The sequence below is a fragment of the Mangifera indica genome, chromosome 17 (genome assembly GCF_011075055.1).
Source record: "Mangifera indica cultivar Alphonso chromosome 17, CATAS_Mindica_2.1, whole genome shotgun sequence".
NCBI lineage: Eukaryota > Viridiplantae > Streptophyta > Magnoliopsida > Sapindales > Anacardiaceae > Mangifera > Mangifera indica.
The window spans coordinates 6,173,269-6,245,357 of NC_058153.1; the positions used below are offsets into that span (position 1 = coordinate 6,173,269).

The 72,089-nt window shown below is 33.0% G+C and overlaps 4 protein-coding genes and 1 pseudogene across 6 annotated transcripts; 1 reads left to right on the forward strand and 4 right to left on the reverse strand.

Moving 5' to 3' along the window:
- Positions 1 to 13,337: 13,337 nt before the first annotated feature.
- On the reverse strand, positions 13,338 to 14,089 carry LOC123200163. The gene is made up of 3 exons (XM_044615309.1): positions 13,879 to 14,089; positions 13,723 to 13,803; positions 13,338 to 13,648 (listed from the first exon to the last, which is right to left on the reverse strand). Exons 1-3 carry the CDS (start codon positions 14,056 to 14,058, stop codon positions 13,376 to 13,378), a joined length of 534 nt encoding a protein of 177 aa, XP_044471244.1. The 5' UTR covers positions 14,059 to 14,089; the 3' UTR covers positions 13,338 to 13,375.
- A 4,008-nt stretch (positions 14,090 to 18,097) lies between these two features.
- LOC123200162 (TMV resistance protein N-like) lies at positions 18,098 to 20,053 on the reverse strand. Its single transcript, XM_044615307.1, has 3 exons — positions 19,894 to 20,053; positions 18,909 to 19,376; positions 18,098 to 18,441 (listed from the first exon to the last, which is right to left on the reverse strand). The coding sequence occupies exons 2-3, from the start codon at positions 19,364 to 19,366 to the stop codon at positions 18,183 to 18,185; spliced, it is 717 nt and encodes a 238-aa protein (XP_044471242.1). The 5' UTR covers positions 19,367 to 19,376; positions 19,894 to 20,053; the 3' UTR covers positions 18,098 to 18,182.
- An 11,235-nt stretch (positions 20,054 to 31,288) lies between these two features.
- LOC123200514 lies at positions 31,289 to 34,229 on the forward strand (annotated as a pseudogene).
- Positions 34,230 to 34,299: 70 nt separating this feature from the next.
- Positions 34,300 to 48,378, reverse strand: LOC123200512. Of its 3 annotated transcripts, none has more exons than XM_044615697.1 (25): positions 48,221 to 48,378; positions 47,110 to 47,233; positions 46,960 to 47,022; positions 46,000 to 46,101; positions 45,730 to 45,898; positions 45,530 to 45,628; positions 44,328 to 44,477; positions 43,926 to 43,965; positions 43,179 to 43,236; positions 42,976 to 43,058; positions 42,691 to 42,789; positions 42,474 to 42,586; positions 42,278 to 42,396; positions 41,787 to 41,857; positions 40,470 to 40,575; positions 39,738 to 39,877; positions 39,485 to 39,643; positions 39,301 to 39,404; positions 38,872 to 39,047; positions 37,153 to 37,342; positions 36,265 to 36,364; positions 35,893 to 36,061; positions 35,322 to 35,404; positions 35,144 to 35,220; positions 34,300 to 34,865 (listed from the first exon to the last, which is right to left on the reverse strand). In XM_044615697.1, the coding sequence occupies exons 1-25, from the start codon at positions 48,263 to 48,265 to the stop codon at positions 34,694 to 34,696; spliced, it is 2,811 nt and encodes a 936-aa protein (XP_044471632.1). In that variant the 5' UTR covers positions 48,266 to 48,378; the 3' UTR covers positions 34,300 to 34,693. The 3 variants fall into 3 exon arrangements, with proteins under 3 accessions (XP_044471632.1, XP_044471631.1, XP_044471633.1); XM_044615696.1 differs by having other exon boundaries at positions 47,110 to 47,236; positions 48,221 to 48,374; XM_044615698.1 differs by lacking the exons at positions 46,960 to 47,022; positions 47,110 to 47,233; positions 48,221 to 48,378 and adding an exon at positions 46,438 to 46,468.
- Positions 48,379 to 62,816: 14,438 nt separating this feature from the next.
- Positions 62,817 to 65,553, reverse strand: LOC123199900. Its single transcript, XM_044614937.1, has 5 exons — positions 65,002 to 65,553; positions 64,748 to 64,908; positions 64,471 to 64,504; positions 63,630 to 63,732; positions 62,817 to 63,280 (listed from the first exon to the last, which is right to left on the reverse strand). The coding sequence occupies exons 1-5, from the start codon at positions 65,314 to 65,316 to the stop codon at positions 63,177 to 63,179; spliced, it is 717 nt and encodes a 238-aa protein (XP_044470872.1). The 5' UTR covers positions 65,317 to 65,553; the 3' UTR covers positions 62,817 to 63,176.
- Positions 65,554 to 72,089: the final 6,536 nt, after the last annotated feature.

Consider the following 72,089-nt stretch of genomic DNA (forward strand, 5'->3'; position numbering starts at 1 on the left):
AACTTTAACAAGGTACAAGCTTGTACCTCGACTAAAGAAATTTGGGAATTATTGATGGTGTCAAATGAGAGGACTTCACAAGTCAAGGAGACTAAAATTAGCATGCTCACACTCTCATACGAGTTGTTTAAGATGAATGAAAATGAAACTATTAGTGACATGTTTGATAGATTTATTACTATTGTGAATAAATTGAAAAATCTTGGTAAAGTTTATACTAACCAAGAAAATGTCAAGAAACTTCTTAGATGTTTGCCTCCCTCTTGGGATCCTAAAGTGACGGCAATCGAAGAAGTAAAAGATGTCAAGACTCTACCTCTTGAAGAGCTTTTAGGTTCACTTCTCACTCATGAGCTTACTATGAAGCAACGACAAATTGAAAAAGTGGAGAAGAAGAAAAAGAGTATCGCCTTCAAATCATCCATCAAAGAGAATGAAAAGGTCTTAGAAGAGGAAGAGGAGACATCAAATGATGAAGATGAAGACATTGCACTCTTGAGTAGAAAGATTGGAAATCTTCTAAGGAATAGAAAGCTAAGAAGAAATGGAAACTTCATAAAAGGGGATGTTTCTAAAAGTGAAAGGGAAGAAAGACAAAGGAGAGAATAAGTTGTGTTCTATGAATGCAAGAAGCCGGGACACATCAAATATGATTGCCCTCTCCTCAAAATTGGTAGATCGAAAAAGAAAGCAATGAAGGCTATGTGGGATGATAGCGATGAAAGTGAATCCAAAAAGGAGGATAATGAATTGGCCAACATGTGTTTCATGGCAATTACAAATAATGAGGTAACTAACTCTAACTCATCTAATACTTGTGATGATTTAGATGACCTAGATGATGAGATAGATGAAAACCCCTCATATGAAGAGTTATATGATACACTTGAAGAGATGAATGAAAAACTTGCTCTTTGCATATCTAAAAATGCAACCCTTAAAAAGAAAAATTTTAATTTGGAAAAGGAAAATGAGTCCTTAAAGAAAGAAAATTAAAATCTTAAACAAAAAATCCTTAAGCTTAAAGGAAAAGAAAATGAAGAAAACAAGTATTCCACTTTTGAAAAAAAAAAACAAAAGTTTGAAAATGATCTTTGCATAGCTAAAAAGGAAAAAGAAATTATAGAAAATGAAATTGAAGTTTTAAAAAGGGGAGCAAAGGATTTAAGTGAAATAATTTTAAAATTTAAAAATGGAAAAGATATTCTTGATAAAATGCTTGGTGTACAAAGGAGAGTCTTAAACAAAAGAGGACTTGGTTATAAACCTTTTATCAAGGCAAAATACTTAAAAAATTATTTTGTTAAAGCCTCAACTTCAAGTGAATCAAATATAACTTGCAATTATTGTGAAAATAAAGGTCATATCTCATCATCTTACCCAATTCAAAAGAAACATCATATGGGCACTAAGAAAGTGTGGGTTCCTAAGGGAACAAAAACTAACCACCAAGGACCTAACATGATTTGGGTACCTAAGACAAATTCTTGAATCTTCTATTGTGTTTAGGAACCGAAAAATAAAAGGAAGAAAAGCAAATGGTTCCTCGATAGTGCTTACTCAAGACACATGACCAGAGATATTTCACTTTTCTCGACAATAAGCAAGAAAGATGGAGGACATGTCACCTTTGGAGACAATGCGAAGGGTAAAATTATTGGCATTGGAGATATTGGTAACAACTCTCATATTATCATTGAAAATATTCTTTTGGTAGATAGTCTTAAGCATAATCTCCTTAGCATTAATCAACTATGTGATAAAGGATTTAAAGTCATTTTTGAGCCAAATAGTTGCACTATAGAAAATATGAATGATGGAAAAACAAGTTGTGTAGGAAATAGAGATGGAAATGTTTACACTATAGATGTAGAAAATGCATCTCATGAAAATCTATGTTTCTCCGCATTGCATGAAAATAGTTAGTTATGGCACAAAAGATTAGGTCATGCTAGCATGGACTTGATTTCAAAAATCTCCAAGAAGGAGCTTGTAAAAGGTCTTCCGAAAATAGATTTTATTAAAGATAAAATTTGTGATGCATGTCAATTTGGTAAACAAACAAAAAATTCTTTTAAAAGTAAAACTCATATTTCTACATCTAGACCTTTACAACTTCTTCATATTGATCTTTTTGGTCTTTCAAGAACCGCAAGCCTAAGTGGAAAACATTATGCTTTTGTTATTGTTGATGATTTTTCAAGATTCACTTGGGTACTTTTTCTTGCATCAAAAGATGAAGCCCTCCATGCATTTTCAAAATTTGTCAAGAAAATACAAAAAGAAAAAGAAATGCATATTTCTTGCATTAGAAGTGATCATGGGGGAGAATTTGAAAATCATTTATTCGAAAACTTTTGTGATGAGCATGGTATTGAACATCAATTCTCTTGCCCTAGAACTCCCCAACAAAATGGTGTTGTTGAAAGAAAGAATAGGAAAATTCAAGAGATGGCTAGAACCATGTTAAATGAAAAAACTTTACCTCAATATTTTTGGGCGGAAGCCGTAAACACCGCATGCTATGTTTTAAATCATGTTTTAATAAGACCATCTTTAAATAAAACTCCATATGAACTTTGGAAAAACAACAAACCAAATATTGCTTATTTTAAAGTTTTTGGATGCAAATGCTTTATTTTGAACACAAAAGAAAACTTAGGAAAATTTGATTCAAAATCGGACATTGGCATTTTTCTTGGATATTCATCATCTAGCAAAGCATATAGAGTGTTTAACAAAAGGACACTAGTAGTTGAGGAATCCATGCATGTTATTTTTTATGAATATAATCCTTCAACTAGTATGCAAGTTGATATTGATGATGATCAAGTTAAAAATGGTGATCAAACGGAAATTCACGATTCACCAAATGATGATAAGGATGAAGCAAAACAAGAGCTAGAACATGAAAAAGATAAAGATAAAGATCTTCCTAAGGCTTGGAAGTATGCAAATGCTCATCCTAAAGAATTAATTATTGGTGAGGAAAATCAAGTTGTTAAAACTAGATCATCCTTTAATCTTTGTAATAATTTAGCATTTCTTTCACAGTTTGAACCAAAAACATTTCATGATGCATTAAATGATGAATTTTGGATTTTAGCCATGCAAGAGGAACTAAATCAATTTGAAAGAAATAATGTTTGGGAACTAGTCCCTTCTCTGGATCATCAATCCGTTATTGGCACAAAATGGGTTTTTAGAAACAAAATGGATGAATCCGGAGTGGTTGTTAGAAATAAAGCTAGATTAGTGGCTCAAGGCTACAACCAAGAGGAGGGAATAGATTTTGAAGAAACTTTTGCACCAGTAGCTAAATAGAATCCATTAGGATGCTTTTGGCATTTGCATGTTCTAAAAATTTTATTTTATATCAAATGGATGTCAAAAGTTCTTTCTGAAATGGATTTATCATGGAGGAAGTTTATGTTGAACAACCTCCCAGGTTTGAAAGTCATGATTTCCCAAACTATGTTTTTAAACTTCAAAAAGCTCTCTATGGTTTAAAACAAGCACCTCGAGCATGGTATGAACGTTTGAGTAAATTCTTGCTTGAAAAAGACTTTTGCATTGGAAAGGTAGATACTACATTGTTTATTAAGAGAAAAGAAAATGATATACTTTTGATTCAAATTTATGTTGATGATATTATCTTTGGATCTACTAATGTCTCTTTGTGTGAAGAATTTTCTAATCTCATGAGCAAAGAATTTGAAATGAGCATGATAGGAGAACTCAAGTATTTTCTCGGACTTAATATCAAGCAAAGCAAAAATGGTATCTTCATCAACCAATCTTTATACATCAAGGACTTATTAAATAAGTTTGGCATGGAAGGACTAAAAGCTTCAAGCACACCAATGAGTTCAACTATCAAGCTCACCAAAGATGAGAGTGGGTCAAATGTTGATGTTAAAATGTATAGAGGTATGATTGGCTCTCTTTTATATTTAACCGCTAGTAGACCCGATATTATGTTTAGTGTGTGCTTGTGTGCTCGATTCCAATCATGTCCCAAGGAATCTCCACATTAGCATTTGCACTTAAATATCATTGTGGTTATGGTGTTTTGGATTAATTGAGAATGTCAATATATGTTTTATGCATCATTTCATGTTTGACCATCCTTGATAGTTTTCTTGTCCCAATTATTCTTGCATTGATTTTTAAAGTGTTTGATTTAATTTTCCTCATATTTAGCATCAAATTTCATTGTACTTTATGTTATTGAGTCAAAATTGCATAGTTGGATCATTTTGGCTTGTTTATACTTAATATGGGACAACAAAGTGCATAAAATATACACTAGAATTTTGCAGAATTCGGCTGACAAATTGGAAAATTCGGTTAACCTAATTTGTCAAAATTCAGCCGACCTAATTTTTGCACTAAGCCTTGATGATTATTTTTGGGCCATTTTGGTGATCATTTGCTTTTACATTATTTTGTCTCCTTGCTTATATCATTTTTTTTTATATACATTGTCTTATTCTTTTTGATAATGACAAAGGGGGAGAAAAGTTTTATTGATGATTGATACTTTCATTTCATTAATGTTGTGGATATTGTGGATATTTTGATGAAGATATATGTTGTGGATATTTTGATGAGGATATATGTGATTGATGAGATTGATGTTGAACATATTCTTATTTGCATATATTCAGGTGGAGGAAACTTGATTTTTTTTAAGGCGAACTCTTGCAAATTTTTTTTAAAAATCAAGTGTTTCTTAATTTCAAGAAAATATATTCATTGATATATTTTATAAAATTCCTTGAAGTGCATATGTGTTTGTCATCATCAAAAAGGGGGAGATTGTTGACTCAATGAGTTATTATGCTCTTATTTTGATGATAACAAACTAATATGTCCCTAAACATATTAACTAATGATTTTACTTGAGTGTGTGTTTAGATTGCAAGAATTTATCTAATGCACTTGAAGGAGTTTCAAGATGGAAATGAAAGACAAGGTTCAAGTGAAGAATTCTTGAAGATTTGAAGTAAAACTCAAGTTTAAGTAGACATGTTTGTAATTTGGAGCATTCGTTTTGATTAGAATATCTATTTGCATGGGATAGCTCACTTGAAAACTCATTTTTATATCTTTCACATTTTGGGTTAAAATGTCGTTTTTCAAACTTATTGGGTTAAGCCAAGTTTGTCACTAAAGTTTATTAATTTTTTTAAAATGATGAAGTTTTGTGAACCATATTTTCATATCTTAAAGTTGGTTTTGAAAGAATTTTCAAAAATGGGTTAAATTGTCACTTTTCAAAGTTTTAGGGGTCAAATTGTGATTTTTTAAAATTCAGGGGGTAAAATGCGATTAAATTCGATCGACCGAATCAGCTTCCGAATTTTCCAGAAGCCATGTATTTTGGCTTCCAAAAATTCGATCGACCGAATTTTGGTTTAAATTTTCCAACGGCTAATGCCACGTAAGCTCCACAGAAGTGTCACGTCCCATCCGGTTGACCGAATTGTACGTTTTCTAGAAAACTAAAACGGCTATTCTTTGTGCACAACGGTAACTTTCCTCATTTTCCTCTATATAAACCCAATCAAATTCATTCGAAAAGAACTGTTTGCCACCAAGAACTTTCACATATTTGAGAGCAAATTAGTTTTGAGCTATTTACTTGCAAATTCTTTTCTCTAATCAAAACCCTTGCTCATACACTTTGTAATTTCATTTGCATTAGGTTGTACTAAGCCTTAACTTTCATATACATTCTTTGAGAGAGATCATATTTCAATTTCGTACTAAGATTCGTACTATAACAGAGTGAGTTTCACTCTTGGAGAGATTAGCAAATTTCTGATGAGAGAAATTGAGTTTTAACATTTGTAAAGGTTAATAGCACCTTGGAAGCTATTTTGGTTGTGAAAAAAAGCTTGGTTGAGGTTTTAGCCAACCAAGGATTAGTGGAATACTCCAAGGGAGAAAGCTTGGAGGAGTGGACGTAGGCCGGGTTGAGCCGAACCCCTATACATTGCGTGTTTGATTTTTTCTTCCCTTAAACTTATACTTTATGCTATGTTATTTTGATTGTATTGATTATTTGAAACATTTTAGTTATTCTCATAAATTGGATTAAAAATAGGCAACATTATTTGATTTGAATAAATTACTTTAATTCTCAAATTTGGTAAAGATAATTTTAAAATTGTCTAATTCACCCCTCTTAGGCCATTCGATCCTTCACATATAATACATATTATTGTGTGTTCATATAGACAAGAATGGTAGTGTAATGACATTTATAACGTGCACCCATGCACGTATTGCATCAAATTGTGAATGAACAATTTTGACACGTAAGATTTCTTATCACCTTTCAATAAAATCGTTTAACACTATAACAATTATGTTTTTATTACCGTTGTCATTGGTCATAGCAATACCAGACCTACGGATAATTTTGAGAATACCCATTTAATATATACATAAGATTCTCACGATTAATTGTCATTCAATTAATCCCTCATTATGGTTCAACCATTTTAAAAACATTTATCTAAATTGTAAGAATAAGATAAAGAAAATGTCATATTTCATTAATTAAAAAGTCTTTCTACGGTTATAATTAGTTGAGCTAAGATAACGCTTGAATTGAAATTAACTGACTAAACTATAAATAATTAATCTATAAATAATTATAGATTGTATATTACAATGAAATCACCGTCAACGATACTCGGTCCCATTCTGATGTGGTAAAGTGAAGAATATGCCAATGACAGCCTTCCGTCAGACTTTCATTCAAAACTTTTGTCAGGCAAGGTGTGAATGCAGCACACAAAAGTACTTAAAAAAAGGGAAATTTTAAAAAATAGCCAAAATGCCCTCCCATTAAGCCAAAATGCCCAAAATCACTATTTCCAAGCCAAAATGCCCAAAATCACTGTTTCAAAAAAAAAAATGCCTATGACTTTTTTTAAATACCGAAATTACCCTTTCCCTCATATTTATATAACTCTTCCACTCACTATAGGGTTTTAATGGAATTTTAGATAAATATTGGGGGTTTTTAGATATTTTACACTATAAAAGATTTTGATATTTATTTATTTATTTAAAACTTTTTCTAAAATGACAAAATTACCCCTCCCTTCATTTATATAACTCTTCTCACTCATTATAAGGTTACATGTAATTTAGAATAAATATGGGGGGTTTTTGGATATTTTACATTGTAAAGGCATTTTCATATTTATTAATATATTATATTACTTTTTCTAAAATGTCAAAAATACCCTTCCCCTCATCTATATAAACTCTCCTCACTCATTTTATTTCCACACACTTCTCATATCACTCAAACACTTACTCTCACTTTCATTTTTTTTGTTAACATCAATTAGTAGGGATTCGTTCGGACGAAGGAAGTTCGTATTTCTGAATTCGACTGGAAAAAATACTATTCATCAAGAAAAGGTATTTATGTCAATCTTATCCTAAAACTTCATTTTATTTGTTAAGTATAGTTTTTATGTCGTAATATAAGGGTTAAATGCAATATTTGACAAGTATTGGGGGTTAAATGTAATTTAGGATAAATATGAGGGGTTTTTAGATATTTTACATTGTAAAGGCATTTTCATATTTATTTATATATTTCATTACTTTTTCTAAAATGTCAAAAATACCCTTCCCCTCATCTATATAAACCCTCCTCACTCATTTTATTTCCACACTCTTCTCATATCACTCAAACACTTACTCTCACTTTCATTTTTTTTGTTAACATCAATTAGTAGGGATTCGTTCGGACGAAGGAAGTTCGTATTTCTGAATTCGACTCGAAAAAATACTATTCATCAAGAAAAGGTATTTATGTCAATCTTATCCTAAAACTTCATTTTATTTGTTAAGTATAGTTTTTATGTCGTAATATAAGGGTTAAATGCAATATTTGACAAGTATTGGGGGTTAAATGTAATTTAGGATAAATATGAGGGGTTTTTGGATATTTTACATTGTAAAGGCATTTTCATATTTATTTATATATTTCATTACTTTTTCTAAAATGTCAAAAATACCCTTCCCCTCATCTATATAAACCCTCCTCACTCATTTTATTTCCACACTCTTCTCATATCACTCAAACACTTACTCTCACTTTCATTTTTTTTTGTTAACATCAATTAGTAGGGATTCGTTCGGACGAAGGAAGTTCGTATTTCTGAATTCGATTCGAAAAAATACTATTCATCAAGAAAAGGTATTTATGTCAATCTTATCCTAAAACTTCATTTTATTTGTTAAGTATAGTTTTTATGTCGTAATATAAGGGTTAAATGCAATATTTGACAAGTATTGGGGGTTAAATGTAATTTAAGATAAATATGAGGGGTTTTTGGATATTTTACATTGTAAAGGCATTTTCATATTTATTTATATATTTCATTACTTTTTCTAAAATGTCAAAAATACCCTTCCCCTCATCTATATAAACCCTCCTCACTCATTTTATTTCCACACTCTTCTCATATCACTCAAACACTTACTCTCACTTTCATTTTTTTTGTTAACATCAATTAGTAGGGATTCGTTCGGACGAAGGAAGTTCGTATTTCTGAATTCGACTCGAAAAAATACTATTCATCAAGAAAAGGTATTTATGTCAATCTTATCCTAAAACTTCATTTTATTTGTTAAGTATAGTTTTTATGTCGTAATATGGGGGTTAAATGCAATATTTGACAAGTATTGGGGGTTAAATGTAATTTAGGATAAATATGAGGGGTTTTTGGATATTTTACATTGTTATGGGGTTTTAGATATTTTACAATATATACAGGATTTATATAACATGTTAAAAATATATAAGGATTGCTTTGATACAAGACGACATACAAGGGTGTCAAATGAAATGTTATTAAAATTAGGGCGTATTTTCATGTTAAACATTGTAGGCGCATTATAATTAAAATTATAGGTTTTTTCGAGTTTCACCGCTTTAGGATATATCAATGCACATTTTTCTTATTTCTGAAGAATTTTTCGATTATTGTCATTCTATGGTATTTCAACTTTTAGGATTCAAATTTCAGTTTTGTTTTTTTGAATTTCACCGTTTTAGCATATATCAAATCGTATTTTTCAGTTTTTTTTAGAATTGTTCAATTATTACCATTCTAGGGTATTTCAATTTTTAGAATTCGAATTTAAGCTCAGTTTTTTTTTTAATTTATCGTTTTAGGATATATCCACTAGTATTTTTCAGATTTCTGCAGAAATTATTTATTATTGACATTTTAAAGTAATTCAAAATATAAAATTTGAATATCTATTTCAAAGTATAGATATTATAAAAACGTTTTAAATAGAACGTTACAAACAGATAGATGCATTTTGATATAAGATAACATACGAAAGTGTTATATAAATTGTTAAATAATTATAGGGGGGTAAATAACATATTAAAAAAATATGAAGAGTTTTTTTTAATTATTAATAATTGTACGGCTGATTTACATAGTTATTATTGATTTTTTTTTTATACCTGAATAATTATCTTCAAAAACTTGTCATTGCAGGATTGATATTTAAAATGGAGGGTTATGCATCGGTTCGTTACCAGGGAGAATGGATTCAAGGTCGCAACAACACAATGAAATATGTTGGAGGAGCCAAACAATTGATTAAAATCCCTTATGGAACAACATTCGAGGGATTTATTGAGCTTTTGACGGAGTATTGCAGTATTGATCCAATGAAAAACTACATTCAAGTATCAATGAAGCCAAGAAAAATTGAGCTCGACTGTCCCATCCAGATCCAAAATGATGAAGATGTGCAAGGTCTTCTTGAGATGTCCCAGTACTTTCAGGAATGTATTCCTGTTTTTGTTATATGTACCCCAATTGAAGTGCAGAGGAAGAAGATGAAGATGAAGATAAGGATGAAGATGAAAAAGAAAGCAGTTGGGTCAAAAAAGAATACGATTTGGAAAAGTTGATTGATTTCAGTAATGACCCATTATATATTGCAAACTCATGGGCTCATGGAGAAAAAGATATAGTTCCCTATTGGGGTGACTTCGATGGAAATGATATGCCCGACATTCCTTCAGACGATGTAGAGCCTGAGTATATGGCATCAGTAACCGAGGGTATAGATAGTTTACGGCTTGAAGATCCTACTTCAGGTGGTGGAAATTATTCTGGGCCGTTTTTTGACAATGTCCCCACTGATCCATTTAGGTGGCTTCCTGATTTTCCTCCACAACCATCAGCATCATCAAGTGGTTCCAGATCAATCCGAGAGGAGAATGGGGTCAAGATTGGTGATATTTTTCACAGTAAAGTCCAATTGATTGACGCCATGACACAATTCGCCTTACTCAAAGGATTTCAATTTGGTGTCAAAAAGTCTGACAAGAAAAGGTGGGAAATTAAATGCAAGGCTGAAAATTGTAAGTGGTATATACATGCAACCAAGTCCACTGTCGGTGATGTGTGGGGGATCAACTCTATGAATCCTACCCACACATGTTTAGTTGATCAAATCATGCCACATCACAGACAAGCTGGGGCCCGAGCTTTAGGTCAATTAATGAGATCAAAGTTTGCGATGATTGATCGAATTTATCGACCTAAAGAAATAATTGTAGACATCGCCGACCGATATAAAATTGATATTTCCTACTCACAGGCTTGGCGGGCAAGAAATTGGGCTATCAATTCATTGAGGGGTTCACCGGAGGAATCTTTTATGCTGTTACCAGATTATTGCTACAATTTACAACGTACTAATCCGGGCACCATTACTGCTATTGAAACAGACGATGAACATCGATTTACAAATTTTTTCATGGCCTTAGGATGTTCCGTTCGTGCGTTTAGTCAATATCTTCGCCCCGTTATTTGCATTGACGCTGCTTTCCTTAAAGGTCGATATCTGGGGCATTTATTTATTGCGGTGGCTCTTGATGGTAATAATCAAATATACCCTATTGGTTTCGGTGTCGGCAAAAAAGAAGATCACGACACGTGGTGTTGGTTTCTTATGAGAATTAAAGAATGCATCCCTGACTTCTCTGAGCTTGCAATAATCTCCGATCGACATCATGCTATCTACTCGGCAATGGCTGAAGTCTTTCCAGATGTCCACCATGGATGCTGTTGTCATCACCTTCTGTGTAACATGCGGGCAAAGTATAAACGGGACTCAAAGGTATATTGTAAACAAATTATTAAATTTATAACAGTTTATCATTTTCAAACATTTTGCTTACAATGAGTTTTCATATTTTTTTCCCTCTTACAGGTCGCGGGTGCATATTGGAAAGCCGCTAAATCATACACAGAGTCTGAATTTGGGCAGATGATGCAATCCATTGATTCAATGAACCCCCAAGCTGGATCTTATCTACGGGATGTCGGCTTTCACCGTTGGAGCAGAGCGTACTTTCCAGGGCATCGATACAATATCATGACCACAAATATTGCTGAGTCATTTAATGCCCTTGTCAGGCATGCACGGGGCCTACCTATAACCATGCTCTTGGAGTTTATTCGTGGTACAATGCAACGATGGTTTTACGAGAGGAGAACCCATGCAAGTAAGTATCAAATCGATATTAATTAAAAGTTGTCTCATATACTTTTTTTCACTTTGTTAATCATATTACCAAATGTGTTCTTAATATAAATTTCTGAATTACAGGTGAATGTCATAACTTCCTCACCCCTTGGGCGGAAGATAAAATCAGTAATCGTCTTGAAAAATCTGCAAGTCTGGATGTTCGACCGATTACACCTACTCGGTATCAGGTTGTTGGATTTGATGGATTCATGGGTATTGTGGACTTTGGTGACATGTCATGCACGTGTAGAAAGTTTCAGCTTTCACGTATTCCGTGCAAGCATGCCATTGCCGTTGCACGACATATGAGACTGACTAATGTGCACGCATGGGTTCATCCATTCTTCCGCACCGATATTTATCGTGCAATATACCAGGAACCAATCAATCCTCTTGAAAATCAATGTGATTGGTTACACTCACCGGAAGACAGAGTTATATTGCCCCCCGTCCTCGATAGTCGTCGTCCAGGTCGTCCAGCCAATAGAAATCGACGTCCATCACAAGGAGAAATTGTTACACAGAGGATTTGTAGTCGTTGCCATGAACCGGGGCATACACGAACCCAATGTAAATCCCCAGCACCGGTCCCGAGCTCTGCCCCCCAGCGTTCACAAACAAAAGGCAAAGGAACGAGATCTTGACATGCTGCTACTAAATTTTATTTTTTATATGATTCTTCATTGTTGTACTTCAGGTTTATGTAACCGATGTATTTTTATTATGTTTCAAATGTGTAATTGTATTGTCATTTGATGTAATAAATTTAGTGTTACTTTATTTCAGTATTACTTTATTTTCTCTAATTGTTTCAATTGTGTAAATATTTGAGTAATTATACGTTTTTATTGTTTTTTCATGACAAGATCAAGTAAAAAATGAACTCAAATACGATACACATCCATATATAATCACAAATAAAGTATATCATATACATATAAACATACACTAAATATATACATCTACACATAGGAATAACGATAAATATACATCCGTGAGCTACTCGATACAATGAAAGTACAACTGCGTCGCTAATCGTCGACGCATAGAGGTAGACGACTCCCGGGGGAAAACGTAGCTCCGTGACAACGCCAAACACTCAAAAAATCGCAACATAAATACGCCACAGTCACCAGAGCCTATCCCCTGCTGAGGGACATCCGACGCTCGATGCAAAGTAAAGGGATCACGTCGTGGAGTCATCCTAGAAGCTGTCCAAAAACTCGTCGCCTCTAATAACGCGGGAATAAAGGTCATGTATGGTCGCATGCGCTGCTCCAAAGTCCTTATATTCCCTGTGAATGAAACCTCTGAATCGTACACTGTAATCGACCACTCACGGAAATCTATAACTCCGGCGACCCAATGTGCGTTCCCGAAGTTTATAGGGATGAAAACCTATAAACAATGAGACATTTTAGTTACTTATCGTTGTCGTTATGTTCTTGAATGTAGTAGAAATATATATAAACTATACCTGATCGACCAGCCCCCATGGTTTGTATAACAATCCCGGGGTGTACGCTGCATCAACCATCCTCGTGAAGAGCCCCGAAAACTCAAACTCGCCAATCGGGGTGGTCTGCCAACTCTGCCAGGCCATCTCAATATGGCCTCCAAAGAATGTGTGGACAGTCGTCCAACGCTGTGAGATAGTCGACTGGTGATCGTCCTGCTGCCGACGTAATAAAGCCAAAAAGGAATCCACATGCTAAAATGGTATAAACAAGTTCACGTGTTAGTTAGTAATAAATATATCTAGCTTTTTATGAAATTATAGGCAACTCACATCGTCAGTCAACCACTCGCGCAACTCTACAACAAGCCTCCAGAAGCTGGCCTTCGACTTCGACCCGATGAAGTAGACATCATGTGAGTCGGAAGCTGCAGCTCTGGTGTACCACGTGAGGAAAGATTCCTCACGCTCAGAGGCAGAGGATGGAATGGTCGTAGGTTGCCGTTTCGCCCTCCCTTTGAGTGGATTCGTATATGGGGTGCGAACCAGGGGACCCTTTCGGATGATCCGGCCACGTGCTGTACGAACCATCTGCATGATCCCAAAAAAATAATTAATTCGTCATTCATCCTACGTAACAATTAGCATTAATCGATTTATCTTACCTTTTCCAAGTATGCGGGAGGAGGTTTAGCTGGATAATCCTGAATCACGGTCATCTCCACCACGCGTGCTCCCTCGGCGGACTAGATAATATAAATTTTGAACATCTCAATGACCAATATATACAACTATTTATATACTAAGTATGATTGATATACCTCAATAGGGATGACCTCAAAATCGTCCTCCTGGAAGTCCTCCTCCTGTGAACCAATATCGTATGTCATCTGCCATACAGCGACGCCCCACGGGTAAGAATTAAACCCGTCCAAATGATCAACTAACTGTAAGTACTCCATGGACACCTTCTTTCGTCGATCATTGCCCAACAAAACCATATGTAGAATATACAACAAGGCAAGTTTGACAGCGTCAACATCGTCATCCCCCCATGGCCTCGATAAGAAAACACGCTCGATGTCATGATACTGCACCTTCGGACAACCGCGAAAGTACGTAGATCTGATCCTATGTCCGGAGGAGCGAGGAATATATGAAGAAACATCGGTCCGACGGCTAAACGAAAGCCCTGTCACCAACGCAAACTCGAATGGACTAAACCTCACATCAACCCCGCTAACCCTAAACCAAAACTCGTCTCTGGCAAAGGGTGGATGTAACTGTCGGAGTAAAAATGCATGAACCAATATCCCGCAGAATTTGGTTTCGGGTAAACGAAGGAAGGACCCGAAACACGTCCTCTCAAATAGTCGCAGCTGCTGAGGGGTCAATGTAGAAGAAATCCGGGATAATGTCGTACGCTGTGCACGAGATATCGCATCTGCCCGGAAGTGTCTGGACTCATCGGGAATGCGCAACTCGCTCTCAATCCGTCTTCTTTTGCGAGAAATATCCTGTAACAATCACGTAAAATTTGTTAGATATTCACAAAAATAAATTTGTAAACAAATGTATTAGTGAAAAAAACATATAAAGATGAGAAATATCAAATAATTAAAAAGGAAACGACAAAACTTAACAAATAAGAACAGAAATTCGAGTTCTATACGTTCAACTTCTGTAGAATGTTAACAATCGAAAAAGTTATCCTTAAATGACGGAAAATAGAAAAAACGAAACTGAAATTCATACTTTATAGGTTGAAATACCTTGAAGTGACGATAATCAGAAAATTGTTGGAAAGTTTTGAAAATACGAATCGATATATCCTAAAATGGTCAAATTTGAAAAACGGATGTGAAATTCAAATTCTATACGTTGAAGTACCTTAAAGTGACGATAATAAAAAATTCGTTCAGAGATCGTGAAAATACGAATCAATATAACCTAAAATGGTGAAATCTGAAAAAACGGAACTTAAATTCGAATTCTATACGTTGAAATACTTTGAAGTGACGATACTCAAAAAATCATTCAGAAATCGTGAAAATACGAATCGATATATCCTAAAATGGTGAATATCGAAAAAACGGAACTGAAATTCGAATTCTAAACGTTGAAATTCCTTAAAGTGACGATAAGTGAAAAATCGTTCGGAGATCATGAAAATACGACTCGATATATTTCGAATTGGTGAAATTCGAAAAAACGGAGTTGCAATTCGAATTCCATACGTTAAAATACCTTAAAGTGACGATACTCAGAAAATCATTCGGAAATCGTGAAAATACGAATCGATATATCCTAAAATGGTGAATTTCGAAAAAACGAAACTGAAATTCGAATTCTAAACGTAAAAATACCTTAAAGTGACGATAATTGAAAAATCGTTCGGAGATCATGAAAAGACGATTCGATATATCCTGAAATTGTGAAATTCGAAAAAATGGAATTGCAATTCGAATTCGATACGTTGAAATACCTTAAAGTGACGATACTCAGAAAATTATTCAGAAATCGTGAAAATACGAATCGATATAACCTAAAATGGTGAAATCTGAAAAAACGGCACTGAAATTCGAATTCTATACGTTGAAATACTTTAAAGTGACGATACTCAAAAAATCATTCGAAAATCGTGAAAATAAGAATCGATATATCCTAAAATGGTGAATATCGAAAAAACGGAACTGAAATTCGAATTCTAAACGTTGAAATTCCTTAAAGTGACGATAAGTGAAAAATCGTTCGGAGATCATGAAAATACGACTCGATATATTTCGAATTGGTGAAATTCAAAAAAACGGAGTTGCAATTCGAATTCCATACGTTAAAATACCTTAAAGTGACAATACTCAGAAATTCATTCGGAAATCGTGAAAATACGAATCGATATATCCTAAAATGGTGAATTTCGAAAAAACGAAACTGAAATTCGAATTCTAAACGTTAAAATACCTTAAAGTGACGATAATTGAAAAATCGTTCGGAGATCATGAAAAGACGATTCGATATACCCTGAAATTGTGAAATTCGAAAAAATGGAATTGCAATTCGAATTCGATACGTTGAAATACCTTAAAGTGACGATACTCAGAAAATTATTCAGAAATCGTGAAAATACGAATCGATATAACCTAAAATGGTGAAATCTGAAAAAACGGAACTGAAATTCGAATTCTATACGTTGAAATACTTTAAAGTGACGATACTCGAAAAATCATTCGAAAATCGTGAAAATACGAATCGATATATCATAAAATGGTGAATATCGAAAAAACGGAACTGAAATTCGAATTCTAAACGTTGAAATTCCTTAAAGTGACGATAAGTGAAAAATCGTTCGGAGCTCATGAAAATACGACTCGATATATTTCGAATTGGTGAAATTCGAAAAAACGGAGTTGCAATTCGAATTTCATACGTTAAAATACCTTAAAGTGACAATACTTAGAAATTCATTCGGAAATCGTGAAAATACGAATCGATATAACCTAAAATGGTGAAATCCAAAAAAACGGAACTGAAATTCGAATTCGGAAAAACGAAACTGAAATGACGTCGTTACATCATAAGTTGTGTCAAAAAACACCAAAATTTGAAAACTCGAATTTGAAATTTGAAAAATACATATAGAAAAACCTAAAACAGAAAAAACGGATATAAAATTCGAAAACTACCCGATCAGAAACCGTGGATGAGAAAAATCTCAATTTAACCCCAAATGAAAATTCTTTAATTAAAAGGTCTAATGTTACATCCAAAATTTCCATAAAACCCCCTTTCTTGTAATGAATCTCATCCAGCTCTCCAAGATTTTAAAAAACCCAATTTACCCCCCAACTAATAGGAAACAGGCGCTGCCGTGGGAAATGACGTTCTGCTGTGGGAAATTCCGTTCCCACGGCAGACTGCCGATCCACATTTCAGCCAATTTCGGCCAATTTTTGGTCGTTTTGACCTCCGATTTTTGCATAAATCAAATCCACACATTCTATAACATAAAACCCCTCAATCAATTCAACAAAAACAACCAAAAATCCAAACATTTCAAGCAATATTCAAAGCGTAAACCCTAGAATTTCAAACCCAAAATTCTCAATCAAATCTCAATTATATCAGCAATAAATTGATCCAAACAAGATTACGGGAGATATACTAACCTTCTTTGCCATTTTCGGTTGCCGGGAAGCTCCAAAATCGACGGAAATGACGTTGCCGTGGGATTGACGTGGGAGGAGGAAAATTTTTGCGATTTTTCGTGGAATGCACAGTAAAATCAGAGCTGCCGTGGGAAATTTTGCTTTGTATATAAAGGGGGGCAGGTTCGTAATTTTGCTTTTCCCACGACAACCTGCGAAATTACAAAAAAACCCGACGTGGGATAATGATTTCCCCGACACCCCAATGTTTTAAAAAAGCCAGTTTACACCCCCACAACCCATTGTTCATTCAACTGCCGTGGGAGAATTCGTCCTGCCGTGGGAAATTCCGTTCCCACGGCAGCTGCCGTTCCATTCGGCAGCCAATTTCGGCCAATTTTTGGTCGTTTCGACCTCCGATTTTCACATAAATCAAATCTACATATTGTATAACATAAAACCCCTCAATCAATTCAACAAAAACAACCAAAAATTGAAACATTTTAAGCATTATTCAAACCGTAAACCCTAAAATTTCAAACCCAAAATTCTCAATCAAATCGCAATAATATGAGTTATAACTTGATCCAAACAAGATTACGGAAGATGTGATAACATTAATTTCCATTTTCGGTTACCGGAAAGCAAGAAAATTGGCGGAAATGACGTTCGCCGTGGGATGGCCGTGGGATGTGGAAAAAATTCGAATTTTCTTTGAATTGCACAGTGAAAATTTGCTGTGTTTATATATGGGGGCAGTTTCGTCATTTCACAAAACATGGGCATTTTTGCTTAAACCTGAATTTTTTGGGTAATTTCGCTTAGACCCCTTTAATTTTGCCTAGTTTTTAAAATTTCCCTTAAAAAAAAAAATAACAACGACAAACAAAGAGGGTTGAGGTGAGAAAGAGGTCAATTTGCCCCACTAACTCTTGGGAACTTGGGCCCTCGATAAAGGGGAAGTTTGATATATTGTCGGCTCAAAAAAAAATTTTAAAAAAAAAAAAAGGGGTCAGGTATTGGGTTATTGGCCCCACGACTCTGATTGTGTTAGCGTGGGCCTCCTGCATTACAAGATTCTCTAAACATGTAATTACTGCAGTGGCAGAGGCAGTCACTAATCTTTTGAGATTGATCAAGTTTGAGGCTGAGGTTGAAGTTGAGGCTGAGGTTGAAGTTGAACTACTTAATTTACTTGATATTTCCTTCACAACACCTTCAATAAATTCTGCTTCATACCTGCAATGCAAATCAAAATATATATTCAATTTATATATTCACTAATAAACAACATCATTTTTCTAAAATACCAACTAAATTATATCGTCTATTCTATATACTTACAACTCATACTTCATATTTCTGCTTTGCTAATTAATTATACTCTCTACCCTCTACATCTATATTTTTAACACACAATAAGGCTTTAAGATTAATGAATTTTTACCTATCCTTCAACTCCCTCCCAGACAGATTAGTGATCTCCATCAAAGCAATGACCAATTAATTATTATAAGCTAAAAAAATCAATTCAGAACTAAAAGAAAGTTATGTTTAAAACATTTCAGAGACACTGACCAATTAATTATTATTAGTTAAACAAATCAATATTCTGTTTCCACAGAAAACATATGTAGTAAGAAAAAAAAATACTAAAAGTAAGTACTGGAAATTAGGCTCTGCATATTGTAATAAAGAATATTTACCCATCCTTCAAGTGAAATCCAGAAAGATCGGACACCTCCTTTAGACTCTTCCTCCACATTTGCACTTTCTCTATATTCTCCTCAAAGCTTTCTTCATGCCCAGAAAATGCTTCTTTAAACACTCCTTCTTGATGTCTTGGTTCATAGGGCTCCACACCATAGAATACTGGAATAACTATTTGTCCCATTGTGTTTTTACATTTAACAATCGTAACGAGTTCATCTAAACATTGAATATTAGAAGCATAGCTTTTTGAGAAAACAACAATTGAAATTCTTGAGTCTTCAATTCTATTTGAAATGGGAATTTCTCTTTCAAATTCATTGTCACCCTTAAAAACTTTAACTCCTTTTCGATCCAACGCAGCATATAAATGATCTGTGAAGTTCTTGCCGGTGTCTTCACTTTGAAAGTTTAGAAATACATCGTATTTGCAACGAACTGTTTGGTTTCTCATGATAAACAATCTGTTTGGAAAATAAAAATAATAAATTTAATTTCTAAAATCAAAGATGAAACTCAGATCTGTGCAAAATTTAAGATCTCTGAAGAAATATGGATCATGGAAAAAAAAAAATCATTATTCCTTTCCAATTACTAATAGTTCCTTAATACAAAGATTTGCAGCTTTATATTTCGAAAAGAAATTAAGTCTTTTATGAATGTGAAAGTACTCAAAAATCATATCAACTGTCACATATATGTTCGTTTATCGTAACTAGGACTTCATAGGTTCAATAAACAGACTTTTTTCTGAGCATTTACATAGATTTTGCGTAGATCTGTATAATTAAACTATAGATCTGAAGAACTAAACTAACATCAATTAATATTTTGGTCACGATTAGAGTTTTGTTGGAGTTTTTCCCTTTTTTAGGGATCTCATTGAATTGTAAAGCAGTTTCCCTATTTTTCTCTGACATTAAAATAACTGATATTTAAGCGAAAATACAAAACAAAACCAAGAACGTTTGGAGAACTTACCGCTTTGAAGGAGTTGCACAGATCTGAAAGATGAACTCCGAGTCAAAGAAAGCAAAACTTTTTTGTTTTGCGAATCGAAGAAAATGCACAAATTAAGATCGCAGTCTCACACAAAGGAAATTCAACCCCCTACAGTTTTGGATGTTTTTGACCAAACATTTCGGAAATTATCTGTCACAGGGCGGAACTGGGCCATTTTAGGGTAGGCTCAGGACCATCATCCTTAATTCTAAATTTTTGTTGATAGAGTTAAACAAGCCCAACCTTATTTATTTCAGCAGGCCTTCCCTTTATTCTAAAATTTTTGAACCTGCCCACTAAATTGCCATAACCACCTAAAATCTAAAACTCAATTTTTATTTAATCCAAAACCCTAACCTCACAGCCTTGCTAGCTCCCATTGAAATGCTGCATGTACATTTCGTTTCGTTTTGCACAATTTGTTATTTAAAAACAGAAATGTTGATGAGTCTATTTGTTTGTGGCTTTCTATTAGTCTGAACTTTCATTTTTTTCCTTTCTTGCTTAAATTTCATTCACTCAGCAAGACCCTTTTTTTTTTTGGTTTTTCAAATTGATTTTTTAACGTCGTAATCTACTTAGTTGATGTTGCATGGTGGCAATAAAGTATTTTTTTGTAATGTTGGTTTTAATAATTTTGCATTGTTTAATTATGGTTACTTTAAATCTTTAACTTCCTTATTTGTTACAAATGTTAGGGTAGGATATATATCCTGGACTTAAGCATTAAGGAGGATGAATAATGAATAAGCAATAATTTTTCTTCTCTAAACAATCTCTGTTCTTCTATTTTTCTATTATTTTCTAATTTGTGCATCAGTTGGTATTAGAGGACATAGCTAAGAATACCTGTCATCAAGAGCTAAAAAGGGAGATGTCTCATATGGAACAAGAATCTGAGATTCGCACATTGATTGGAGGATTGAGCCTCTAGAACGTGGAAGTTTTGTTTGCCAAAAAGGTAGTTGAATCTTCAAAAGTAAAGCAATCTTCATCTTCAAAAGATGATAGCATTTGCAAGCAACTGAATTAGTAAGGGCTTGAGCATGAGTCACCTTAGCATGCAAATATCCCATAGCAGTTTTTGGCATGAAATAAGTCAGCAGTTATATTTACATTGTTTCACTACATTAGGGTGTTGTGTTTTCACGAGAGACTTGTTTGTGTGGCCATATTAGTGGGACAAGATCCCATAAGCCATTATCAGTTGATAATAGTTTTCAGAGGATTTACAAACAGCCATAAAATTATGTTTTATCATTTATGTTTTCACAAGGGTTGTCGTGATGGGAACCTGCTAAAACCCTTCATGAGGGTTGTGTATGTAAGGTTTGACTCTAGTTAAGTTTTACTCAATATGGTTGGGGTTCCGAATCCATGCCTCAACCTAGTTCAATTGACATAGTAGTTTACAATTTTCATTACATGATTTATAAATGTTTTCACGATTTTGAAAGTTGATTTCTCACATGCGTCACATGTCATGTTATCCTAGTTAGTGTTGAGACTTATGTATTCTAGTTTACAGAGCAAATTAAAAAATAACAAATACGCAATTATTAAGAAAAGAAAAGTTAGCAGTTAAGCAAGCTTAGATACCAAAAAAGTCATCCACTGGCTATGTATTTGTCTTTTATTCTTTCTTTTTATGTGTTTGCAATGAGCGGAGTTAATTCATACAATACATATGATTGTGCAATCATACAGACAAGAATGGTAGTGTAATGATATTACACCCTAGAATGACATATGCTATGTACGCTTGTTCAGAGAATACATATGATCGTGAATGGTAGTGCAATGATATTACACCTCAGAATGACATGTACTACGTAAACTTGTTCATAAAATACAAGTGGTTGTGCAATGATAAGAAACTTCAGGATTGTTACACTTTGGTCCTTAGGTACAATCAATAGTACTTTTAGCCCAAAGACCTTCCGAGACTCAATATCCTCTATTTAGATTATAGATCAAATTCATCTAGAATAATCTTATATTTAAATAGTTTGATCAACTTTTTTTATGTGTGACCTATAGACTTTTTGCTAGGTTAGTAATGACTAGATTTGTGTCAATGTTTTGACCAAGCATCCGTTCATATAGACATGATCGTGCGCTTGTTCATACAATACACATAATTGTGTGTTCATATAAAAAAGAATGGTAGTGTAATGATATTGCAACCTAGAATGACATTTATAGTGTGCACCCATATCCGTGTTGCACTAAGTTGTGAATGAACAACTTTGACATGTGAAATTTGTTATCATCTTTCGATGAAATTGTTCAACATTATGATAATTATGTCTTTATTACTCTTGTCATTGGTCATGATAATAGCAAACCTATGAATAGTTTTGAAAATGACTACTTAATATGCACATAGAATCCTCACAATCAATTGTCATGCAATTAGTCTCTCATCACGGTTTAACTATTTTAAAGACATTTATCTAAATTGCAAGAATAAGATAAAGAAAATGTCATATTTCATTAATTAAAATTAGTAATATTTATCAATTACATTGATGACGATTAGTTCTAAGACACTACCCTGATAGATATTTCCAACACTAATGCTTGTAAATAGCCCTTAATTATACAACTTAATTGGTATAACACAACTTACATATTCCAGCAAAACTGTAGAGCTAACTTTTCCTGCTTACATGGTGTGTTCGTTTCCCTCATTTAGCTTCAATATGTTGAGCTAAGATAATGTTTGAACTGAAATTAATTGACTAAACGTTTTAACAAATATCATATAATTAAGTTAAGCATAAATTATGTTAAGGAGATTGTATAGCAAAAAATATAAAGAATAATAGGTAAACATATATATATATATATATAGGGCAGAGTCCTTTCCAAATTAAAAAGAAAAAACGCACACACACGCCATCTAATAAATAAATAAATAATTAATAGATTGTATATTCCCATGTGCTAAATGTATATATGATTCCCCAACAGAAACAAAAGCATCTAATTCCCCGACAAAAAATTAAAAAAAAAAAAAAAAAAGAGTGGTGAGGGGGGTCAATGGTCGATTGGCCCCACTAACTCTGCGTGTCTGGGCCTGCATTACAAGATTCTCTAAAAATGTAATTACTCCAGTGGCATTGATAAAGTTTGAGGCTGAGCATGACGTTGAGGCTGAAGTTGAAGTTGAAGTTGAAGTTGAAGTTGAAGTTGAACTAGTTAATTTACTTGATATTTCCTTCACAACACCTTCAATAAATTCTGCTTCATACCTGCAACATCATTCAATTTATTTTTTTTAATCAATAAACAACATCATTTTTCTGAAAGACCAACTAAATTATATCATCTATTCTATATACTAATAACTCATACTTCCATATTTCTGCTTTGCTAATTATTTCGCCAACTTCCTATAAGATAGAGAAAGGGATGGTGATGTTATTATAGGTGGTGATGACAATTGAGTTGATTATAAATGTGAGATTCTAGTTGATGACTGGGGCTATGGTTTCCCAACTTTTGTAGAAATTGATTTATAGATTTTCAAATCTATAAAATGGTCCATCTGTCATATTTGTAACACTAGGGTGAAATTTGTAAAAAATTATTCTTATAAGTTAAATGGAATGTTATGCTTATAAGTTAAACAACGATTTATACCCATGTAGTGTATGTTATGAAGGCATGATACCTGAAGATGAAAGCATATGCAAGCAACTGAGTTAGTAAGGGCTTGAGCATGAGTAACCTTAGCATGCAAATATCCCATAGCAGTTTTTGGCAAGAAATGAGTCAGCAGTTATATTTACATTGTTTCACTACATTAGGGTGTTGTGTTTTCACGAGGGACTTGTTTGTGTGGCCATATTAGTGGGACAAGATCCCATAAGCCATTATCAGTTGATAATAGTTTTCAGAGGATTTACAAACACCTATAAATCATGTTTTATCAGTTATGTTTTCATGAGGGTTGTCTGATGGGAACCTACTTAGACCCTTCATGCACAGGCTCACCTACATGGTTTTGCGTATCTAAGATTTGACTCTAGTTAAGTTTTACTCAATATGGTTGAGGTTCCGAATCCATGCCTCAACCTAGTTCAATTGGCATAGTAGTTTACAATTTTCATTACATGATTTATAAATGTTTTCACGATTTTGAAAGTTGATTTCTAACATGCGTCACATGTCATGTTATCCTAGTTAGTGTTGAGAGTTATGTATTCTAGATTACAAGAGCAAATTAAAAAATAACAAATATGCAGTTATTAAGAAAAGAAAAGTTAGCAGTTAAGCAAACTTAGATACCTAAAAGGTCATCTACTGACTATGTATTTATCACTTATTCTTTCTTTTTATGTGCTTGCAATGAGAGGAGTTGATTCAGCCAAGTGGAGGGATGAAAGGACTCATCTTCTTGTTTTTTACTTGTGTTCATGTTCTAGAATTCTGTGCACATTTAGTTATGGATGTTTTTGTTCATTCAATGTACCTTTCGCTAGCTATTTGGAAACATTTTATTTGATGTTTATTTTTTAGCCTTTTTATTTATAAAAGATGTTTATTTTCTTTTTATATAGTGAGTAAGCTAACACTTTCTCTTCCTGAGTGTATTCTATTAGGAAGATATAACTCTAGGAAAGGGGTGTTACCCCTAACACATCCTATTATAATATCACATGTTACATTAATATCAAACATAGAACAAAATATTTTCAATCCATAATCATGTAAACTTAATTAACAATTAATTTCATTGAATTCACGTATAGGACATAAAATATTGAATAACTAAATACAAATTAAAATAAGGTTACAAAAAAAACAATTGAATAAGTCATGCGTTATGAGTCCATAAAGCTCCTGAATTTTGTTGAGTACATTGACCAATATTCTTCTCCTTAACCTTCTTGAATGATGGCTTGTAATGGGTAAAACAATGTTACTTTTTTGTTTTCAGGTTTTAAAAGGGTGATCCAATCAATACATAGAAGATTATTGGACACTTTCATTAAAGGTCCAAAAACTCTAAAACCCATATTGAATTGTCCGTCATAGCATAAAGAATAATACTATATGTATCTATTTTGGATATATAAATATGTATATATTCATATATGTCATCACATGATTGGGTATTGTTTATCTTTAATTCAAAATCACTCAATTATATAATAATACGTATAAATATGTATATATTTGTGTATCTAAAATAAGTACACATAGTTTTATTGTATCATAAAACTCAATAAATATATTGTACAATCTTGAATGATCACATTAAACTCATCTATAAATTTTTTATTTGATTATTTAGTTACCCAATCTTTTTTAATCAAATCATAATTAATATTAACCAATATAAGAAAATTTTCTAACAAAAGAAACCCACAATCCCCATTTGTTAGAGGTATTGTCTAAGTATGTCTTTCTCCTTCTCAATGGATATAACTTGTCAAATATGAGGATATATAAGGAGACCTAGCTTATTACAACTCTACCAAGCCACCATTGAAATTCAATGTAAGTTTTTTTTTTTTTTTGGGTCAAATCTCAAGGCTAATAACTAGCCTTATTATTACTGGACTAAATAAATAAACAATTTGCTATTGGAATATCACTAAAAAAAAAATTTATATTATTTTATATATAAAATTTTCTCTTTTTATTACTCAAACTTCATCTTAAGATTCAATATAAGTTTTAGCTCACACAATTATCTAACCTAGAATTGATTGAAACAATTTTGCTTGAAAAAGTTGGCGTTCAGTGGAGTACGCTTATGGCATACGTGCACAGTCGCAAATAGGGATGGCAATGGGGAAGGGCGGGGAGGGGATATCAATCCCTATCCCCACCCCATCCCCGTTACGGGGATAACAAAGAATCTTTGTCTCCTCCCCGCAAAAAAAAATCTCCTCCCTATCCCCTCTCTGTCCCCGCAAGAAAAAATCTCCTCCCCATCCCCGCCCCGACCCCGTGCGGAAAAATCCCCTCCCCATCTTCACCCCGTCCCTGCGGGGAAAAATCCCCTCCCCATACCCATAAATATAAATTTTAAATTTTTTATGTATTTCAATAAATAATATAAATCATATTCTCTCAAAATATTACTTGCTACAAGAGCTACAAAATATTCATTGTTATTTTAGTTTAAATACAAAGTTTTCATAAAATCTAACAATATGCAATAATTAATCTCTTTATTAGTAGCTCTTCATGTATGTGATTTAGGATAACTTTATAATAACATTAAATTTAACATTTTTCATTCACTTCAATTGATTTTATCAAGTTTATCATTTTTTTTTTTTTTTTTTGTGTAAAACCTAGTGGATTGATTGACTAAATTTTGAAGTTGAAATATAATTAATTTGGTGCATTTGCATTTTATGATAATGAGATTCTGGGGTTTTTTTTTAATATATTAGATTAATAGTTCAAAAATTAGTAAAAGTTGATAATTGATAATTCAAAAATTAGTAAAATTAAAGTTATAACTTTAATAAATCATAATATAAAAATTTTTAGAACTTAATAGTTTATAAATTATTATATTAATATATTAGATTTAGGAGGTGGGGAGGGGATGGAGCGGTGCGGGGCGGGGAGGGGAGGGGAAGGGAGGGGCGGGGCGGGGCGGGGCGGGGACATATGTATCCCCGTCCCCAATTACGGGGATTTTTTTCATCCCCATCCATGCCCCTTTTCCTGTTTTTATCGGAGAATCATCTCCCCGTTAGGGTCAGAGAGGGTCGGGCCTCTAAAGTCGGACCCAAATTGTCATCCCTAATCGTAAATGATAACGACATTTTAATAATTGTTAAATGTTGCTTGTCAGGTATTTGATCAGTCTTTTCCTCGTTTTGTTACACAAATACAAGTGGTCCAAGGTATATATACTGTTTTGTCCCTACTATCAGTTGGAATTACTTTTTCATAATTGATATAAAAAAAAAAATGTTGTGGTCACCTCGTCCAAGGGTGTTGTGTGCCAATAAATAATGTAAGGTATGTAAAAGGCCAAAGAACTATTTCTTACGCAAGTTTTATCTCAATCTTAAAAATATACTTATAATAGATTAAAAATTCAAATACTCACTTATAGTTCAACTGCTATTAATTTTTTGATATAAATAAAAGTAAAATTATCATTTTATCATTAATATTAAAATATATAAAATTCATTAAATTTTTCCTCTTAGATTTTAAAAATTAAAAATTTTACTTTTATCTAAAGTTTTCTAACTTTGAAAAATAACATTTTCCCCCAAAACCTGTGGTTTATTTTCAATAACTCTTCAGCAACCATCTCTAGTCATCGACTACTCTCTTTAAACCCAAAATCGTCATCATCCCTCTCAAAAGCATCTTGACATCTATAATCATTTGAATCAAGCAAATCCAAACGAAGTGTTGTATGGATAATGTCTTCGTCACGATGTCTAGATGAAACATTCTAGAGAGCAATAGAGGTCGGCATCGTCGCATCATACTATGCCTCTTCATAACAAATGGAGGCTAGATTTCATCGACTCAGCTTAGGATAGTGACCAGAGTTTCGTTTATGATTTAAGGGTGATAGCCTCATCGTTGGTGGTCGAAGAGAAAAGAAAATAAACCCTAGTTTTTTGGAAGAAAATATTACTTTTTAAAATAAAAAAATTTTAGACAGGGATAAAATTATTAGTTTTTAAAACTTAAGGGGTAAATAAATAAATTTTATATTTTTTAATATTAATAATAAAATAACAATTTTGTCGTTATCTTTAATAAAAAAATTTAATAATAATTGAGTAATGAGTAGATATTTAAGTTTTTAAACTATTTTCTTTTGAGCTTAATTTAAAATTTGAGTGGGACATAGTCGTTTGGCATAAATAAAATGACGAAAAGTCTTATCTTTTTTTAGCATCTTACTGTCAAATTCAAAGTTCGGTAATTAATAGATACAAGGACTAGCGGGTTTTCTTGTGACTCCCCAAGTTAGCACTAGAGTTTGCCCCCCTTGACTTTTCAAACTTATGAACACTATAAAGAAAATCACCTTATAACCCCTAACTTCTATTTATTAAGTTACCCCGAATAATAAATTTGATCTATGCACTAAACTTTCTAGCATTAAATCTCATTCTAGCCCTAAAAACCATTATGACAATTTTTCATTTGCCCTCTAGCCTTTAATTTTTACATATGCCTCCCAATTCTTACTTCATAGCATTACATGGTAAATTATAAGGAGCCCCTAGCTTTTTTTTTTTTTTAAGAAACCTTCCTTGTTTCAAAGTATCATTCACATTAAATTTTCTTTGAAGTTTAGTGTCAACACTAAATTTGGTTTTCCAGCCAAATTATCAACTTAATCAATTTCAATCTTGTTCAATCTACTCAATTCACATTTTAAACTTCATTGATCAGAACAAATTCAAATTTTAATCAACTAAAAAACCTCAAAACCCATAAATTTCGATTCAAAACTCTTGAACACATTCTCATAAACATAAATCCAAAATAATCATGATTTACACAACCTTTTTCCACATAATCATGATTAAAATGTAATATTATTATTGCACGAAGTTGTAAAATCTTAGATTTTTCCATTTTGTTGTTGAAATCTGACTAAAAACAAAGGGAAGAGGCTTGGAGATGACGATGAAAGACAACAACTACAACAAACTCTAATGACAATAAAAAAAGAACCAAAACCTTGGAAAATCTTGTTCTAAGGTTTAGAGGGAAAATGTGGGTGGTTTTTATTGGATTATCTGTCAGATTTTTTGTTGGATTTTTAATGGAAACTTGGTTGAAATTTTGAAAATGGGAGACGAATGACACAAAATTTGGGCATTCTAGTCAATTTACAATATATTGATCATAAATGTTTAGCATTTAAACAGTGGCCAAAGGGTTATTTCCCACCCAAGTTTTTAATATGTTTCTAAAGTCACACATACGAAGTTTAAAAAACTTAAAATCCTATCCATTGGCTAACTAAGGTTAAAAATTTTTGTTTAGTGACAAGGGTAAAATCATTATTTTACTAATAATATTAAAAAAATATCAAATTCATTATATTTTCTCTTTAAGTTTTAAAAACTAACAAAAGTTTTTTAACTTTGAAAAGTCACATTTTTCCCTCTCCACCCCACCTAAGATTTCTTCCTTCACAGATGACCTTTCCTCTCCATCTTAGAACATTGGTTGACACACGACAACCTCCGCAGAGGAGATCTCTTCATTAGAGACAAAGAGATCAATTTCTTCATCGTGCATCAACCAATGTTGTAAGATGAAGAGAGAAAGTCATCGACGCTAGAAATGGTCGGAATGGTGAAAAAAAAACCTTAGGTTGGGGGTGGAGGGGAGGGGGGGGGGATGATGACTTTTCAAAGTTAAAAAACTTCAAGCATGAGTACAATTATTAGTTTTTAAAATTTAGAAAAAAATATAATAAATTTTGTATTTTTTTTAAATGTTATTAGTAAAATAACGATTTTACCCTTGTCTCTAATAAAAAATTTTAACAACAATTGATTTATAAGTAGGATTTTGAATTTTTTAAACTCCGTAAATATGATTTTGAGAATATATTAAAACTTGGGTAGGAATAAGTCCTTTGGCCTTAAACAGTTGGTCATTTAGCCCCTCAAATTATGGTCAATAACCCTAAAATAAAAGGTACGGGGACAATTTGAAAGGTAATGTTATCTCATTTTCAAAGTCAAGAAGCAACAAATTATGACTAAATAACATGGAGCTTACACCTCAACATGTTAAATTGAAAAAGATAACTAGACTCATCCATTTTTATAAATCAACACGATGGGAAGCTCTTGGATTGAATAATGTTTTATTATTAAAAATAAAATATTATTTTAAAAATTATTAGATATAAATTATTATCATGTTTGATAAAATTTAATAAAAATATTTAAATATAAAAAAATTATTGTGTTTAGATAGAAATAATAAAAAAATATTAAAATATTATTTTATTTAAATACCCTTAAATAAAATTATTTTTATTTCAAAAAATTAATAAATAAGAACATAATTATAATAAAATTAAGATTATATTGATAATATTTTAATATCTAAAATGACAGTGATAATCAGAGCATTACCCTTATATTATTTGTCACATCATTATTAGTAAAAGGTGTCGATGGGTCGGACCGGCTGGCTCAGGCTCGACCCATCGGGCTAATAGTCCGAGCCGGGTTGGCTCAGGCTCGACCCATCAGGCTAATGGGTCGGGCCTAACCCAAAGCCCAAATAGTAATAGGTTTTCAGTCAGACTAACCCATTAATATATAAAGGCCCAAGGCCCGCCCCATATAAAAATGGGTCGGGCTTTAAATATTTAAAATTTTTAAAAACAAATTATTTTTCAAATTATAAAACATAAATAAATATATACTATAATAATATTCAAATGAATTGAATTCATTTGATACTTGATCTATTTGTAATATTTTGTAATGATAAAATTAAAATTAAAATAAAATTATAAATACAAAGAATTATTATTTATGAATTTAAATATTTTCTGAAAGATAATTTATAAGAGAAAATGAGATTGAAAATATAATGAAACAATTGAGATTGAGAGATTTATAAATGAAAGTGAAAATGAAGAAAAATTGAATAGGTTTATATAAAAATTAATTAATTAATTAAAAAAAATTTTAAAAATAAAGGCCAAGGCTTCTGCTCCTTGCTTCCCTCTGCCTATCAAGGCTTTTGCGGCAACGCAGAACAATACACTTCTGCCAACAAAATTTAAAAAAAAAAAATTATTTTTAAACAATATCAGGCTAGACCGAGTCAACCCATGAGTTTAATATTAAAGCATGAGGCCCGACCTAATAGGCCTGTGGGCCTAGCCCGGTATGCTACAGTATCGAGCTGAACTTTCTCTTGTTGTGCTTTTTTTCATGTCTCGTGTCAAGCCTTCATTCAACCTGACCCAATTGATATGTCTAATTATTAGTAATACAAGAGCAATAAAACTATATATTTTTATTTTGAGTATATAAATAGATATATATTTGATATATATTATCAAGTGATTTGATGAATTTGAATTAAAGATAAAATAACATTCAATTGTATAATGACACATGAAATATATACTTATTTATGTATATAAATATGGATATTTATAACATTGCTTATATAAAATTATCAGAATATTTTATTACTTAACAAATAAAATAAAATAATATTAATAATAAAAATAAGTCATGAGAGTAACCCTTTAATACTTACGCAAACGCAGGTTAATGTTCAAATGTTTTACTCTTGGGTGTGAGTCTTGGCACGAACATCCTCCCAAGAACCTTTCCGGTTCTATGTCATTGTCCCACCCTGACAACACAGTGTTAACTTAATCAATAATTCTTCTATATTAAATTTGCAAAAGTAACAATACAAACTGGACATCTGGAGCCTCAAGGTCAAACGCAACTGCAATTACAGATTTCTCATTTTCATCAGCTCTTCATTCACTTGGTTTACAACTACTTGTCTATTTCACAAAACTGGTTTCATATGAATGCTGAAGCCGCCAAGTTCAATCCTTTAGTTTCATATTTAGTATTGCAGGATCAAGTTAAGGCTACATACATCTGATTATTCAAAGGTCAGTTTCTTAAATTTCTTCATTATTTTTTACTTTTAAGGTCATTAGTGATGGAGATGTTTTCAGAATTTATAAATATAGATGTTTGGTCACTTTCATGCATCTGCCAAATTCTCCCTGCTTCTTGAGAATTTATTAGAATAAGAATGAAGTTAACTCTAGGTTGTATTGCAATGAATTCTTACTTCTAATGGTCTTTATGTTAAATTTTATATTGATTCAGAGTGGGACTAAAAGAAGAGGTTCTGTTTGCTAATTTGTTTTCTTTGGTAATTATATGTTGATTTTGGAAATTTCAATGAAGGCAATTGGGTCCTTTTATTTCAGAGCAATCAAAATTGGCAATCTGAATATTTTTCTTGTCATGGTTCACAGATGGATGATGAGAGCCCTGTGTATACTCTGGATGAAGCACTTTCTTTTATAGGGTTTGGGAGGTTCCAGTATCTTGCTCTTGCTTATGCCGGCCTTGGTTGGTTTGCAGAAGCAATGGAGATTACGATTCTATCTTTCATAGGAACTGCAGTTGAATCCGTATGGGAACTCTCTTCAACCGAAGAGAGCCTTATAACAACTGTTGTTTTTGCTGGAATGTTTACTGGCGCATATTCATGGGGGATTATAGCAGACAACTGTGGAAGAAGGTAAGCCTTTTCCTTTAATTTCTTCTTACATATTTATCTGCTGTTTTTCTTATATGGGCATTCTGTTTGGTGTCTCAAAGTGGATTTTTCCGATTGTGGGTAAACAGAATTCCTCGCATATTAGCAAGCCATTAAAATTCATATGTTGTATAGAGTTGTGTAATTTTTGTTTATCCTTTGCGGGATAGGTTTCCTTGGTGTAGCTATAGTGACTAGTGTAGCTGGTTTATTAAGAGCTTTCTCCCCCAATTATACATCACTGGTGATTCTTCGTGGTTTGGTTGGTTTCGGCCTAGGTTGTGGACATGTTTTCTTAACTTGGTTTCTAGAGTTTGTTCCTGCAGTAAATCGAGGAAAGTGGATGATGGTTTTTTCAAGTTTCTGGACTTTTGGATCAGTCGCTGAGGCTGCACTTGCTTGGGTATGTTTTCATGACTGCTCAAAGTTCTGTTCTGTAGAGTCATCTTTTCTTGTGACCCAAAGAGCTCCAATTAGACTAATCAAGAAGATTTCCATGTGCCCTTTTGCCTAAAACAATGCCTGGTTGACCTCATTAGTAAAAGGATTCTGTTGAGTATCATCAATGCTATGTGGTTTAAATGATGGTACATTTTATACTGAGGAATTGTTTTGCATAGAGAATTCAGTGCTTTTTGATACATATGTTGTTGATTTACCATCTTCTATTCTGAAGCCAATCAATTTAGCTATCTGTTGTTTGGCATACATGAGAACATCAGCTATTTGAGTTATCTGAAGGTGCAAATTACAGTTGGTGTTTATTGAACTTAAGTATTCTGTCACTTCATTTGCAGATTGTCATGCCAAGATTGAATTGGAGGTGGCTACTTGCTTTGTCCTCTATACCATCATTTGCTGTGCTTTTTTTTCTTGTTTTGCATCCCGGAGTCTCCAAGATATCTATGTACAAAAGGTAGAATAACCGAAGCACATGATGTACTTCAGAAAATAGCTCTACTCAACAGGACAAACCTCCCCTCTGGGATCCTTGTTTCTGATAGAACTACTAGGATCAATGAGGAATTTGCCACCGCAGAAGAGACACTTCTCCTCTCTTCAACTAGAAACAAAACCAGCTATCTCAAATCTGGCTTCTCAAACTTCATTATGCTTTTCTCATCAAGATTGATTAAAACAACCATTCTTTTGTGGATATTATTCTTTGGGAATTCATTCAGCTATTATGGTGTTGTATTGTGGCATCAGAGCTGGTTAGTTCTCGAAGAAAATGTGGCACAACTACCTTTCTTTCAGTCCAGGATTCTACTACTCTCTACTCAGATGTGCTCATCACTAGCTTGGCAGGTTTGTCTTTCCGCCATTACCTTGTTTGGACACAGCTTTCGGAACTTTTTTTCGCTTCTTGATCTTGTGTATATTGTCCTTTTAACAATGTGTTTATGTTTTTCTTCAGAGCTTCCTGGAATTGTTTTAGCCGCAATAATTGTAGATAGAATAGCGAGGAAGCTTTCCATGAATATCATATTAATCTTGGCTTGTATTTTCCTTCTGCCACTGGTTACCCCTCAATCCAACATTTTGACAACGGCATTACTAACCGGCGCCCGCATGTGCTCAATCAGAACCTTCATGGTCGCCTGCACTTTCACACCGGAGGCACACCCCTCAGCTTCGTCATGGACATTCTACTAGGGTTTATGATTTTAAGAGATGTAAATTCTGAATTTCTCCCTTTGTTGTAATCAGATATATCCGACTTCTATGAGGTCAACTGGTTCTGGAGCTGTGAATGGTGTGGGAAGAATCGGTGGGATGATATGTCCTCTGGTAGCAGTCGCACTAATTACCAGTTGTCATCAAACGGTCGCCATCGTCCTGCTAGAGGTGGTTCTTGTTCATACAGTAGTCTGTATTCTGCTTATCCCATTTGAAACCAAGAGAAAGGCATTGAATGACACCATTGACGACATATCATATTCAAAACAACTTCAAGATTCCGGCTAATAAGTTTGTACCATTCATCACCATAATAAAAAAGTAAACACATTACTTCATTATATCTAGTCCTTTACATGCCTATTTCATACTCAAACGAAAATCTATTTCGATAATAAATCAAGGAAATATTAGAATATTTTTTTATCACATAAAAATCAACTTTAAATAACAACAGTGGACCATCAAATGGTCGTTATGAAGGGTGTGATTAGTTGAGATAATCAAAAGATTATAAAATATCTCTCTGCTCTCCTTGATCACAAAACCGAAATCAGTATTCAGTTTTCACACGCTTCTCATCCTGGTTGTCGTGACTGAAATCTAATTCCTATTAACTCTCTGCTCATTGACAATCATGTGAATAAAGCTTTGTCGCCTTCGACACAACACAAGTCAATTCAAGTATAACCTATATGACTGACTATTGGGCATAAAAATGTGATGACATTCACCTCAGATATCTCCAAAATGCCATGTGCTGACCAACTGCTACACTTCGCATACATCATCTCAATTAGCCTCAATTAATCTTAGGCTTTGATCGTCTCGGCTTTAACACAATAAAGAGAATACCCAGAACAACTACAAAAGCAGGAATTGTTGTTGCATCAAACACCACATGTACTTTCCTCTCTTTTGTGCAGTGAATTGGGTGAAAAAGGGCTATAGTTGCATTAACTTGATTGAAAAACCTGCAGCACAAATGAAACTCCTCAATAAGCCATGTTTCTGTACAACCTTGTAAATCAATAGCTTGCCAAATTTCACATAAAAACAAAAAGGTTAATGACAAGCAGGAAAGCCAGATGAAAATAACAGATTGTTGCTTCTTATATCAGTGTTCTTCATCCGTGGTCAAACAATCAAATTCCAAGATCTTGGCTTGACTTAAATGGAAAACTGTAAATTTCCGAAATCAATCGAATATTCAAACACTGCAGGACACGATGAATGGTCATAAGTATCTTACTGTTTTGATGCGTCTTCCAAGGTATATAGTAGTCTCAAGGCATCTGCATACCGCAACTCTCCAGAAACAGATGAAATCTGAAAATAAAAAGAGATATTAGCTAATTGTTTAGTTGAAACTTCCTTCAATAAAATTAATTATTACTCCCAAGAGCTAGATAGCAGGAAAGCAAGCTCACTCTTCTCCACAAGCTAACCACATAATTATACTTGTTCACTAGCTCACGCTCCTGAGACTGAAACATTTTATAGGTTTTTTCCGCTGGTTCTGGTTAAGTCTACATCAACAGAAACCCAAGTTCTAACAGCAACAGAGGAAATTTGACAAAATACAATCTAGAAGCTATTTTGACTAAACAAGTCAATATCAATTAAAAGAGGTACTAGATTTCTTAACTAAAACTATTGTTTCCATAAATAAATTAAATGTAAAAACAGTAAAAGCATGAGTTTAGCACATGCTGATAGCCAGGTATATTATACCACTGCCTTATTAGATAGATGACCACTGAGTATGGTGCATCTTGTGGCACTTCGTGATTGTAGCCAACTCTTATATCATCTTTCAGGTAAAATCTAAATCAAAGTATATGTTTCTGCATGTATTTCTTTAGCCAAAAATCTAAAGCTGTATATGCAAGCAAGTAACCTACATGGTTATTAACAGTGTGATTAAAGTTTGCATGTACGTGCATATTTATATACAATATTATTCCAGTTATTCATAGGCCATAATAGTACAAAGGATACATGTACGTTCCATGAGTAGTAGATGAATAGCTGAATTCACCACTTGTATTGATTCATCAAGTGTTGTGATGATATAACTCCGAGCAATAGTATCGGATTGAAACTGGGATATGTGCCAGCCTTGAGAAGTAATGGAAAACGGGTTGCATCCAACTGACCAAATCCAGTCCTTCAAAAATGCAAGCAACAGACTATTTATAGTGGTACATGTATTGTCAATACTTGCAAATATCTAGACTGCTTTTAGCCTTTCATACTTTACCATTAAAAGCAAAAAACAAATTGCAGGAAAATTCTTCAATAATTTAGCAGATAAAGCATTATGGTGATCAAGAACTAGATTATGTAATTCTATGTTCTTCTAGAGCATACCTCAATTGCAGTTTCATGGGCATGACTGTAGACTAGATGAAGGGGAAGCAAACCAGCCATATGTTCAGAAACAGCAGCCAATGCAGCTTTTACAGGCATTCTGAATGAGAAAGAAAAGAGTTTAACCAATATAATTTCATCCAGACTGAGCAGTCTTCTGTGTGTTTTTACTTAATAAATAAAGGTAACCTTATACGAACTGCTTGAGTAATATAACCTCTTTATTTAATTCAAATTCCAATGTCATAATTGATGGTTAGGAAAAAACAAAGAATAAAATTGCCTAAAAGAAAATTCTAGCATTCATCATAGCTTGGGACAAATTTTGGTTGCATTTCATAACTGACAAGAACAAAATGGTTAATTTTCATTTCGAATAACGTGTAACCAAATATATAGTATACCTGACAACCAAGGTGTGCTTGAGTAATCAATTTACATTTTATTACAGAACATTTCCCTTTAGACAAACAAATTATGGAGGCTCACAGCCATTTCTACAGCCAATCTTCCATGTTCCATTAATTAAATACTAACCCATGATATCCAACGATCACACTGATCCACATGAAAAGACTGGCTTATTGCTATAAAAGTTAAAACAATGCAAGTAAACATGGCACCAAGTATGAAGACATACCAATCCCCATTCTAGCAAAAAATAAGTTATTAGTTCTTAACTAAGTCCCAATAGACAAAATAGTTTGAACATAAACACACACAGCCCAGTTGAGTGAAATAAATATCTCATAATTTTTTACTATAATTGAACACATAAAGTCCACGTGTTCTGGGTATTTCAACAAGAATTTGAGCCAGATCTACACTATATCAGCAACACTGACAATGAATGAATTCAAAACCTAACACCAAACACAAATTTCTAACCTTAGATCCCATAGAAGTGATCGCCCATTACACTGGAGATGGCTTTCCCATGATGCAGCCTCTGACTGGACAACAATAACCATGTCAGAAAGTGCCTTGGCCTGATAATGTTTGTCAACTAATAATGGATCCCCATGAATGAACCAGAATATTGGAACCTCCAGCGTGGACCTGCTATGAGCATGAGCCCCTGAAGTATATAGACAGAAGTTGTAACATTAGTTCCATTAAGGCAAGAAAGTAAAAATCTTAACTCATGACTGATAGGAGGTTGGGTAACAAGTCATGACCTTAAGTAGCAAAGTTTAATGTATACATAAGAAGGAAGAAAGTGGAAATGGTAATGAAATTTAATACAAACTGCATAACAAATAGCATGTATTGACCAGAAAACTGATGCAGTTTAGCATTTATTATAACTAGCTTCCATGAGTTACAACAAATTCAACATAGATTGTTACTGGTCTGCAAAGACAAAGGAAACTGTTAGTCCGAAAAATGCAAATCCTAACCCAATCAGAACTCAAAATTGGTCAATTAAGGCTAATCTATTTTAGATTGAGAAATAGGAACCCCAACCCACCATATTTGCACTTTCAATCGAATCAAAGTTATCCCAAATTTGGTAAGACTAGAATACGGACATCCAAGTCCACTCACTAAGGTGGAAAAAGTGTTTTGATGAGCTTCCCTACAGAAACAATATGTTGGGAGTCGGGTTGCGCTTAAATTGGGATGACACAGCTTCAAATGCTCAACTGACACAACACCAGTCAGTAATCTAGTCAGACTGAGTTTACCTGCTTTTCATTTGGCTAATAGATAACACCATGAACCTGTTTACTATGCACATTATGGAAGCTTTGGGTTTGACTTCGGAAGGTCCAATTCTCATTACCCCAACTCCTGACTTATGAGAAACAAAACAGTGTAGGAGGAGAAGCTAACAAACTGTTACAGCCCCTACCTTCAAGGTGCACAGTAGGAGACATGAGACTGTCAATAGGGGAATAAATCAGGGAGCAATTGTTGGGCTGGCTGAGATTTTTGAAGATTCAATATGATGGGGGCAAAGAGACGTGGGTTGCCAGGAATTGAGGCTGGAGAAATTAGTTAGAGGAATGAAAAAAGAGGGGATAAAGGAGAGAGAACAGGGTTAAGAAGAAACAAATGATGAAAATGGCGTGGGCAGCCTTTGGCTGAGGGAAGTCCTGGCTCCTCAAAGTGCTGGTTATCCTATTTTGCTTATTCTAATTGTAGTGAGAATGTTCTAATTACTCCTATCCATTGTGAATATAATTTCAGTAGAGGAATTTTCCCATATTTGCCATTACCGTGTCAAATTCTGGACAACTGTAATCTGCATTGTGTGTGTTGTTAGTAGTGTACTGTGTGTTGCTGGATGTGAGTTTGGCTTGGCTAGGGTGCTAAGAAGTGGTATCAGAGTACTTTCTAGGGGAATGGTTCAGACAAGGATGGAGGCAAGGAAACCAGCCCATTTAAAATGGGTAACCACAGTGAAACCAGCCCAAATAACCCAAACCAGCCTTATCCATATATCAGCCTTTCTGAAAACTTTCTGATTTATGTGGGTATGAAGAACGCAAGACAATAACTATTGCACGCAAGGATTCAAAAAAAAAGTAACTAAAAAAAAGCATCATATAATGGGGTGAAGGGTGAAGGGCAACAGGAGGGCAATTTAAGGTAGTATGTGACCTTTCAGGGAGCCATGCTCATTTAGCCTTTGCAATTGATATTGAAGGATGGAAGAATCAAGATAGGATCGAACAGTTTTCCTATATGTTCCATTAACAAGCAACAGAGGAACAGCTGCTGCTCTTCGTGCCACTGAAAAGGCCATTGCTAAAGCAGGATCCTCAGAAAGTGTTAACCTGTAAAACTAATCACCATGAATACAGCTAAATATATACATGTGAAATCAAAGACAAAATTATACCTATTTTTATTGAAGAATGACCAACAACAGATATCTAATAGTAGTATCTTAATGCTTATATGAAAACAATGAAGCATGAAAGTAACCATATAGGGGATCGAAGGGGAAAGAAATGGAGTCCAAGTGCATGCAAAATCCACATGGAAGTGATTTTTGGAAAATAAAATAAGACTATGTAAACTGCATACATGTGAGGACTAAATGTTGGTCTCTGTGAAGGTAACAACAAAGAAGAAAGCCCCTCCATAACAGCCTTCAGATCCACAGGCAATTGCTTGACATTGCTAACTTTCTGCATCGATCAAGTTTAAGCATAAAGAAACATTCTGATTTTCTAGAAAGCCCCTTAGAACAATCAAACAAACATGATACCTCCTGAGTGACGAAAAACAACTGAAAAGATATCTTTTCATAGTAGTGGAATGCACCATCTGCAATTGATGGCGATATAATGTGTCTCATAGTTCCCCACAGTGTAGCACCTAAATGTGCAAGAAAAGTATCCCGTGCAACAGTGTAGTTTTGAGAATCCTGCACAGATATGATTCCAATGATCCATTTGAAAGCACAATGCAAGCTTGAACGTGAAAAAATGTCATTTATACTAAAGGGCTACCTAGCCTACCTCATAAGTATCACTGAACAGATTCCAGTTTTCCATCCGACTTAAGGCTTCTATAGCCTTCCTCTTATGATTTTCATCATAATTTTCACCTTTGAAAGCCTGAAGCTCATTCTTCAAATCTTGCATTCTCTCATCAAGCTCTGAAATCATAGCAGCAATAAGTTAGGTCAACAGCCACAATTCATGTAAAAAAAATAGCTGAAATAAGGAATCATTTAGCACCATAAGCCAAAATATACCAAAAACACAAATGGCATTTTTAAGTCCAGTAGTACATCACACATTTTTTTCTATATTGTCTAGCCCTTAGTCTGAAACATTTGACATTTCCTTAATAGAAACCATAATAAAATTTTTCCGAATGCACAGAAGTGCTTCCTGGCAGAAGTTTCACTTAGCAACTCTTTAGTGTTGAGCATCTAAAGCCAAAAATGGCAAAGATCCATCATATTTTTCCTTTTTGTCTTTACTATACTACTTGCACATGCATGAAAAAAGCGTAAGAATGGAATTCCATTAAAAAATGAACAGAAACTAAGGCTACAAATCCAAACAAATTTTAATCAAACCAAACTACAGAACCCTGAACTGGAAAAGAAAAATGGATGAAAAACTAATATTATGACACAAAATTGATTCCAAAGTGGAGCCCAAAAAAACAAAAATCATATACACAGGCAGACTCGATTTGTACTTTACTGCAGCCGAAGCTCCATTGAACAGCATACTCACCTTCACAAAGAGCAAGTTTAACTTTCCTTCCCTTGCAGTGTTTGAAAGCAAAAAGCTCATAAATATCAATTTCTGCCAGAAGAATATCAATTGCCTGATGATCTTTCTGCAATGTTAAATATGATAAATTACAACAGGTTACAACCCAAAAAAAACAGAAAAGAAGGTGAAACACACAACATTATCTAACCTACAATGTGCTTATTAAAGTTACTGCCTTTCTGTCTAAGTTCAAAATTACACTGTTGCATAATTCCACAAATTGAATCATAATCTAAAATGACAAAAACCTAAAATGTTTGCACAAAACCATAGAATTGCCAACAATTAACTAAATATATTTCCAACAAGGCATATTCAAAATAATTTCATATGCACAATCTCAAAAATATTTGTGACTGACAATCTAGAGTTGTTCTTAACGTGCATACATGCACACTAGACTGTTCTCTAGTACCTTCACCACAATATGCAATAATAAAGGAGTCAAGCTATGTCAAACTATTTGTAACCTAAATTGTGACACAATTCTTTAGGCCTTGATTAATGAGAATCTAATGGTTATCAAAGAGAAGTTAAAGACAGTTATTTGTTTACCAATTCAATGACTGCTGCACCATTAAATTGCAATAAAGAGATGGTCATGAGTGAATAGACACTTGAAATCAATACATGAGATTTACAAATGCCACTCAGTGACATAAAGAACTTGTATAAATGTCATGTGTTGATTAACTGTGCAACTTGTTATTGCTATGATCGGTGTTAATAAACTATATAAGCCCATGCAGTTCTTGCAAGCATTTAGAGATTTTAAGCTGCAAGAGATTGTGAGCTAAAGTAATAGTATCCATAGTTGTTAGACCAAAATGCTGAGATACAATGACCAAAGAAAGCGATTAAAACCTCATTCTTGAGGTTCAAAAAAATGTTTTAGTCATTGCGAGTTTACGAAAAAGCTTTTGTTATGTTAGCACACAGAAATCTGTGACCAAATGGAAAGAATGCAGTGGGATTTCTTTTAATAATGCCAGATTGTAATTCTATAGAGAAAGATCCCCAAAACCTGACCTCTAGTTCCTACAGTCTTATGCATGTGTACTACTGATGAGTTAAAATCCTATGCCCTAATCAATTAGATAAAATTTCCAACTAATAAATGTTCAACCAAAAGACCACTGATAAACTTATTTTTGTTAATTTCTTTTTAAAGAAATAAGAACAAATTTTCAAACCATTAATCTTTTCTTAGAGAGAAATGGGTGAGAGAAGATTTGACATGGTCAATGACATCTTTTGTCAGCACATGGAACATACATCACCAAATACTGCAAATTTCTCCTGGATAGCATCTTGCAAGCGATCTTCAGCTTCTTCTTCTGAAATTTCTGTCATAAAATAATATTATTTAAGTAACTATCAGTAAAGAAGATAAAGATTTGCACAAAAATCTATATGATGCATACCACCAATAGGCAATACAATACCGATAGAAATCGACAAGAATACCAATTAGTTGTTCAGCAACCCATGAACCAAGCACATGTAGGGTAAATGTCAAAGATTTAATATTGTTCATTTTCTACAGTACGGCAAAACAATCATGAAGTAGAAACAACCAAAAAAATACAGTATGTTTATGGCCATATCAACTTCAGTAAGTAATATATAACAATATTTATCAGTGCCAAGGACATTGCAGACTTTTTGATAATATTATAACACCAACATCAGCATTTTTTCATTGATAGCTGAGAATATCTCCATCACAGACAAGTGAATAATTTAATGAAAGAGAAAATACATACCTGCAACCGCACCAATGGTCTTTCCCACATTCGGTAAACTAAGTTCAGTACGAACACCTTCTCCACCAACAGCAGGCCCCCATGCGAAAGGGCCAGCAGTTAAATCAATAAATGCCCACCTGCAACAGTCAAATGCTTTGTGCTCACGTCTTTGTGAGAATGAGATAATAATGAGTGAATAAGAGAGAGAAAGAACCTGTCCTTTCCAATCCATGTATCTGTGAGGCATTCTGCATGAAGACCACTAAAGTCCCCAGATTTCAATTTTTTCTCAAGAAATTTCATATCTTCATTCTTCCCTTTCAATAACTTGAAACATAAACAGAAACAAAGGAATTTTGTTAAATAAACAAACATCTCGTATGATTGGCATTGCTTCATCAATTCGACTCTCATAACAAGCGACCACATACCTGTAAAACTTTGCTCTGAATAATATCAGCAGTGTCCTTTCCTTGATACAACTTCTCAACATTATTAAGTGCATCCAGACAAAGGTTGTACCATTCAGCCTAAACAAATCCGTGGAAATAAAATCAACGAGTCAAAGGAGCAGTTCTAGAAGGTGGAAGAGAAACTATTGCAATTTCCATTTGTGATTTGATCCGACAAAACAAAAATAAATCAAATAAAATTCTTAGGGAATTAAAAACTGTAACATTTTCCAGTTTCAAAAAGTATGCAAATAGAATACTAACCGTGTCCGTATCATCAGCTATTGTCCAGGCAAACTTTGTCATTGGATGCTTTGCATACAATGGTCTCTTAATCTTATCGAGTGCTGTAAATTATTTGATATTCAGAATATCTTAATTCTGGAAATCAATTTCAGATTGATAATAAAAATTTCAAAGACCTTCACAGAAACATGAATAAATCAGAATCAGACTATCTTTCATACCTAGAACACTATCCGGAATGGCCCCTGACTGGAGAATTTTTGTTTGCAAACTTTTACTCTGTAAACTAAAAAACTGTTAGTGCTGATTTTTTTCAACAATATTACAACTCCAAAGGAAAATAAGAGAGTCCTGCATATTTATAAAAGCAGCAAATTTTGTAAGCAACCCAAGTGTGTTATTTTATAGGAAACTCAAGAAAACTTAATACAAATTAACAAGCATTACATAGAAGGGAAAATGCTGTCCACAGAATTTCTATGCATGAATGGGACAAAACAGCCCAAAACAAAGAGTGGCCAAAGATACAAAACATACTTAAAGGTCCTTCGTCTTTTTATAGGAACACTAAAAGGTCCTCAAATCCACAAAAACAAAAACCATACTCATTTAATCAATTAACTGCAGCCTCCAAATTGTGAACAATAAAGAGAAAGGGTACATCTCAAGAAATTCAAGTGAAACAGAAGCCCAGACTTAACTTTGTCCCAGAAGAATTCAACCTCATCCCCTTTTTGGCCTTAAAATTTTTTCTGTTTATTTTTATCCATATGATCAAAAGATAGTCATAACACCACATGCCCATTAAACTCTAGATTTTCCATTACTCCTGAAGGCTCAACCTTTTTTATTGAAAGGATAGTAACACAAGAAAGGGGCGGCCCAACAGCACAGAGATGAATGACTAACAGACTCATATGTTGTAAAAAGACTCCAGTAAATAGCAAAAGTAAAAAAGAAATGAGTACCTCTTTCAAAAAAGTGATTTCTGATTCGGATAAACCTCTCCTGGAAAAAGATTTTAGAATCAGAAAATGGGGAAAATCAATGCAATATGTAATAAACTTAATCAATACTTTATAAACATGCACAACAGTAAAACACTAGATAAAAAAATGGTCTGGGAAGTTTATAATCAGAGAAGATTCCAATTATGCATGTAATTTATCTTAATCATTAATATAGTTTGTTACAGGGTTCTTACAAAAATGCAATAATTATTTAAAAGTAATAACATAGCTGAGACTACCATGCAATTTGCAGACAAAAACAAGATTAAACACTAAACAATGTTGCAGTGAAAAATTGACCATCCTCATGTGATCTTGTGCATCTAAAAGAAAAGAAAAAAATATTATGCAAGTGCTCACCGATATCCATATTTAGCTCTTTTTGCTTCAAGCTTGGGATTCAAAACAAAAATGTTATATGCATTTTCAAGCTGAAGATATCCAACAAGGCTGGTAAAAATAACCTCCATCATATCAACGTCTACTTGCCAAAGAGCATCTGCATCATCCCTGAAGCAATGAAATAGAGTTATTACCATATCAATAGGAGAGACATTTTTTGGAAGAACAAAACGCAGAATATAAGGTATGATAAGTGTTCCATCATTAAACTTAATAATTTATAGAAAAAAATCAGAGGAATGACACGAACTTCACGAGCAGAGAGGCATTTACTTACAGAACCTAGTTTCTATAACAACTCATTCAACTTGGGACATAAAACATATTTACCCAATCTCATCAGAAACCAATATGTATTGAATCTACAGGATAAGGATCAAAGAAGAATCTATACAGATGCAAGGATTATATCGATGATTCCCTATACTCCTATGTGTATGTTAAGCGTACTACTAGCTCATCCTAATATATCCTCTCAGAGGAAAGAAAATGTTTTATCCACCAATCTTATTTTCCTTACCCCCATGCACCTCCCATCCAATATATATTCTTATATATTCTAAACCTTGTGTCCCTGGCATGGCAAAAGATATTCCAAGACCACATGTACAACATAAAATGACCTTACTAGTAGGGTGATAGAAGACAACAAAGAGATTTTAGGAATTTGATTTTATTTTCCTATTTTCTGAGGAGCTATTTCCTATTTCGATTTTATTATTCGTGTTTGAGTAGTTTAACCGTATTTCAAATGTGTTATTATCTCCTCTTTAGTGGTTTTGCCCCTATAAATAGAGATCTAGGTTATTATTGTTTGAATATAGAAATATGAATTAATTAATGATATTGGCATTCTCCAACATTTCTCTGTCTCTCCCCTACTTCTTCTGAATGTCCCCATATTTCTACTTCTTAGTGTCCCACATTTCTAACTTGTTCTCCCTCTGAGATCTATCCTCCTATTTTCCATCATACCGCCACAGATTACAAAATGGGGCATATCATGCATGCTCTAAACAGAGCAACTGAAATGAATAAAGCAAGTTACTGATAGCTCTAACAGCTAAAGATAATTTTACTGATAGCAGTACCTATGGTCTTCCACATACAAAATTAATTAAACTATCCATTGCAAGAATATCAGGACAGAAACAATTCACCTGTTAGAAGACACATCATCTTTGCGGGCTAAAACTTTTATGGCATGCTCAAAGATAGAAGTAACCTTTTCACCCATTTGAATGGCATGTACAGAAAAACTACACAAGAAAGTACATCATCATAATGATAATAAACTATCAAAGAGAATACTACGAGAAAGTTTAAAAAAAAAAAGGATTAAAAAGAAAAAACCAGTTACTTGTAATTTATGTGACTAATTATGGGAAGGTGAGGGTGCTGCACTTTATCTACACTAATTTTGTAAAATGGGCTGAGAGCTTCTCCAATTTGTGGAACTCGTGTATGTTCGAAGATGTGATCAATATTCATGAACCAGCGTTCAAGTTCATCAGGGTGAAGATTAAAATCTGACGAATTGAAAAGTAAAATCATCATAGAACCCATAAAAGCATTACAATGATTATAAGTTTTAACCAGTAAGAGAAGGCATTGCAACTAAAGTTACTACCTTGGTTCCCTTTTCCTTCAAATCCTACGAAAATGAAATTCACGGGTACAGGATGGTACATAGAATCTACTTCCATAAGTTTTAGGTAAGTTGCAATATTACCTGAAACACAAATCAAGAAAATTAATTAGAAGGATTCGGCACGGCTGTTGTCCAAAATAATGATCCTTATTTCCTAGGGGAAGTTGAAATGTCTTCATTTAAGGTTTGGGAAACATATGAAAACAGTAAGAAATAAATAATTAACTCGATGTGCTAATTAAGAACCTAGTTTTATACCCAAAAAATCTCAATCACCAAAACTTTGGTTAACTTACATGATTTGAGAAAAATCAATGCCATTGAATTTATAATAGATAAAAACATAGTGATTACCAAGAAGTATTATTAAAATTTAGAGAAATTAAACAATTTAGGGAAGATGACCCAATATGTTACCATTTAAAAAACACATCTTAAACCTCTGGAAACTTCCAGATTTTCCTTCTCTTGTGACACATAATCAGGAAAAGGGAAATGGTCTTCGGCATCCTTGCGCACTGGGCCTGAACCTTAGGTACAGTACTCCCCAAAATTGACCACCAACCCCCAAGGCAAGAAGAAGAATCAGAGAAGTGGATAGAATGTGCAAATTGTCTTCAACATCCTTGGGGTGCTAGCCCCAAAGTCTCAAGGATGGTTCCAAACTAGATAATCAAATCCTAGTGTTAGAGGTACCAATAGTTACTAATTCAACAATAATGCTCAACAAAATTGCTACCTTCTATATTCATAAGAAAGGTCTCAATTGCTGAAGCACTTTCAAAGATTACAAAAAAGAAAAGAGAACTGGCAGAGGGAATTATCAAGGCTATCTCCAAAAAATAATATCCTAATATTGTTGTTACAACAAGGAAGGCCAAACCATTACAATGCATGTAGCAGCCTTATACTGAAAATTTAATAAACAAAACTACCTACCTGCCCTGCTGAAATTAAGAGCGCCCATTTTTCCAAGGGTGGAAGATTCCAAATCATCGAAATCTGAAAATCAACACATACATAAAGAAATTACAAAAAGGGAAGATGAAAAAGCTATTTTTATAATGATGATAAGCATTGAGTGCATACCACCATGTAAAACACCCTCGCTCCAGAACCTACTCCTCTGTTTAAGGTTAAACAAAGAGAAAACCGAAGACTTGCCAGTTTTACGATTCCCAGATTGAGAGCCATAGGACCCAGATACTAAGAACTGCTAAACATAACTCCACAATTGGTATTTCTTTGAGATAAATCGTTATAAATATATACATGAATAATTAATTAATAAAATTTTACTTGATTCAGTGGTTTAACAATCATAAACCCATGTCAATTGAAAAAAAAATAAATAAAGAAATTTACAATAAATTAGAAACTCCACCACAATTGCATCAAGACTCAAAGCTAACATCATTACATGATCTTTAACAAAGATTTACAGAAAAAATTTAACAAAAAATAGAAACTCTCTAAAATACTTAAAATTGATAAAAAGAATAAAAAAATGATAATTCCTTGAATTGCTGAACATAACTCCATAATTAGTATTTCTACCAGATAGTTGCTATAAAATAATATATATATATATATATAAAAAAAAAAAAAAAAAAAAAAATGTGACTTGAATTTCAGGGATAAACAATCACATCAAGCTCATTTAACAAAAAATTTCAAAATTCAAAAAAGTCAAGATAAATTAGAGAACCCCATCACAAGTGCATCAAGATTCAATGGCAACCTCATCACATGATTTCTAACAAAAATTGCCAGACAATTTGGACACAAAATAAAATTACCTAAAAATCATATCTTTACAAAATTAATAATAAAATTGAAGAAAATGATAATTTCTTGAAGTGCTAAACGTAAGATAGTCACCATAAAATAATCACACTAAATTCATACATAAACAAATTGCTACTTGATTCAAATGCATAACAATCACACTAAATTCATTCGACAAAAAAAATCAAAATTCAAGAAATATTAGAGAACTCCATCACAACCACATCAAGATTCAACAGTAACGTCATCAGACGATCTCTAACAAAGATTTAACGAAGAATTTAACACTAAATAAAAACTCTCTAAAATACCTAAAATTCAAGTCGTTTTAAAATTGAAAACAAGAATAAAGAAAATGATAATTGAAGGAAATAAGAGACTGAAAAGGTTATTGATGTGAAGTAAGGGTTACCAGTAACAAAAAAGAAACGAAAAAAGTGGGTCTGCGATGATTCATGGAGTATTTGAAAATGAGTCCAGATACAACACACAGCGAACGCAACACTGCCAGACGACCCTGAAATGATGTTCTCTTTTACTGCGACTGCGAGGAATGGGGATTTTTTTTTTTTTTGCACTTTTATATTTGTTTAGCTGGAAATGTTATCATATTAATTAAACGGGAAATTATTAAAAATACCCAAAATGCCCTCCTATTAAGCAAAAATAGGCAAAATCACTATTTTCAAGCAAAAATAGACAAATTTACTATTCCTAAGCAAAAATGAACATGACTTTTTTTAAAATACCAAAATTGCCCTTCTCTTCATTTATATAAACCTTCTTACTTACTAAAAAGGGTTAAATGAAATTTTATTAAAATTAGGGGGTATTTTGATATTAAACATTAGGAATAGATAATTGAGGGGTCAAAAAAAAGTTATTAAAATTTGGGGGGTATTTTGATATATCAACTCGTATTTTTCAGATTTCTGAAGAATTTTTCGATTGTTGCCATTCTAGGGTTTTTCAATCTCTAGAATTCGAATTTCAATTTCGTTTTTTCGAATATCATCGTTTTACGATATATCGATTCGTATTTTTCAGATTTCTGAAGAATTTCTCGATTGTTGTCATTCTAGGGTTTTTCAACCTCTAGAATTCGAATTTCAGTTCCGTTTTTTTTAATTTCATCGTTTTACGATATATCGACTCGTATTTTTCAGATTTCTGAATAATTTCTCCATTGTTGCCATTCTACGGTTTTTCAACCTCTAGAATTCGAATTTCAGTTCCGTTTTTTTGAATTTCATCGTTTTACGATATATCGACTCGTATTTCCAGATTTTCGAAAAAATTTTCGATTATTACCATTCTAGGGTTTTTCAACCTCTAGAATTCGAATTTCAGTTCCGTTTTTTCGAATTTCATCGTTTTATGATATATCGACTCGTATTTTTCAGATTTCCGAAGAATTTCTCGATTATTGCCATTCTAGGGTTTTTCAACCTCTAGAATTCGAATTTCAGTTCTGCTTTTTTGAATTTCATCGTTTTACGATATATCGACTCGTATTTTTCAGATTTCTGAAGAATTTCTCCATTGTTGCCATTCTAGGGTTTTTCAACCTCTAGAATTCGAATTTCAGTTCCGTTTTTTCGAATTTTACCATTTTACGATATTCCGATTCGTATTTTTTAGATTTCTGAAGAATTTCTCGATTAATATCATTCTAGGGTTTTTCAACCTCTAGAATTCGAATTTCAGTTCCATTTTTTTGAATTTCATCGTTTTACAATAATAGTAATATCACTAAAATCACATATCCATATATAACCACAGATAAAGTATATCATACATATACGCACATACAATAAATATATACATTTAAACATAGAAAGAGCGATAAATAAACAATGAGTCAACTAAATATACATCCGTGAGCTACTCGATACAATGAAAATACAACTGCGCCGCTAAACGTCGACGCATAGAGGTAGACAACTCTCGGGAAAAACCGTAGCTCCATGACAACGCCAAACACTCAAAAAATCGTAACATAAACACGCCACAGTCACCGGAGCCCAATCCCTGCTGAGGGACATCCATCGCTCGATGCAAAGTGAGGGAATCACGTCGTGGAGGCCTCCCTGAAGCTGTCCAAAAACTCGTCGCCTCTAATAACGCGGGAATGAATGTCATATATGGTCGCATACGCTGCTCAAGAGTCCCTATATTCCCCAAATATGATACCTCCGAATCGTATACCGTAATCGACCATTCACGGAAATCTATAACTCCAGCGACCCAATGTGCGTTCTCGAAGTTTATAGGGATGTAAACCTATAAACAGTGACACATTTTATATATATATATATATATATATATATATATATATATATATATATATATATACTATACCTGATCAACCATCCCCCATGGTTTGTACAATAATCCTGGGGTGTACGCTGCATCAACCATCCTCGTAAAGAGCCCCAAAAACTCAAATTCGCCAATCGGTGTGGTCTGCCAACTCTTCCAAGCAATCTCAATATGGCCTCCAAAGAATGTGTGGGCAGTCGTCCAACGCTGGGAGATAGTCGACTGGCGATCGGCCTGATGCCGACGTAATAAAGCCAAAAAGGAATCCACATGCTAAAATGGTATAAACAAGTTTACGTGTTAGTTATTAATAAATATATCAAACTTTTTACCAAATTATATAGTATAGACAACTTACATCGTCGGTCAACCACTCGCGCAACTCTACTACAAGCCTCCAAAAGCTAGCCTTCGACTTCGATCCTATGAAGTAGACATCATGTGTATCAGAAGTCGCAGCTCTGGTATACCATGTGAGGAAAGATTCCTCACGCTCTGATGCAGAGGATGGAATCATCGTGAGTTGCCGTTTCGCCCTCCCTCTGAGTGGATTTGTATACGGGGTGCGAACCAGTGGACCCTTCCAAACGATCTGACCACGTGCTGTACGAACCAACTGCATGATACAAAAAACTTTTAATTCATTATTTCATTCAGTAAAATTATACACATTATTGGATTTATGTTACCTTCTCCACGTATGCGGGAAGAGGTTTAGTTGGAGAATCCTGAATCACGGTCAAGTCCACATCGCGTGCTCCCTCGACAGACTGCATAATTATATATAAAAACATCTTAGTGTCATATATTTGTCAAATATATTTATTCACTAATTATAATTGACAAACCTCAATGTGGACGGTCTCAAAAACATTCTCCTCGAAGTCCTCCTCCTGTGAACTAATATCCACAAGCTTTTTGGTCGAGCTCGGGATATCAGCAAGTAACCATAGTCGCTCGTCCTAAAAAAGAGACAAAACTTCATTAAAAAAAATAAAATATTAAAAACAAATTGATCAATGATATTTCTTAAATCCCTATAACCTGGACTTCCGGGGAAGGTGTTCGGGGAGAACCCTCGATCGATAATATATCAATACCAGTTCCCTATAAACATGAAAATGACAAAATGGTAAACGATATTTCATATAAAATATAATATCATATCTAAAAGTCGATATAACGTATAATAATTATCATACCTCATGTGGAGGATCTAAAGAAACTATATGAGATCCGACCGAATGACCCTCATGAGAAAAACCCTATATGAATATATATTCCCTATATTAATCGATAACCGAAAAAAATACAAATTAAAGTTCCATTGGTAAGTGACATACCTCAGCACGGACAGGTAATGCAACAGAAGGGCTAACCGATGTGTCCTCCTGGCGACTACCCTAAGATAATAGTAATAATAACTTAATTAGTGACATTTCATAAATAACAATACTATAATATAATAATGACATTTAACAATAAATTAAATTTGAAATGTCATACGAACCTCGTGTGAGTGATGAGATGGTATTGCGGTATCAATGGGGGACGTTGGTCGGACATCGTCGTCCCTCTCCTATACGAATGTAATAATAGTTGTCAGAATAATAACAATATAGACATTTTTTATAGGTACTAAATTAGAAGTGGTTTTACAACCTGAACGACGGGGGCTGGATATGTACGCGTGACGATGTCCTCTAAACGAGTCATACGATCCTCTAATCGAGTCATCTGGGAGGAGATATCGTCACGTAATCGAGACATCTGAGAAGAAATATCGTCACGTAATCGAGACATCTGGGAAGAGACATCGTCACGAAAACTCGATATCTCACGTAAAATCGTAGCACCCCAGTGCGCTAATGTAGCATCTAATGTAGAAATACCGGGTGCTACGAATGGAGGACACTGCTCTGTGGCATAATGGGTAGTGCGATCCTCCACTCCAGGATGGTCATCCACTCCAAGATGCTCTGTCGTCCGTGGGCTCTGAACTACAGGGAACATATAGGCTGCTCCGTAACAGGAGGCTCAATAGGCTCCTCATGTGACTCAGAAGACTCGACAGGTACAGCTGAAGGTCCTGACGCTGGAGATGCCCCATCTCTAGTTGCGATCGGAATCGAAGAAGATGAGGAGGAATCAGCATCGGGTAAACCGGTGTACTCACGAATCTCAGCGTACCACGGTAAACCCTCCTCGATCACTGATGGACGAAGAGGGAATGTGACATCCTCCTAATGATGAAGATATATAAGTTAAAATAATTGTAACATATAATGAATTAATCGACTTATTAATTTACTAGTACATACCGGATCACTAGTGAAAATACGACCTATATGACTCTAACTAGGAACGTCTCGCGTACGCCATCGAAACATACGTGGGGACGCATACAGATCGACAAGGTCAATCCAATCGTGTAATGTGTCCAGAGTCTCATATATCCAATACTGCAATATAATCATTTACAATTTAAATAAATTATTTGACATTTTTTTCAAATTAATATATATAATCAATAAATTTAACTAACCTGAAAGGCGAAAGGAAATCCGTAGAGGTCGTATCTACGCATCTCAGGCATCCGTCCGGAGCATACTCTGTCACTCGCCTGTGACATAGACTCGTATGTCATCTGCCACATGGGAACACCCCAGGGATAGGAATTAAACCCATCCAGATGATCGACCAACTGTAAATACTCTAAAGACACCTTCTTTCGTCGATCATTTCCTAACAAAACCATGTGAAGAACATACAATAATGTCATCTTGACTGCATCAATATCGTCATCCCCCCACGGCCGCGATAAGAAAACACGCTCTAGGTCATGATACTGCACCTTCGGACAATCTCGAAAGTACGTATCTCTGATCCTATGACTGGAGGAGCGAGGAATATATGATGAAATATCAGTGCGTCGACTAAACGAAAGACCCGTCACCAATGCAAACTCAAACGAGCTAAAACGAACATCAATCCCGCTAATCCGAAACCAAAACTCATCTCTGATAGAGAATCGATGTAGCTGCCGTAGTATAAATGAATGAACTAATATACCAGAGAATTTAGTCTCGGGTAAACGAAGAAGATACCCGAAATATGTCCTCTCAAATAGTCGTAGCTGCTCCGGGGTCAGTGTAGACATAACCTTACATAATGTTGTGCGCTGTGCACGACATATCAGATCTGTCCGAAAGTGTCTGGACTCATCAGGGATTCGCAGCTCGCTTTCAACACGTCTTCTTTTGCGAGAAATATCCTGCAAAAATTTACAAAATTCGTTAGTTATGCATAAATAGCAAATATATAAACAAATGTCTTCATGGAAAAATCATAAAAAGCAAAAAAAATACAAAATAATAAAGGTGATTGAAAAATTTTAAGGTTGAAAACCCTAAAATGACAACAATCGAGAAAATCTTCAGAAATTTGAAAAATACGAGTCAATATATCATAAAACGATAAAATTCAAAAAAACGGAACTGAAATTCGAATTCTAGAGGTTGGAAAACTCTAGAATGGCAACAATCTAGAAATTCTTCGAAAATCTGAAAAATACGAGTCGATATATCGTAAAACGATGAAATTCAAAAAAATGAAACTGAAATTCGAATTCTAGAGGTTCAAAAACCCTAGAATGGCAACAATCGAGAAATTCTTCAAAAATCTGAAAATACGAGTCGATATATCGTAAAACGGTGAAATTCGAAAAAAACGTAACTAAAATTCAAATTTTAATAGTTGAAATCCCTTAGAACGGTAAAATTCGAAAAAACAGAACTGAAATTCGAATTCTAGAGGTTGAAAAACCCTACAATGGCAACAATCGAGAAATTCTTCAAAAATCTGAAAAATACGAATGGATATATCATAAAACAGTAAAATTTGAAAAAACTGAACTGAAATTCGAATTCTAGAGGTTGAAAAACCCTAGAATTGCAACAATCGAGAAATTCTTCAAAAATCTGAAAAATACAAGTCGATATATCGTAAAACGGTAAAATTCGAAAAAACGGAATTGAAATTCGAATTCTAGAGGTTAAAAAACCCTAGAACGGTAACAATCTAGAAATTCTTCGAAAATCTCAAAATACGAGTCGATATATCGTAAAACGGTAAAATTCTAAAAAACGGAACTGAAATTCGAATTCTAGAGGTTGAAAAACCCTAGAACGGCAACAATCTAGAAATTCTTCGAAAATTTGAAAAACACGAGTCGATATATCGTAAAACGGTAAAATTTGAAAAAACGGAACTGAAATTCGAATTCTAGAGATTGAAAAACCCTAGAATGGCAACAATCGAGAAATTCTTCGGAAATCTGAAAAACGATAAAATTTGAAAAAACGGAACTAAAATTCGAATTCTAGATGTTGAAAAACCCTAGAACGGCAATAATCTAGAAATTCTTCGAAAATCTGAAAAATACGAGTCAATATATCGTAAAACGGTAAAATTCGAAAAAACGGAACTGAAATTCGAATTCTAGAGGTTGAAAAACCCTAGAATGGCAACAATCGAAAAATTCTTCGGAAATCTGAAAAATAAGAATCGATATATCGTAAAACGATAAAATTTGAAAAAACGGAACTGAAATTCGAATTCCAGAAGTTGAAAAACCCTAGAGTGATAACAATCGAGAAATTCTTCGGAAATTGAAATTCGAAAATTCGAAAACTACGCGTCGAGAAGCCGTAGATGTGAAGAATATCAATTTACCCCCTGAAAAAATGTATATTACAATCAGGTCCAATATTTATCTCTTGCCCCTCATAATTTTCGAAATTTTTAGCGCCCCTTTAGATTGAAAATTATTAATTTTCCCCCCAATCCACTGTGAAATGACAAATTTCAGAAACGCCTACAGTGGACTGCCAATAACAATCGGATCCCTATTATTTTCAAAAAGCCACTTAAGCCCCCTAACCACTGTCACAGTGGGTTGTTCATCTTTACAGTGGAAAGCACTGTTCCACTGTCGCGCTGCCGATGACTTCCGACGCAATTTTCGGCCAAAAATCGCTCATTTCGGCCTCCAATTTCAACATAAATCGAATCTAGATATGCTTTAACACAAAACCCCTCAACAAATTTAACAAAAACAGCAAAAAATCACAACATATTAAGCAATGTTCAAACTGCAAACCCTAATATTTCAAAACGCAATATCTCACTCAAATCTCAATAAAATGAACAATAACTTGATTCAAACAAGATCACGGAAGACATACTAACCTTCTTGACCATTTTCGGTCGCCGGAGATCAAGAAAATCGTCGGAAATGGCTTCACAGTGGGCCGACAGTGGAACGCTTTTCACAGTGGGAGAAAAGTCTAATTTTTTCGAATTCGCACAGTAATTATGGGCGTTTTACAGTGGGAATTATGAAATTTTGGCTTGTTTATATAGCGGGGTATTTTAGACATTTCACAAATGTTGGGTATTTTTGCTTAAATACGAATTTTTTGGGCAATTTCGCTTAAGCCCCCTTACTTTTGCCTATTTTTAATAATTTCCCTAATTAAATATTTTAGAACTTTTAATGGGTTTATTTTGTAAGTAAATTTAATAGGGAAATTATTAAGAAAAGGCAAAAGTAAGGGGGTTTAAGAAAATTGTCCAAAAAGTTCAGATTAAAGCAAAAATGTCCAACTTTTGTAAAATATCGAAACTGCTTATATATAAACACAACAAATTCCCTCTATCCCCACTGTAAGTTTACTATTCAAAACAGGGGAAAATTCGAAATTTTCCCCTGTCCGTAAGTCATCCTACTATCGGCCAAATTTCCAATGATTTTTGTGGTTTCCGACGACCAAAAATGGCTCAGAACGTTAGCATATCTTCTGTCATCTTGTTTGAATCAAGTTATTGTTCATATTATTAAAATTTGAGTGAGAATTTATAGTTTGAAACTTTAAGGTTTCAATTTTAAACAATGCTTAAAATGTTTTGATTCTTGATTGATTTCATTGAATTGGTTGAAGGGTTTTGTGTTATAGTCTATATAGATTTGATTTGTGTTGAAATTGGAGGTCGAAAATCTTTTCCGAAACGTTAGACAGTCCGACAGTGGGAACAATGTTTCCCACTATCAATAGTGGGTTAGGGGGCTTAATAGTATTTTCAAAATATTAGGGAGTTGTGTGAGAATCCTCAATCCACTGTGGGCTTTTTTGAAATTTGTCATGTGATAGTGGGTTGTTGCGACGCTGCCATGGGATGCGGGAGAAATTTAACGTTTTCAAAATTTTAAGGGAAGGGGGAACAGGGGGAGATCTACAGGGGTCCATGTAAAATTTTACACTGAACAGTGGGCAGGCCTTGAAAACCATGGGTTGGGTGGAAATTAACTTTTTTAAAACTATAGAGTTTATATGAGACAGACTTTGAATGACTATAACTTTTGATCCGGGAGGAGTTAGGGGTCTGTAATATATCAACGCGAAGCTCATTTCGAGCTCTATAACGACAACCAGCTTTGCTAGTTGCACCAAATTTGGAGGCCAAAATAAAACTGTTTCAATGTGTATTATGCAGTTTTATTATTTTATCAAATCTAGGATTTTCAGTTTTTATGATTTTGAGTTTGTTTGTAATCGAATTAGACTTTTTTCATATGTAATTTTCAAATTTGATATTTGTAATTATGATGTACTTTTTTAGACACATTTTACGATATAATTACGAAATTTTTTATCAATTTTTCGGTTTTCTCTTTCATAAGCTATTTGAATGTGTAGTTTTATAAATTTAGATCTGGTTTTTAGATTTTTGAGTAATTTTTTTATTATTGACATTCTAAGGTATTTCAATATATTTATTTATTAATAATATGTTATTTTCAATATAGTTTTCACGAATTGATTTTTTTATTCGAATTCAGAAATACGAATTTTTTCTTTCTGAATAAACTAATAGTAATTGATATTAAATAAAAATGAGAGTGAAAGTAAGTATTTAAGTGATATAAAAAATATATGTAATGAGAGTGAGAGTGAGAGGGTTTATATATATGAGAGGAAGGGTAATTTTGGTATTTTAGAAAAAGTCATGGGCATCTTTGCTTAAGAATAGTGAATTTGGACATTTTTGCTTGAAAATAGTGACTTTGAGCATTTTTGCTTAATGGGAGGGTATTTTGGCCATTTTTTATAATTTCCCAATTTAATATTTATTTTACTAATACTTTAATAATTCTCTTTTTTCTGTTGTATTTATTTTGAAAATGTTTTCATTCGTAGCATATTTTAGCATCACCATATTAATTATAAGTTTAATAATTTATAAATTAAAATATTGATAATTTATTTTAAAACAGGTTAACTTTTTGTTTAAGTGCTAATATATTTAAATCGAAATAAAAACAAAACAAATACTAATATAAATACGGATACAAATATAAATATGTAGAGTACAAGTGCATAGAATACGAAGAATATGAATGCATAAGTGTGAAAAGTACAAAAATATTTGTATATAAAAACATGAAGTGGGACAAGGGTGTACACACTTCATGTTTTCATATACAAGTATTTTTATATTTTATATAAAAACATGAATACAAAGAATATGAATGTGTAAGTGTGAAGGACATGAATGTGTACACACTTCATTTTTTATATAAAAATATTTTCATATTTGTATACTCTTCGCATTTTACACACTCTCTGTACTTTTCGCACTCTATCTACACGCATTTTTCACAATCGCACACTCACTCACACTTGTATTTGGTTTGTTTTTCGTTTCGATCTGAGCATATTAATAATCAAACCAAAAATCGATCTGTTTTCGAATAAATTTATTAATGTTTTGATTCGTAAGTTACCTAACTTATAATTAATATGATGATGCTCAAATATACTATCGAAAAAAACACTGTTGAAAAAATAAACACGATTGAAAAAAAGGGAATTATTAGAGTGAGGTATTGTTGAAATAAATATTGAGTTTATTTTAAAAAATAAATTCATTAAAAGTTTACCCAAAAATGTTTACGCATAAACTTATATGTCTATTTTAATTAATATCTCGAAATATAAATACGGGGAAAAGTGAGGAATATATATATAAAACATCTTTTCACCGAAGTTTAGTTAAAAAACATTTTGATAAATATTTTATTATCAAAATTGAAAGATTATATATGAAAGCTATTAGGTATAAATTATTACTATATTTGATAACATTTAGTAAAATTAGATAGTTATAAATAATTATTACGTTTGGTTAAAGATAATAAAAGAAAAACTATTATATTATTTTACTTAAATTTTTTTTAGTATAATTATTTTAAAATATTTTTTATGTTATTTGTTATAGAATATTACCATTAGTAATAGAAGATTATTTGTCACATCAACATTAATAATAGAAGATTATTAGAATATTTTATTACTTATAAATCAAACAAAATAATATAAGTAATAAAATATAGACTATCAGAATAATTTTTAATCCCTCTCAACCAATCGCCCCCTTTATTATAACTATTTTTCACCCAAAATCAAACTCTACTAAAAAAATGGCATAAGGTAAACTAATTATTTTATCATCAATTAATTTTGAAAATAAAAAAAAAATAATTTTCTATCAGGCTTAAATGTTTTAAATATGATAATTTAATCTTTTAAAAAGGTTTAAAAACTCATATATAAATATATGAAATTTTGGCCAAATGACTATTTTTCACCCAAGTTCTAATACAAATACACACCTACAAGATTTGAAAAAATCAAACACCAACCTATATGATAATTTCCATTAAAATTTTTAGTAAAGGTAAAAGGTAAAATCATTATTATAATAATATTATTAAAAAAATAAATAATTTAGTATATTTTTCTCCCAAAGTCTTAAAAATTAATAAATTTACACGTGTCTAAAATTTTGTAACTTTGAAAAGTCATATTTTCCCCCCAAATCTAGAGTTTTCATCTTTTTTCCATTTTAGTCTCCCCCCAAACTTTTAAAAACTTTAGTTTAACTCCACATTTTTTTACTTCAGATTACTCAAAAATCCGAAAACCTCTCCCTCTATCGATCGAGTTGATGTCGACCTTTGCCTCCAACGTGATGTATATGGGCAAAGCTAGTGAAGAGATTTGGAATCTCTTCATCTCTTCAATAAAGAGACTCCAAATCTCTTCGGTAGAAGAGATCTGAGATCGTTAGCTTCGCTCGTGTACATCTTCGCCACCGTGTATGGAGGATCCAAGAGAAGAAAGCATCGACGATAAGAGACAAAGAGGCACAACCAGATTTTGGTCGCTGAAGATGGAGAAGATGAAAAGAGAAACCTTAGAGGGGGTGAATGTGATTTTTCAAAGTTTAACCTAAGGGAAATTGTTAGTTTTTTAAACTAAGGAGGAAAAATAATATAAATTTGGTAAGGTTTAGGGTTTAGTAGTAAAATAATGATTTTACTCTTACTTCTCCTAGAAAAAATTAATAAAAGTTAATTTATTGGTTGGTGTTTAGATTTTTCAAACTCTGTGGGTGTATATTTGTATTTGCATTATAACTTGAGTGGGAAATTGTCCTTTGACCATGAAATTTTTTTAAACTCTCATATATTTTAAGACTACTATATGACTCTAATAATTATAATATAACATTTATACTCAAAATTTGTTATATTATACTTAATTCTTGAAAGGTATAACTATAATTTTTAAAACTATTAGGGAAAAGAAATAATTTAAAATTTTTCAAAAGACCTTCAAACTTTTTCCAGATTTCCAATAACTCTCTAAAATTTAAAAAAAAAAACCTCTAATATTTTTAAAATATAGTTTACTCTTTAATGTATGATTATTCAACAAAAATACCTTAATCCATAAGAAGAGAGATACGATTATTCAACAAAGACACCTTACTCCATAAGAAGAGAGAAAGAAAGGGTGAGAATAAAAGTAAAGGAAAATATGAAGTTTCTTGATCATTTGAACATTTAAATAGTTATTTATATTTTTGTTAATTTAAAGTTATATGATAATTTTCAAAAATGAAATAGTAGTAATAAAACGTTAATTTCACTTTCTAATATTGTTTTTTTATTAATAGAGAATTTTGAGTAAAAAAGTTTTATTTATATCAACTAAGGATAGAAAGTGTTTTAAGGTTAGACCTTAGGTAGGAAAATAGAGTAAATTCCATTTTCTCCTATTGAAGGTTTGACCTAAACATAAATAACATTTTTTCACTTAATAATGAAAAATCTTCAATAAAAAGGAAAATCATTATTTCATTTTCTAGAATTTTAAAAAATTAATAAACAATTAAAAATCACAAATAGCAAAAGGAAAAAAGAAACCAAATTGGTGGGAAATAAAATAATGAAAGTGGTGGTGGAGGTGAAGTCAAGATTGATGATGGGGTGAAACGATTGGTGGAAGAAATAATAAAAGAAAGAGAAGTTAGATCTGTTGCAACATAGTTTGATAATAGTGTTGAAAGGATTCTTAGGGGTTGTGGCGGTTGGCGAGGCAATGAAAGAGTAGTGGTAGAGGGTGAAGTTGAGATTGGCGATCGCAGTAGGAGAAATAATAACCTTGTCTGGGGTGATAATTTGAGGGAGAGAAAGAAGAAATTAGACTAGGTGGTGTCAAACTAATGGACAAAGAAAGAGAAATCAAGGTATCTATTGGAGGTCGAGCGATAGCTATTATGGTAAAATGGTGTTAAATAATTATAATGATGGTGGCGTCTGAGTATCAGGGAGATGAAGACCTTTATTTAGACCTTTGTAATGATAGTAGTGTCAAGCGATGAAGACCATAGTGAAGAGAAAGAAATGATAGAGGAGAAAAAGGAAAAAGATAGTATAACAAGGATAATATTTTAACAATAAAATTATGTGTACCTATTTTTTGTACATAATTTATGTACACAAATGAGGAGTTATTATGTGATTAGATGTTTCTTTATCATATGATGACACATATTTTAAAATTATCTAAATACATGATGACACATCACTGTGTATATAAATTGTATATAAAAAATGAGTACACATAGTATTACTCATATTATAATTTCATTTATGGGTATTCTATCATGGTTATTTTTTGTTAATAAAGTTTAAATATGATTTATGCCGTGAAAAGATGGACATGTCTTTTTGGGCTAAACACTGAGCTTAAGCTCAAAGTATATTCATGAACCTCTAACACTTGTCACCTTTTTTCGGATAAAGTTGATTGCATCATTATGGATTGCTAGTAAATATTAACCTTGGCGAAAGACTTTTTGTGCCAAGGATTGCCTCTTTGCAAGATTCCCATGTTAGTCTTGGTGCCATAAAAGCTAATGGATCAGATGCAATAAATGACGTTTTTGCTACGACAAATTGCTAGAGGTTTTATTCATGCATTATTATTGTTCTCTTCACAATTATTAGGTCGATTTTATGTCAAACAAACAATTACGTCAAAAGTATATGTACTAGGAATAAAATCATGTATATATAAAAGACATGATTCTAAAGTAATAGTAAAGATTCATTGTTTGCATCGAGGGATTTATGGCGTGAAAAACATACCATGAGGCAGCGAAAGTTACAGTTAAATTTTGATTGTAAAACAAAATCAAACATTAATGGCCATAAAACTGCATTCAGGGTCCATTGGTAAGATATTATCATACATGTCATAGGGTGTGGAAAATTATTATACTAACGCTGGCAACTTCATCTTTATCAACATTAAAGATAATGAAGAATCGTCTTTGATCAATAACGTTCTCTTTATGAAGCTTTTTTCGTAATAGACTACACTAGCATGCATCCTTTTGAAAATTTCAACCTGGCACATTATTTATTATGTTAATGTGACAACGAGTGTGCATTCTTTATGCATGATCGTTCAACTTAAATATAAAAATTGCATGATTTGAATTATAACTTATGCCACATTCAGACATCACCATGAATACATATAAACAAACATATTTACCCTTGAAACATACATGTGAGTGTTACAGTCATGCAACAGTAAAGTAATTAATTATAAGCATTAATGGGAGATGAACAGTTGTTCTTAAGATTATCCCTTCGATATTTAGGGATGTTTAGGTTACCTATTCAATTTTGAGTATTCAATTAGGTGTTCAGATAATGCGTCATCATATATTTAAATATAATTTTATCTTTAATTTAAAACCACTTAATCATATGATAATACGTTACCTGAATACTTAATTAAATGTTCAAATTTGAATGCATATAGTTTTATTAATTTTTCAAAGAGTTCTAATAATTTAGACATGCATGAAATTGGGTCTGTAAGTCAATCGAAGGAATTTGACATCAGGCATAAAATAGTTTCAATCTTTTTCCCTTCATATTTAAATTGAATGGAGTTCTTGAGCATATTCAGTTTAGTTTCTTAGGAGCTACTACTAACTGAATTTTGTTGGGTCACATTTTGATGATTAAAATATATATTATAATACATTTTTATCTTCTCAAGTGTATTTTTTGTTTTACTGGATTTTTGTTAACGTCCATATTGCTTCATTATTTCTAAGTTCTTAGAAAACAAAAACAAGTAAAAATTGATAAATAAATGACATAATAATTTCTGGAAAAAAAAAGAAAAGGGATAAACCCAGATTTTACAGCAATTTTGCAGAAATGAAAATCTTTGGTTTTACAAATACACGTGGTATTAAAGCAGTTAAAATGGATAGGCAAATGGTATTAATACTGCAGAATCAACTTTCATCCATAATTTCCATGGTTGACAAAGTATCTTATAAAAACTATTCCCATGGCAAGATGGCTATTTCATGGTGACAAGTTTCACTATAAATTTAAACATAAATCTGTGTTATCAGGTTCCCAAGTATGGGAGACATTCTCAAATCACCCTCCTTGGCCTGGCTAGACAAATGATCAATCCCACTCTGTGATTAGCTAGCAACATGATTTCTTTATGTTCTGCAGAAATCAACCCCAGAATCACAATTGACAGTCTCAAAGTCCCCTGGTTGAAAAGATCCTAAACATAATATTGGAAGTCCTTCTGTCAGTCGCTTTCAGTCTGTGGGAAGTATCTCCGGGTATCAAATGGTTGGTTTTGGGAGTTTAAATCATGTGAGTCAGAAACACCTCCATTCATTGGTGCAAATGCTGAAAGCAGAATATATGAATGAGGAATGACAGTCAGCAAACGCCTCAATTTTAAGTAACTGAAATTTTCATAATAGGAAATTCCATATCTAGCATAACAGCTCAGTGCGCTCTGTTAAAAATGGAAATCACACTCATCAGCAGTCACTCATCGGTGGGATGAACAATTTGCTTCCTTCATATTACAAAAGAGGACTTTACAAGCTAGGATGGAATATTGAAACTGTATCCACTAATGACAAGTAACTGTTGTTTCTTTACACAGCCAACAAGCATGATGCTCGATGAAGAACAAATAAAAAAGGGAAAGCAGAGAAAAACACAAAATCTAAGAACTCATCGAACCTACCTTTCTCTCTCATTCTTCTTTCTCTGTCATATTCAAACTTATCCCGAATCTGATTCACCTTCTCCCAGGTATCACCTTGCCTATTCCCTCGTAAACCTTGGTCCTGCAATTGAACTCAAATCATATGAGATAATTTCACACTGAAGCATATTTAAAGAAGTCTTGATATACAGACCATCGACCATAAAATGTGTTCTGAATTTGATTTTGATTGCACATATAAAAATCAACCATGATTCTAACAACCTGAATAGAAACTAAACTCTCAATTAAAGGTATACTTGCTATTTAACATGCTGCATATTGTTAAATCAAAAACTCAATTTTCTCAATAAGCTCTCCTGTATTTCTACAATATCATTTTTCTATAACATTCAGCTATACATGAGCATTTCTCTTTTATTATAGAGCCTTACCGCTTGTTCTTTTTTAAAGTGTGAATCTAGGAGAGAGAGAGAGAGAGGAAACCGTATTTATCATAATCATATTGCTATTACTGAAACGTTATAGAACCACGCTAAAGGTGCATTGGATGAAATCCAGTCGAATGCAATAAGCCAAAGCCAACTGAATCAAATCCATCAATAATCAAAATCCATAAAACTGTTAACAAAAACTTCCATCAGCTTCCAACAAAATAATTATCGAAACAAAATATGAGGCTTACGAACCAGAAGCCTAAGCTAATAAGTTTCAAGCAATCAAAGACATCAATTTGCTGTTCTTTCCTACAACCTTTATAAATTCAAGAAAAGCTAATATTTGAGTCATTCAAGTCAACCTCGCACACCAATCTTTATAACTACAGAATAGCTGATTTTTGAGTCATTCAAGTTTGTACCTTCTGTTGATCAGCATGAGACCTCCTGCTGCTCCTGTAACACAAGCAAAGAACAAATTAATTAGGCTTCTCCAACAACAACGTAATTTAAAAGCATTAGGTACAGTCACCTGTTGCCAAAGGGGTAACAGTTATAATGTCACTGAGATGATGTTGTGAGTAATTTATATGCTGTTTCTACTATTTTGTTGCAAAGATGAATATCTAAAGTAATTTTACAAGTTTAAAACTTTACAAGGTGAAACTGTGCTAATTTACACAAAACAGCATATAAAACCTGTATGGGTTAAAATCTTGATCATCATCTTCAGCAGAGTCATAGTTGGCATGGTCTTGAGCAAGTTTCTTAGAGTAACCCTCATCCCAATAAAGTCTCTCCCAGTTCTCCCTTAACTCCTGATACAATTCCATGTACCTTTTGCAAAATGGTTCATGCTCCTAATTCATTCACAAACAAATCAACACAATTTTCATTTACAAAAACAAATTAATTCAAAAAATAATAATAATAATAAAGAGCGTGATGCGAACCGATTCCTTGAGGACGAGGCGTGTGCGACGCATAAACTGTTCGCGGAGCTGTTTGCGGCGCTTATTAGGGATGTTATCTCTGGGGATAACAAATCGCTCACGTGGAGGCACATGATCTCCGATTTCATGCATTTCTCCATCTACTATCCACCATTCCGATTTCTCTTTGATGGACTTTGTCATGCGAAAGGAAGGAGGGGATTTGAACCTCCGCCTTGATGGGCCGGACTCCGTTCTTGCAAGCCGTAGTTGTTGGTAGGCCAACCAGAGGCATGGGTTTAAGGTCTCAAGTCGCTTTGTTAGGGATAAAGCCATGATGGTTTTATCTCAATGTATCTGATAATAGATTAATTTAAGTCCGCGGCTTCAAACGAAACCGAGGTGATTGATCTGCGCCACTGCGGCAGTGAAGAACGGCGGCTTTAGATCAATGTTATATGTGAGAGAGTTTCTAGGCGGCGTCAGTGAAATGACTGGGATTGGTTAGGGGTGGGTGTGAGGAGGCGGCCGCGGTGAGTCACGAGTTTCACTGTGTGAGCCGTGGGCAATTTTTTTTTAATTTAAAATAAATTAAAGCTTACAAGAGAGTTAACAACATTCGAATTACCAAACTAACCTCTTAAAATGTAAGATTAACAAGTATCTAAAATTTAAATAAACCACATTTATTTTAGAAAAATTAATTAAAAAAACCAAAAGCAAAGAATAATCAAAACCCTAACTTAAATTAAAAAAAACCTTTATCTCTCTTGTCTAAACTCTAAAACTTTATTTAATGTGGATTGTGATCGTTGTATACTCTTGTGATTTTGTTGGATTTAAGTAGATTTTTTTTTCTCTCCTCACATTAAATTGGTTTATCCATGTATAAAATTACTTGTATCATGTAATTTTTTTTTTTTAAAGATTTCTTGATACTATATTATTTCTTTTGCTCAATATTTTTAGATCATGTGATCTTGTATCATGTGCAATTGTTTAAATATGGAGTAAAACTTAGATTTTTCTCTCATTAGATACACCAAACAAATTGATTATGGCCATTGATGAAGATTGTGGACCATTGAGTACTTGTGAGATTCAAGAAACGATTTAGTCCCTGTGTCATGGTGAGCAAGATGGAATGGTTGTGAAGATTTGTACTGGTTGGAGGGATGATGTGCGTTTAGCATAATTAAAATAAGTGCTAGCACTGAAAGGGAACAATATTATTATTGATGAACAATTTTTGATATAATATTTTAAGGTGCTTAAAACTTGGGTGGTCAAGACGTTGATACCAATGAAAACCTCACAATTAAAAAGGCCAAAAGACTAAGCCTCACCCAAGGTTTGCTGAAAAGACAAATTTCCTGTCAAGTTTGAAAAAGTCAAATTCCCACCCATTATCAATTTCTTCTAATATCTTATATAATAAAACTATGTGTATCTATTTTAAGTATATAAATATATGCACACTCATGTGATTAGGTGATTTTGAATTAAAGATAAAATAATACTCAATCATTTGATAACATATATAAATATATACATATTTATGTATCTAAAGTGGGTACGTATAATATTATTCTATTTTATGTTACTTTTCAACTAAATTACTGATTTAACCTTGACAAAAGCTATCTATCATCCATGAAACAAAATATCCCCATTACTGGGTGTCAATGAAATGGCAAAGTATATTCCTAAAAGTAATTATCAATGTCCTCAAAAAAAAATTGGAGGAGGTGTTTCAGAATTCAAGAACCCCTCATCTAAGAAGAGACAGTCTTGAACTTGTCTCCATTTTCTTAATTGGATACTTTGTTCCTTGTTCAGCTTCTTCATTTTCATTTGACTGAAATCTAAAAATAGTTGGATAATATATTGTCAAAGTTCTTTATCTGAAATTCTGAATCATACCCAAAAACTAGAAGAACATCTAACAGTGTTGTATTACCATTCCTCTCAAGAAATTTGTTCAAGCATCAAAACCTTTCATGTGAATCTCGACTGCCTATCTCCCTATGGCCTTTGTTTAATTGTCTCACGACTTTGTATTTGTTCTAAGCTAAGATTTTAATTTCACCTAACGATGATTTTCAGTTGTTGAAAATGTACAAAATATTATTATTCCAATAATAGAAAAACAACCTTGAAACTAATTATAGTAAATGTTCAAGGTATGAAGTAGTCAAAAATGGCATAACTGTAACCCAAATCAAACCCTGCTTTCCATTTTAGATACACAAATCCAGAATTAAAGATAATTTATTGTAACTAATTTCAAAGAAGTTTTGAAGATGAATTCAATTGATGAAGAATGGCAATAGATTTGAACTAACATTTGAAAAAATCTTACTTGTAAAGGAGAGGAGAAGTCAAGACACTGATAATGAAAATGATGAAAAATACTTAGCATGAATAAGAAATGGGTAGGGAGGAGAACTACTTTTGTTAGAAATCTAGATGGCTTCACGATTGTCTAGTGTTCTAGGTGTTCTGTAGGAGATGAAATAACTTGATTCATTGAATACTAAACAAAATAAAAAACACAAGAAATGGAGCAAAGATGTGAGTTTGGCGAGAGAAAATAAAGATGATAAGTTAAAGCAACACTTCAATACAGGGAATAGTCAAAAGGTCAAGAATAGTAAAAAGACTATTGTGTCCCTACTTTTAATGGATTTCATTAGCGGAAATATTTTATAGGTGGATATTTAGTTTTTTTTCAAATTTAACGGGTGAAAATTTGTCATTTCAGAAAACCTTGGGTGGGAAATAGTTTTATGCCCCAATTAGAAACACTAGACAAAGAGAGATGATGAAGGGGTTTTGATCAATTGTTAAGGGAGAAGCCATGTTTGTAAAATAGTAAAGGTTGCTACATCTTAGTTGTTATGCTATATTTTATTTTCTATATTAGAATATATTCTAAAGGTTTGATTTCTCATTATATATCATTATATATTGATTAGCTTGATTTTGTTTCTTTGTATAAGGTTTAAGATATGTATATATTCATATGTAATTTAAACATTGTGAGAAATTATTTTCATTCAATTGTTACATGGTATCAGAGCATCAAATTATCTTTTAACACCCAATCAATTTGAAAGCAATCTCTTTCATCCATAAAAGTAGGGTTTTGATATTTTTCTAATAGCAGCCACCACCCCCAACTTTTCAGAACTTGTAACTTCACCCCATACAAAAGAGAATTTTTTTGTTTTTGGTTAGAAAGTCTTTTTCCAACAACACTCTTTCCTTTCTCTAACCATCATCGTGTGGTTTCTCTTTTCTGGTGGTGGGTTCTCTTTTCTTGTAGTGGTTTCTCTTTTCTGACGTTATTTTCCCTCTTTCAATTATTGATTGTTTCTTTGTCTCAACCATCATTGGTTCTTCATCAACTAACTCTCATTTTTTCGATGACAACATAACTAAGTTCTTATCATCACTCTCCTTGGATCTTCTCTTCAACAACAACCAAATATCACCAACGCATGTCAACTCTCTGGTAGGTTTCGAACATGGCAACACCCTCAGTTTAGGTTTGTTTAATTTCTTTGACCAACTTCGACTCTCAAATATCTAGAAATATATCTCTCTGACACTTGTCTTCTCGACGCTCGGATTTCTAATGATTGACTTTTTTGCTAGGCTTTTAGGCTTCCACAAAACTTGTAAGTTTGTGCCTTTGCTTTTATATTTGTTGTTGTTTGGATATGGTATTAATATTTTCTCAGAGTTGTTTAGGTATGGTATTAATTTTTTCCTCATATGGTATTGCAATTATTGGGCTATGTTGGATTTATTAAATTTGTGTTAAGCAGGCTTATTGTTGTTGGTTTTCCTTTTAGTTAGGCTGATATTTTATTGTGAGCATTTATTTTTCTAGCTAGTTTAGTTTGGAGTGCTTTTGGATTTAGACCGATATTTATTGTTAGTTATTATCGAAGTTTTATTCTTATGGAAAAGATAGATATTTCAATTCCCATCAATACCATTCTTAATGGTATAAATTATGTTATTTGGGGTCAAAAAATGTTCAGTTTTCTTAAAGGTCGAAAATTATGGTAGAGTATTACCTAAACCAATCAAAAGAGAAACATGGAGATATCCAATTATATTGTATTACTTGAAGAATGGGATAACGAAAACTACCAAATTATTACTAGTTTCATAATACATGTGTTCCAACAATTAAACTTCAATTTGATCATTTTGAGACTTCTAAAGAAATATGAGATTAGCTTGCTAAACACTACTCCACTATCATTGTCATTCATTGGTTTCAAGTTTATAGTAACCTTAGTTGCATGCATCCATTAATGAATTTCTCTTAGAAAAGATAACTTTATAGGATCAATTATGATTATCTAACCAAAATGGCATAATCTTCATGATGTCATACTCTATGCAAAGGAAAAGGATGAATTTTGTGTCTATCAATTTACAATGCATTAAGTGAAAAGTTTGAATCAGTACGATTTTTTGTGTTACATAGGGATACATTCCCTAATATTGACACAGTGGTTACAGAATTGTGTGTAAAAAAGACTTGACTTGCAACTTTGAAGTCTCATTAGCCTATTATATCCATTGACATTGTGTTGGTTACTTTTGTTTCATCATTACAAGGTCAGGTGACTTGTCGTTACTGTCATAAACCAAAGCATGTTGTGTCTGACTGTTTCAAGTTGTAATCCAAGAAAAGCACTGAACAGTACAACTAAACCAACTCTAAGTCTAGAAAGGTTATTCCTTCCACTAGAGTTACTGCTACCACAAAGGGTTCATCTTCTAGTCACTCTTCTATTATAGATAAGCTTTTTAGAAAAGTAGACCTCGACATGCTAAAACAAGTCTTAGTTTAGTCAATCACTGGTGTCTTCACTTCCTCTATCTTATCTATTACTTTAAATACATTTTCATCTTGGTACTTTGACTTTGCATGTTGTAATCATATGACTGTTAATTCTTGTCTTTTTAAATTGAAGAATATTATGTCATATTCTCCTGTTATTTGTACTATTGATAACTTTAGTTTATATGTTAGTCACATTGGTGATATCTCTACTTCATCTTTCTCGTTATCTAATATCTTTATTGTTCTTAAACTCTCATTAAATCTTATTTCTGTTACATAACTATGTGGTCTTAGCCTTGAAGTACATTTTTCTCGTCATGGTGTTCTGTGCAAGATCCACAAATGACATAGATCTTTAGGGCTTTACATAAAGTTAGTCGTCTATTTGAGCTGACATATCTTCAATTGTCTTCCTAAGTTATATCTGATGTCTTAAAGTGTGTTGTCATTGTGTCTTCTTCTGCTTGGCATTCTCGTCTTGGTCATATTTCCTCTTATCAATTAAAATCTTTATATTCTAGTGGTATTTTAGATAATATTAAAAATGATCATTTTGATTGTGTTTCATGTGTACTTAACAGAAATCATGTTTTACCTTTCAATAATAACACTTCTATTTTTCTTGCTATCTTTGATCTTGTGTATATTGATATTTGGTAACCATCTCACATACCTACCATGAAAGGTGTTATTTATTTTGTGAATTTTGTTAATGATATTTCTCAATTTATTTGGATATATCTTATGAAAAATTATTTTCAATGGGCTAAAATTTATGCAACTCTTACTACTCTTGTCAAAACACAATTTTCTAGTGTCATTAAAATTCTTCAAACAAATAATGTTATAGAATATAAAGATATTAAACTTCTTACTATTTTCTCCTAACATGACATTATTGTTCTTAGGTCTTAACCTGACACATCCCAGCGAAATAATCATGCAGAATACAAACACTGACATATTTTAGATATTTGTCGTACTTTTTTAATCTCTATATCATGTCTAAATCAATTTTGAGGTGAAGTATGAAAGATCGAATGCTTTAAGAGAAGGGGTGAATTAGGCAATTTAAAACAATCTTTACCAAATTAGAGAATTAAACTAATTTATTCAAATCAATAAATGTTGCCTATTTTTAATGCAATTTATAAGAATAACAAGAATATTTCAAATAATCAATATAATCAAACGAGCATAACACAAAGTATAAGTTTAAAGGAAGAGAAAATCAAACACGCGATATATAGTGGTTCAGCACAACCTAACCTATGTGCACTCCTCCAAGCTATCTCCCTTAGAGTATTCCACTGATTCTTGGTTGATAAAAACTTAATCAGGTTTTTCTTCACAACAAAATAACTTTCAAGGTGCTATTAACCTTTACAAATGTTAGAGCTCAATTTCTCACTCAAAAATTTTCTAATCTCTCTAAGAGTGAACTTCACTCTTTTATAGTACAAATTATAATATGAATTTGAAATATGATCTCTCTCAAAGAGCGTATGTGAAAGTTTAAGCTTAGCACATCCCAATACAAATGAAATTACAAAGTATATAAGCAAGGGTTTTGAATGGAGAAGATAATTTGCAAGTGAATAGCTCAAAATTAATTTGTTTTTAAATATATGAAAGTAAGTTCTTAGTGGCAAAAGTCCTTTACAAATGAATTTGATTGGGTTTATATAAGGGAAAATGAGAAAAATTACTGTTATGTTAAAAAACTAACTATTTTAATTTTTCAAAAAACATAAAATTTGATCGATTAGATATAATTCAGTCAACCAAATGTAATGTGACACTTTCGTAGAGTTTACGTGGCACTAGCTGTTAGAAAATTCAAAACAAAATTCGGTCAATTAGATTTAATTTGGTCAATTGAATTTTTTAAAGCCAAAATGCATGGCTTTTGGATAATTCAAAAGTTGTCATGGAAGAATTCGGCTAGTCAAATTCGATCAACCAAATTTTATTACATTTTACCCCTGAATTTTTAAAAATTATAATTTAACCCATAAACCTTTGAAAAATGATAATTTAACCAATTTTTGAAAATTCTTTCAAAACCAACTTTGAGATATGAAAATGTAGTTCACAAAAATTCATCATTTTAAATGGGTTAATAAACTTTGGTAAAAATTCGGCTTAACCCAATAAGTTTGAAAAACAACATTTTAACCCAAAATGTTAAGGATATGAGAATAGGTTTTTAAGTGAGTTGTCACATGCAAATAAATAT

Coding starts and splice junctions, on each gene's coding strand:
- LOC123200163 (XM_044615309.1), bottom strand. CDS start 14,058: ATGGTTTTGTTGGGCAATGATCGACGAAAGAAGGTGTCCATGGAGTAC. Junction 13,804..13,878: donor TTGAGGTCATCCCTATTGAG/GTATATCAATCA, acceptor TATATTATCTAG/TCCGCCGAGGGAGCACGCGT. Junction 13,649..13,722: donor CTCCCGCATACTTGGAAAAG/GTAAGATAAATC, acceptor GGGATCATGCAG/ATGGTTCGTACAGCACGTGG.
- LOC123200162 (XM_044615307.1), bottom strand. CDS start 19,366: ATGAGAAACCAAACAGTTCGTTGCAAATACGATGTATTTCTAAACTTT. Junction 18,442..18,908: donor GGATTTCACTTGAAGGATGG/GTAAATATTCTT, acceptor TTTGCATTGCAG/GTATGAAGCAGAATTTATTG.
- LOC123200512 (XM_044615696.1), bottom strand. CDS start 48,265: ATGAATCATCGCAGACCCACTTTTTTCGTTTCTTTTTTGTTACTG. Junction 36,365..37,152: donor TCACTTCTATGGGATCTAAG/GTTAGAAATTTG, acceptor TTTCTCATTCAG/AATGCCTGTAAAAGCTGCAT. Junction 34,866..35,143: donor TTGGAAGACGCATCAAAACA/GTAAGATACTTA, acceptor TTTGTGCTGCAG/GTTTTTCAATCAAGTTAATG.
- LOC123199900 (XM_044614937.1), bottom strand. CDS start 65,316: ATGGCTTTATCCCTAACAAAGCGACTTGAGACCTTAAACCCATGCCTC. Junction 64,505..64,747: donor CAAGATTTTAACCCATACAG/GTTTTATATGCT, acceptor CTTGTGTTACAG/GAGCAGCAGGAGGTCTCATG. Junction 63,733..64,470: donor CTCATGCTGATCAACAGAAG/GTACAAACTTGA, acceptor GTTCAATTGCAG/GACCAAGGTTTACGAGGGAA.